This window comes from Melanerpes formicivorus, unplaced genomic scaffold, assembly GCF_026170545.1.
Source record: "Melanerpes formicivorus ecotype bairdi unplaced genomic scaffold, bMelFor1.0.p_v2 SCAF_53, whole genome shotgun sequence".
Lineage (NCBI taxonomy): Eukaryota > Metazoa > Chordata > Aves > Piciformes > Picidae > Melanerpes > Melanerpes formicivorus.
In genome coordinates this window covers 2,362,081-2,434,169 of record NW_027142405.1, presented here as the reverse complement: position 1 = coordinate 2,434,169, position 72,089 = coordinate 2,362,081, and the positions used below count along the sequence as shown (strand labels likewise).

Sequence of the window (72,089 nt, the reverse complement as noted above, 5' to 3'; positions counted from 1 at the left end):
AGTTAAAAACTTGGGAGGCTGAGCAAGCACATAATGAACTGGTTTGAAACCAGAATAACAAGAATGGAAAGCCTATAAGACTAAAGGACAACATTATCTCAAAAGTAATCAGAAACAAGACACAGTACTTGAGAATGGTGTCTAAAGACAGCATCACTCTCAACCTTTGTACGTAATGCTTTGTTGTGGATTCTGTAGAAAACCCTGAAATTTGGACAAAGAATATCGAGGTGTCCCATACTTAACCTGTGGGGATTTTAATCACAGTATCACAGTATAACTTAGGTTGGAAAGGACCTCGAGGACCATCTAGTCCAACCTATCAACACAGACCCCATGACTAGACCATGGCACCAAGTGCCACGTCCAATCTCCTCTTGAACGCCTCCAGGGTCGATGACTCCACCACCTCCCTGGGCAACCCGTTCCAATGACGAATGACTCGCTCGGTGAAGAACTTCCTCCTCACCTCGAGTCTAAACCTCCCCTGGCGCAGCTTGAGACTGTGTCCCCTTGTTCTGGTGCTGGTTGCCTGGGAGAAGAGGCCAACCCCTTCCTGGCTACAACCACCTTTCAGGTAGCTGTAGAGGGCAATGAGGTCACCCCTGAGCCTCCTCTTCTCCAGGCTAAACAATCCCAGCTCCCTCAGTCTCTCCTCATAGGGCTTGTGCTCAAGGCCTCTCCCCAGCCTTGTTGCCCTTCTCTGGACACGTTCAAGTGTTTCAATGTCCTTCTTAAACTGAGGGGCCCAGAACTGGACACAGTACTCAAAGAACTGGACACAGTACTCAACAGTAATGCTAAACCCCACACATTTTAGGAGAAGAGTTTACATGTAAATGTAGCACCACTTTAATCAAATGAATTAGGTGATAGTACAATGAATTAGGTAATCGATGGAGCACTGGTACAAAGATTGATGTGATGTAAAATCGTGTAACCAATCATATCTTATTGTACTGTATATAAACCACTGCTGTTTGAGCTCACAAGGGGGCTGAATTTGTGATTTATTACCTAGCACCCGTTTCTGTAAAATCAAAATAAAGCAAATACCTTGACTCTGTGTGTCGATGGGCTTTGCACACCAGTTAAACGACTCTTTTTGGGTAGCACTCATTTCAGAGCAAGTAATTTTTTTCTGTTACACGTTCACAAAAAGCATGCAGCACCTTTTCTTCTTACCACAATCAACAGTTACAGTAAGTCAGCATGAAGATGGAATGGATGAAGATGCAAACGTAGGCAAACCACTGTGGCACATAGCAGTGCCACAGCATCATATCTTGTCTCTCTGGCTGAGAGTCCATATAGACAAGGCCAGCATCTCTAGTAGCAATTTCCTCCAGCTGCTGTGGTGGTAGAATGGTAGAAGCCATTGCTGGTACTACAAAATAATTACTTGATTATATTGGAAAGATACTACTGTACTTGCAGACTAATCCTACGTGAGTAGATGTTTCTGGAACCACTTACGCTATTGAAGTTCAGAGACATGAGTGGGCTCACCCACACAGCTGGGTTTGTTTTCATTGTCAGTGAAAGCTTTGCAGTGGTGTGGCTGTTGCATGTACATTGCCTGTACATAGAGTATTTCCTGACATTTGAGAGGAACATGCAGTTGTCTTTTCATCCATGGATGATTTAGAAATCGATAGTGTATTGTCATATGTGCTCTTTCTTCAGTGATCCCTTTCAAGCCTCTGAGCTTGCTACAGCAATCGGAAAGCAAAATTGTGACTGCTGAAGTATCTCCTTTTAAATCATCTGCCAGTTTGCACTTTTCAGTCAATTTCTGCACTTGGATGTGATAGAAATAATGTATACAAGAAATGTACATATGGAGGTGGCAACTGCAACTGAAGTCATCCCACCCAGGGTCAAAGGCACCCACACGTGATGGCTATTGGTGCCCATTTTCATCTTCTCTAAGGGAAGTGAAGTCACTACCACTAGACACAGAGATCTCCCGGCTCAGCTGACTTTGTCTTTTCATCAGAGGTCAGCTCCTTCATTTCCTTTTCCAGTGTCATCTTCCAGATGCCCTGTTCCAACCTTCTCTGCATTGAAGATTGTTATGTACTAACTAGCAGGTAGATTCACTGAGCTCTGGAGACAACTTCAGTAGGCTGCCATGGCTTCAGAGCTATCTGTTTTGCTAAATTGGCGCTGGGGACTAATTCCTACACAGAGTCATAAGCAGCATAGTTGCAAGTCAAGAGAGGACGGGATGACAACTTTCTGCCATGTCATGATTCTAGCTTGCTTAATGCTTGGCTTTAATCTGTCCCTTGCTGATGGAAGTTGTTACGTCCTACATAGAGGCTATAAATGAAACAAGCACGGAAGGTTAGTGTCCTACAAACTTTGTCCCTGCAGGCAAACAGCCTGGAGTTGTGAGGCCCATGATTGTAACAGTGAAATCTGCAGAGAAGGATTAAGAACTGGTGGATGACCTTAAAAACTGGGGTAACAGAAATGGCAAAAGTAATGCAAAGTGCAAAATAAGGAGTAATAATATCTGCTCTACTTTTAGGTGAAAATTAAAGGGGAGTGTAAAATAAGTTCTGAGAGCTCTTGTTGACCCACCAATGTGCTATGTCTACAAGGAAAGCAAATATAGCTCTAAGGTGTATCTAGCAGAATATTTTCAGTGGTTCACATGGACAGCTTCATTGGCTCTTGAGTATGTCATTTCAACTACAAACTACAGTTCTGGTCACTCTATAGAGGAAAGATGAATTTGTACTCAAACTGGTGATGTAGTCATCAAAATAAGGAGTCAACAAAATAATCAATGGGAGTAAAGGGTCTGTTGCAGGTGATTAAAAAACCCCACCATTTTCTTGTTTATCTTAGAAAAACAAAGCTTGAGAGGGCATCTTCTTTCCAACTGTAAACAAATCAGGAGTGTAAGAATAGGCACAGAAAGAAAAAAAGAAACACTTTATGTGAAAAAAAATTACTGATAAAGAAACATTTGGTGTAAAGTGACCATAAATAAATGTAGATTGGAAATTAAAGCAGAACAGCAGAGCAGTCCTTGTGAAAAGCTTCCCAACAGGAACCAGGAGGAATCAAAAACTGAAATTAGTTTTTAGATAGATGTGCTTGGCTTCTGAAAAGGATTTTGCAAGGCAGTTACCTGTAATAGCAAGGAATCATTTCCTGTGCCCTTGCATTCATTTTCCACTGTGGAGGTTTTTCACTTTCTGCCTCAAACATCTGGGACTAGCCGCTGTCAGAGAAAGGCTGATGAGCTAAAAGGAGCACAGGTGCAGTCCAAAATAGCATTGAACAGTCCTGTTACTTACTTCAAATGTTTTAACATGGTGACTTTATATAGAGTTGAGGGGAAATAACAGCTGTCAGGGATGAAGAATACCCCAAAATGCTCTTAATTATAAATGGGAAAAGCTAAAAACCTCCCAGGCTGGGGGGGGGAGGAGAAGGGGAAAGTCACCAGTGCATGAATGCTTTCCCAGTTTGAAGGGATTTGGGATTAAAAAATAAAAAAAGGAATAAAAGGGGTGTGTGTGTGTGGTAAAAAAGGCTGAAACAGCATTCAAATGAATATTTAAACAATAGGGTGCATTTGGAGTAATTTTAGCACTATTATGTCAGGGATAAGTGTGCCTCAGTGGTTTTAAAGTGAAGGTGGCACCCAGCATAATGAACATGGAAAATAAAGCACTGTCATTGTTTTCCTCCTCTATGGCAGATAATAATTTTAAGTGTTCAAATTCTCCCATTCTTTTAAGGTGGATGCATAGGTGAAATCTTTCCTCTGTTATTTTGTTTTCTCTTTAGTGGAGAAATCAACAATAAGCATGTCATTTCTTCCGTGATATTTTTTTAATGCATGAGAATAGGTACGTTATTTGTAATGAAGAAACAATCATTGAGGAAGAAAGCTGCCCGTAGATGGCAGTAGCTGCTAATAGTGCTGACTGCCAGTGCCACTCCAATTTGGCGTTTTAGGACCCAGACAAGGTTTAAGCCAATTGACCTGATCCTCTAAGTTGCTAAAGAGCCATTTCAGAGATCTTAAAATGGGGTCATGCACAAAGCTTCTTGCAAGAACCACCAGAATGCATCTTCCTGAAAGCTTGTTCAATTGTTAGAAATAGCCTGTGATTCTTGAAGGAAAGAGCCTTATTATTCAAGTGCTATAGAGCTGGCATCATTAAGCAATGACATTTATATCAGAGTATTAAATCTTGCTATGTCTTTATCAGACCTGTTTTATTTGTAGAATGAACAAATACATACGATTTGTGTTTAAAGTTATCAAAACCGTGTGCCTTACAGAAGAGAATGGTTTGGACCTACATCCATCCCCACCAAGACAAGAAGGACCTTGTACACAAAATATGGATTGTATTTACCACCTTAGACTAAATACAGGCAGGAGGAATCATTCTCATAGCATATAAGGGCAATGCAGGAGGACATATAGTGGGGATCTGCTACAGATCAGGAGCACCAAGTGAATAAGGCCCTCTATAGACAAATAGGAACAGCTTTGCATTCACAAACCCTGCTCCTCATGGGGGACTTCAACCACCCCCATATCTGTTGGAAGAACAACATAGCAAGGCATCAGCAGTCCAGAAGGTTCCTGAAATGCATTGATAATAATTGCCTCCTCAAAGTGGTTGAGGAGCTGATGAAGAAAGGTGCTATTCTGGACCTTGTTCTCATCAATGAAGAGGGGCTGGTGGGCAATGTGAAGCTGAAGATCAGCCTTGGTTGCAGTGGCCACGAAATAGTTGAATCGTGATCCTCAGAACGACAAGGAGGGTGCATAACAATCTCACTAGCCTGGACTTCAGGAGTGCAGACACTGAGTTCCTTGAGGACCTCCTTAATAGGGATGAGAAGGGACAGGCACAAGAAGATCTTCTAACTGTAGCAGACTTCCCCATTTATAATGAGCATGAGATTTATGGCATGGGATACACCTGTAGGAAGTTTGGTTCAGCTACTCTGGCTTTTGTCCCTCACAGCATAAGCTCCTGGCTGACTCCAAAGTGCTAACAGCCTACAGGCCATAGCTGGCCCTGGATTCTGTGCTAGCCAAACCAAGGCTTTAGTATATCTAGAGTAGAGTCTGACTCTGGACTCAAGCATTTGTGGATGATAATTATTAGCATCTTGCAGGATACCATTAAATACAATTTCTTGTTTGATCCAAATATTTCTTTTCCCCTCCATGGAGTAATGCAAACTCTGTAGTCTGGAGGTGAAGGGTTTCTCTTTTGTGTAATAATCCATAGGAACTGTAGGTTGACCAGGCTAGTTATGAAGACATGTTCTGTAAAACTGCAACGTTTCAGTTCATAAAACTATAGCTTATATGCAGTTGCCTGTTAGCTTTGCCTGTTAACTGACACTGAAGAGCCATAAAAACACCACCAACCCAACGACCTTACAGACTCCTTCTGAGCCTGAAGGTGTTACTTGCCTAGGAGTAACCAATGACTCTGCAAACTCTGAAAATCTCAGATGAGGTCTGTGGTGTACTTGCAGAAACATCAGTTACCTGTCACAGAGATCTAACAACAGCTCAGAGAAGACAGCCCTTTTAAGGAGTGGTGCACAAATAAGAGACACAAGCATAAGCTACTTTAAAAAATCCTAGATATTATCTAATGCTCTGTTTCTTCTAATCATCACTCAAGTATGAGACCTGGTCACAGACTCCCCAGGGAGGTGAGGTAAATGCCAGCAACTGAATGAGTGTCTGGGCTGAGTCTGGTTGCTCTACAGAGCTCTGTAGACTCATCTAAAAATAGGGGACATTCACCTGTCCAGCTGACATAAAGAGTGATCCTTGCCAGGGTACACTTAGAGTGACTCACCAGAGGACTGAGATACAGTTAACTTTACAGCCATAAAAATTACATGAGAGCAGGAACCATTTAATTGAGAAAGCATTAATATGCCCCACCTAGTGCTTTCCAGAGATAAATATTGTGAAGCTGAAAGACTTGAAGGAAGCATTTTTAACTAACAGCTAGCCTCCATTTCTCGAAGATTTCACTAGACTGCAACTCCTTTTCAAGTAAAGTGCACAAATCCCAGAGAACATAACTTCTCATCCCTACCCCCAAGTTATTACAAATGAATACTGTGGCTGGGAGAAGAAAGGAACAGGTTTCCTTTTGTTAATGAACAATGCTTAGAGCATTTCTTCCAGTTGGAAAAAAAGCAGCCCAATAGAAGATTTTGAATCAGTAAAATCGTTTGGGGAAATAACTATCTGTGAAAGATCGGGTTTTTTTGATAACGTACAACAAGAGTTTACAGTTCTAGGTGCCTAGTTCTTTGTGCATTATTTTTCAAGGTGGACCCTGTTTGTGTAGAAACCTTTCTCCCCTGCACTGTTCTTTAAGTGTCAATTTTTTTTTTGCATTTAAGGAAAGTGCACATTGTAACAGATGGCAAAATCGCCATTGAGTCATTTTAATAATAGCCAAAAGCTAATTGCCTGTCAGGAGAAATTTCCTTTTCTGGAACTGGCAGAAACCATACAGAATATCCATGTTGCTGCTGAAAAGCCCCAGCTAGCTGATTTTATTTAAATTTGGTGAAAGTGCATTAGTTTATGCAAGCTGAAGACTTGTTTTACATCTTTTAATTGAGGTGCACTCTGCCCACTAAACACTAACGAATGCTCTTTTTGGCAACACTGTGAGAAATGACAATATTATTATTCCTATATTATAGAAGTAAAGCCCCTATATTATAGCCAGTGACTGCTTTGTGGGTGTTTGGTTGTTTTTTTTTTAATATATTTTTGTTAATTAGGACAAAGCCCTGCAATTCAGTGGGCAAGTAGAAGCTCATTACATGTTTAGGTTATCTCACTTTTATTAAGGCTTCTGTGAATAGTGGAAGAAGTTTGACATTTTTTTCATTATGTGCCTTTCTCATGAAGGAATGGCAAACCCAGCCATTAAATCATGTAAACATCATTCCAGTTCCTTAAACTTTGAATTCACCTTTCTTACAATTGAAGTGGGAGCTAATGCCATTTCTGGGCACTGATGCAGTATTGGAGCAAGTTTTAGGTGTGGGAGTTTGGGTCTTGTGAAGCGCTCGCAGCTCTTTTTGCCCTACCTGCTGTACCATACTTGCTGGTGCAACCCACAGCTTGTCCACTGCTGACCTTGAGGGGATGCAGTGGGGCCTCTGGTATTAACAACAGCTCTGCCTTGGTTGTCACCTCCTCTGAAACCCAGGGTGAGTGTTTCTTTATGTAGCTCTTGACATCCGATTAATCACACCAGTAAGACCCTAGATGCACTGGGAAAAAAAAAAGGCAGGGTAAAAAAGTACTTTATACTCAAAACAAAACAATAAAACACTCTAAATACCACTCCTAAGGAATATCACTCAATTTGCAGTGCCTGACAAAACTAATCAGCCTGAATGACTAAGCCATTACGTCTTTTCAGAGTACAATGCTGTGCTCACAAAGAATGTCCCCCAGAAGATGATTTTCAAAACTTCCAGCAGAACTAGTTCCATAAAGTATTTAGATTTTTCATATAACTGTAAGCCAAAGAAACACTTTGAAATGTAATAGGAGCAGATAGCCATCATTTCTGTCTTAGGAGACACCCTAACCTAGTAATGACTCAATATTCTTTGTGTGCATGCTCAGCTGTTGATGGGGAAATTATCTCAATATTTCATATCCAGCCTGAGCCTTGTCCTTTTATTTTGATACAATATTGGAGAAAAAAATAGCTGCAAGAATAATTTATGGATTGAGAAGAGCACAGAAGAGCAATATAGGGAATCTCACACACTGATACTGCACCTCTTTGCTGTGCCAAGAAAGTCACTAGAAAGCCCAAGTTCTTCCGCAGAGTTTCTATTTGGCCTTCGGGCTCTGGAACTCATTAAGTTCTCAGTCTGAAAGAACTCCTATGGGTCCAATATAAAGAATCTTTTTTTCTCTGAATCTGACTGTGATGAGGGCAGAATCTCACTGTTAGAGAAATGTGATTCCAGCTTTTCATTTGCCAAGTGTGTCTTTGACTACTTAATTTGAGTGGCTGCTCTGCACTTTGGTTTAGTGCTATTTTTATAATTTGTAGCTGTGTATAAGGTGCTGAGGCTGCACTTCTGGAAGCCTTTTCACATATGCAAAAGGAATTAATATAAATAAATAACTAAATGCTCATTTCACATGACCTCATTAAGAGCAAAGCCAAATTTCTGCAAGAGAAAGCCAGCCGAGCAGAATTTTCCAAGTGCCTTTATTGTCACACTATTTCTATTCCCATTGCATCTCAGGGTTCTAGTGGCAGAGCCACGCATTACAATGCTAAGTGCCACACAAAAACAAAAAGGATGTCTTTGCTCCAAGGGGCTTTTAGAACAGCAGTGGTCAAAATGTCTGCAATGTCTGCAAGTGGGACCTGGGAGCATTTTCCGAGCGTGGAAATGTGTATCAGCACTTTCTTTTTACACAGGCTGAAGGACAGATGGGATCAGTGTGATGGCATCTGAAGTTACATTTCAGCTACTGTGTATAAATTCATAAATACTTCAGAAGAACCGAGCTGTACACTTGCTGTACTTTGAAGAGGTAAGTTAAGAACCCAACACTAATCAGCCAACTATGCAGAGATGAAGTGGGGACAGTCATCTCAGGTTTTCAAGTCAGCGTTGCTGAGAGAGTTTTGCTTATGTAAACACTTGTGATCGTGTTTTCTGTGTCACCAACCATCTGAAATTTTGCATAGCTGCAGACTGAACATCTGCTTAAATCTGAATCAAAAACTTTAGAAAACAAATAAGAAGATTATGTGGCAAAACTGCATCTTTGTTGCATCATTTTGGAGCTCAGACACAAAAAAATGAGATGCATTATATGAAACTAACAATATGAAATTGTGTTTTCAATGCATGTCATCCATCTGGATGTTAACTTTTATCACCTTCAGGTTTGAGCTGAAGGTGACGCACTGCTGGAAGCAAGGAAATCATTATAGATTGTTAAGATGGTATTGAAGACTGCATAGTTCTGATAAATGGAATATATGGACACATATTTATGGAGGTAAAAGCAAATTAACTCATGTCTCAAATCTCCTAGTGGCAGTGATGCAGATGAGCAGTATTGCTGGAGTCCCAAGGTTTCACTAGTCCAAAAGTGACAGCTGTGCTGTCATTAAAAGGAAAGAATTTAGCTCATAGATCCCTGTGACAAGTGACACTTTTCACACTTGCAGGAGTGCAGGAGACTTAAGGGCCCTACAGTTTGAATCTTCATTCAGGCATCCTTGCCCAAATATATGTCTGCACCTCAGGTCTTCTGTGATATCCTCCTAGGCTTTGATCATGCCCTGCCATGTGCCCCTTCTCATGCATTCAACATAGTTAGAGAAATTAATATGACCTGAGACTGCAAAAGGCAGAAAACAAGCACATTCCTTCTGTATCAAAAGAATAAACCCACCTCTGTAAGGCAATTTCACATATTGATTATCCCTTGGCAACACACACACTGTTAAAATGACAAAATCACTATTATTACTGGCTCCCACAGCCACCCTGGTGGGACATACCTGATGGAAAATAACCTCCCCCAGTCCCCATGTTTTTTCTTACATTCCTTAAGTATGGAGGAATCACATTAACAGAGGGGCAGAGACATGAGTCTGGGAATTGGGAAGCTGGAGAGCAAGGATGGACTAAAAAGAGTCCTGCGGTTTTATATGGCTGCCTCTTCTCACTTCATTACTAGCACCTAAAGTCCTAAGTGGTATTTGGTCTCATTTTGGGATAGTACAACTAAATGTTAAAACAGTTTCCACAAAATCTCAATTTTTACCTGGCTAGGTAAAATGGAAATATTTTTTGATTGACCAGAATCAAAACTTGTTTTGCTTATCTGAATCAAGTAGTTGTATTCTAGATCAGTGCAAGAGAAGTCTGGACTGTTATTGATGATATTCCCTCATCTAGGTCAGGATTTTTGCACAGATTAAACCCTGGTACTGTATTGCAATTTACCTGTAGATTGCAGCAGCCCTGGTAAGCTCATTAGCTGGAAGGTGTGCAGAGGGATATGAGCATGAGGAGGAAGAGGCACTTGTGCAGATCTGCCATTCAGGTGGGTACTGTTCCAGTTTGGGAGTGCTGAAACTTTTCAATGAAATTAAAATGCAGCTAGAATTGGTCTTTGACTTCTAGAAGTGCAAATTGGAAGTAACTTGTGGGTTAAAACTGCAGATGAAAAGCTGTGGGCATTTGCAGAAATGCAGCAGTCTGGAGCCTTGCAGTGAATGAGAAAACCCCCTGTGTTTTAAACACAGTGAAAATACCAGGCAAATTTCTCTCTAGCTTTTCCCTGGCATTTCCTTTCATCAACCAGCTAGTAATATTAGTGTTCATACCCTATGTAGTGTTCTTTTCCCCTAAAAGAACTCTTTAAGAAGAGTTTGTTTTAAAAATGTGGTTGAAATGAGCAAGTATCAGCAAGTATCAGCAGTCCCCTATTTCAGGGTGTCAATTAGACTGCTACTTTTGTACTGCTGGGGTAGGTGACAATGTGCAGTTGAAATCACAACTGGCCTCCTTTGCCTCTCCCTCCATTAGATTCTATTGTCTCTAGCATAAGCATCAGTAATTCTTCCACTGATTTTGATAAATAATAATTATAGTTTAGTAATCCTTGTTATAGCACAGCTTAATTAGTCTCTGTGGCTGACTGAAGCTTTTTAATCATGAAAAGAGAAATTAATTAAATACAGGATAAACAAAAAAAATACCCCAACAACCCACAAAACAGCCTTCCCTCCAACATCATAAAACATCAAGGAAACTTGGGGGAAAATTACTATTTAAAAAGGCATTTTAACTTTCTTCCTTTGCAATTGCCAATTCTTAATTTGTTGACACTTTTATTTTGCTCTCTTTGATCTCAGCTGAATTGTAGATAGTATTTTTAGTCTTGAATTGTAGATAGTATTTTTATCCTGATGTAATCTTCTCCTAGGAATGATGCTGCATGCATAAAACATCTAGCATACAATAGAGCAAACTAAGCTCTTGTACAAGTCTATTAAAGTCAACAGAGTTACATTAAGAATGAATTTGGCCCAATGAAGTATTCTAGAGAATAATGTGAAGCCCATCAGATTACGTACAAGAAAATAGGATAGCAGTGCTGCACAGTTGGACAATTTAATCCTGTTTTCATTTCAGCTTGAAAGCTTCTTGGTTGCTAGTTTCTATTCTGCATGGCTTTTTATACAGCAGTCTTCACCACAATATCCAACTACCTTCCATTAATGCAGTAAATACTGTGACTAACATCTGGTACATGTTTGCTTTCTCATCTTCCCTGGTGCACTAGAAGTTCTGTTTACAATGACACATTATCAGGAGGAAAAGATATTTGCCCATTAAGACTATTTTAAAAAGGGGGAGCAGCATTTTTTATGTAGAGGATCAAGTATGTAAGGGAGAAACATGATTGCTTTCTACACTTCATAAGTACAGATTTAGACTTACAATATTTTAAAAGTACTTTCTGCAGATGTCTCAGAAAGAAGACGTTGCAGCACAAATACATTCATAATGCCCTTTTGTAGCCAGCATTGTTTCAAGGCAAAAGCTTATGAGAAGAGGCTGAGATGTTGAGTCAGTAGCAATCAAAGTGACTCACCACCTTATGGAGGATGCTTGGCTATTTCCCACACTGGCAAGTTGAGAGCAGAGCAAGAGGGGAAAGTTTATGGTGTGCTCAAGGGCTAGCTGGAGCAGTTAGTAGGATTGTGAGCACTGCCCCTCTTCATCCAGAATAGGAAGAGATTCAGTAAACCAACTGTGATGGTTTAGCACAAAGGCTGAGTTTTGTGTGTTACTCTCCCCCTCACTTTTGTGTTGGGGGAGCAGGCAGGTTAGAAACATAGAAGCACAGTGAAATATAGGAAAAAACCAAGCAGCTACCTGACTCCCACATGTCTCGCTGCCGTGCCTGCAGATGAAGAGACCATACCCAAGAACCCAGAACCAGCAACTGAAACAGGAAGCCACCAATGTTGCAATCTGAACTTCAAGCCCCACAATACTTTGCTCCAGTTAGCCCTTTGATTTTTGAAGCTGGTGTGACTGCAGCATGGTGTGAGTAACAGCAGCAGGTTGAATTCAATCCATGACACCATCATTCAATGAAATTGGAAGTAAAGGAGAATTTAGTATCTGATCAATCCCCTGTATGAATGAGTAGTTTATGTTTCTCAAGATACAGAAGGAAATATCAAAATAAAAAGTGACTACATGATAAAAGTGAGCAGAGGCACCATGTTGGTTTAAAGCCACGTGTGCATTCAAGCCTCAGAGTCAGTTCTTTCGATGCATCTAACAGATAAATCATGCTGTTGTTTGATCATCTACATTTCAATTTAATACTTAAATGTAGATGAATCCTAGCAAGTGCAGCAGTTGTTACTCCCTAATTTGAATTCAATTGAGTAGCATCTGTGCAGAGAAGCTAATTGCACAGATTTCTCTGTGGTCTTTATATGAAACATTTCCGTTTGAGAAGCGAGGCTTTTGTTAGCTCTGCCGATAACCATGGTTCAAATTCATGTCTATCAGTAGCATCTTCTTACTGTGGGTTTGTTTTTTTCATCACATGTTTATGTAAGTTTGATTCCATCTTCTTTTACGGGGCTGCAAGATAATGTCTGCAGTTTCTCCTAACAGTCATTTCCTTGGGTAAAATTGTATCTGTTCCACTGCTTCTTCAGGCACTGCCTCTCGCTGCAGAGTTCGGGTGCTCCTGTGAGTCCTGTCTTTATTACTGCAAAAGTTTCTGCAGGCTTTGGGTTCTCTGTGACGTGATTTTTTTTTTAAGACCATAGTTTCAACAGAAGTAAAGGTGGAAGAACTGGGAATCTGAAATGCAAGATGAAGTTGCCTCCAAACTAATCTGGGAATGGTTCAGATCACCCTGCTGAGCTGTCTTCTTGGAAGGTGCCTTGATACAACTTTTTTCTTCTGGCATTTTACACCCCAAAGACCCACATGTGTGTTCTGCTAGCAGGCAGAATTGGTCTAGCTCCTGAGAAGAAGGTCAGCAGGTGAGGAATACTGACATCACAAAGAAACTGAAGCTGATGAAATAAGATGAAGTAAGTGGCAGCAGTGACTTTCTCCCTAGTGCTGAAGATAAACCATAACTGCACCTCAGTTACACCACTACAGTTCCAAAGACATGACAGAGCTCAGAGTCTTGCCTAATGACTGAGGGCTTGTGGTCGGTACTTTCAGCTGGCATATACATGTGTGTCAGACAAGCTGTGATGTTATTTCCGTAGCACCTGTACCTTTGAGTCATTGAATCCATCCACAGGATCAGTGTTCATAAACATTTGTGATCACTGCTGTAAACATTGCGTTAAGATAGGACTAGAATCTGCTGCTAGCAACATGAATCTTCTCCTCTTCACTCCTGAAGGACTGAAAACACAGACGAACACCCAGCTCAAACTGTCATTCACTTAGATCTGAATGCATTTTTCCTATTTATTATTCTCTTGTTTATATTACAAAGGAAAATATATTATTCTGCTTGCTGTAAGGATATTGATTATGTGTTCAAGAGAGGAAGAGCCACTGTTGCATCTTGCATTATTTGCATCCCAGGAGTTTGCTGGTGGAAGGACCAGAACAAATTCTTACAAGTAATCTGAATTCAGCAGCATTGAGCTAGGGCAGAAGCATTTCAAGAAACAATTAGAATCCATTTTGAAAAAGCAAAGACATAAAAATAAAGCAGACTAAATTGGCTTTTGTTCTCTGTGCTCCAGCCCCTGCTTTTTGATCTGTGACTCTAGTGAGGCAAAAGAAACTTTTATCAGAAATATTGCTATCATTGTGGCACTAAATAGCCTGCAATCTACAGCTTTTCAGGACTTGGAGAGATAGGTAATCACCTTTTATTCAGCTCCTCATTCTCTATTATTTTCATTCTAAGCACCTGAGACAGAATATCACAGAAATCTATGAGTTGATTTCTATTTGATCTGAATTAGACAAAGGTAAGTGTTGTAAAGGTGTCTATTACTATCTTTAAAGACCTCTGTAATGAGCAGCAGTATAGCAATGATTTACACCTCTTCCTTTACCACTACCCAAGTTAACAGAGGACTCCAAGATCATCTCCATCGCTTGTCAAAAGCACTTTGTACACGTTCCATATAAAATTTGAGGATGAATTGCAAAAGGCAAACAAACTGTGGCCAGGTGAGTAGATTTATCTTATCATAATATTATGACAGCTCACTTAATTGCTTTATTAGTCGAACTGTGAAGATTGTATTGTGCTGCTGCAGAAACACAGCAGAAGGTTGTAAGAATGCATGATAGCAGTTAGCACCTGTGGAAGGTAAAGATGCTTTGTATTGCTGTTATAGTTATAAGGGGGATGGGGGAAAGATCTAAAAAAATCCCCCAAAGACTCATTAAGAAGCATATGATTTGCACAGTGGTGTACATTGCTACATTTACTTGCTAATTTTGATGTCAGCAGCAGCTAGAACTAATGACTAGCTTATGCAACTCAGTTTTGTGAAATGAAAATTAAAAAATCAGTTTAAAGAGTTGGATTACACCAAACTGCAATTACTAGTTCAAGATTACACAAGAATATAATTAACATTTCAGTGGTACAAACACTAGTGCTAGCCAGGTTTTAATATCATGTGTTTTTTTTCCCCCTTCTACCAGTGGCTTAGATAAACTGGATGCCAGTAAGGAAATCTGGCCAGATTAATGTTATCTGCTGTGTGAACTATTGCTTAAATTCATCTCTCTCTAAAAATAAATTTCCCAAACATATGCTTGACAGTAGCATGTGCTAAGGCCAAATTTCCTACAGCAACACACACACATGAACATTTCCCTGATTTACAGCCAGAATGCTATAATCTGCATTTTAAACTCCTCCAATCAAGGCAAATAAGAGTTCAGAGTTACCTTGTTAACAGGATTATCATAATGTCAACCACCTGGCTCAATATCATGGGCTGAAATGTTGTCAGCAGAGGGAAAACCATTTACTGTGCATATGGATCCAGTCAGGGAAAAGAGACTCATCCATGACTTCAGTATGGTTCACATACTACTGGAAGGTGCCACTTGGTGTGGTGCTGTGCCTGAGGGCAGAGGAAGCATACAGCTTTCCACACTGAAGGAAGCTCTGTGCCCCACACTGCTCTGGGGAGTGTTTCCCCTTTTGGGACTCCTGCAATGATGGAGACTGGAGTAGGTTTGGTACTAATACCTGCACTCTTGATAGGCTACTTTTAATTTTTGTTTTCTCTGTGTTACCATGCAGTGTTCCGCAGCTTCATGCTGTGACAGAGCCCAGATATATCCCTGGTCCTACCTGTTTCTCTGCTCATTGAACACAGGTTATCATCTGTGGTTTGCAATTAAGGTGCTGTAGTGGGACTAACAGCAGGAGCTTCTGGCACCCTGAACTACTGAAGCTTTCTTTTGTCAGCTTGGGGAATTCAAAGGCAAAGTCATACAACAAAGGAACTAGAATTAAAAAGTACTTGTGAAAGCCATATGTTAAAAGGTCTATGACAAACTGAAAGAAAAAATTACATACCTGAAGTATTTTTAGCTTACCATTTGCTACATACAGTAGATAAATTATTAACTCAAAAGGATTTTAAATGCTAACAATACTCCTTTGGTCTGTAGTTTCCCCTTTTCTTTATTCCTACTGATATAGCCTGGAGAAGAGGAGGCTCAGGGGTGACCTCATTGCCCTCTACAACTACCTGAAAGGTGGTTGTAGCCAGGAAGGGGTTGGTCTCTTCTCCCAGGCAACCAGCACCAGAACAAGGGGACACAGTCTCAAGCTGCACCAGGGGAGGTTTAGACTCGAGGTGAGGAGAAAGTTCTTCACTGAGCGAGTTGTTCGTCATTGGAATGGGCTGCCCGGGGAGGTGGTGGAGTCACCATCCCAGGAGGTGTTCAAGAGGAGACTGGACGTGGCACTTGGTGCCATGGTTTAGTCATGAGGTCTGTGGTGACAGGTTGGACTTGATGATCTTTGAGGTCTCTTCCAACCTTAGTGATACTGTGATATTGGATGGTGGGAATAGAGGAGTTAATTGTGACTTCCCTGCAGGTAAGGTATCCATCAGTATATTTTCACAAGCATATTACTCGTTGGGATGTCTGTGCTGGGGGCAGGGGGAAACACTCTTGGTCCATTGTAAAGACTGAGCTGTGTCCCTCATGCAAAAAAAATTTAACAGAACCATGGATCCAGAAGAGTTTGACTCACATCAGGAACTTAAAAGAGGCAAATTTATTATTGCCATCCTTGTGAATACATGTTTCTCAAACAAATCACATCTGCCCTCACTGTGTCCTTTAATGTGTGAGACTCTGCATGGTGGCTTTAAATGACTTTTAAAATGTAATTTTCACATTCTTGTTTGTTTTGACTGCTTTCTTAATACAAAATAAAGTAGTTGCCAGAAACAATCCTTCCCTGTCAGACAAAGGCACCAAAGTAAACATTCCTTGATATGTGCTTGGCAGCAGTTGAAGAAAACCATTATCAATAGGAAATTTATCTTCCTGCTGAAACAATTGGTTATTAAATAAATCTTTGGTGGCTTTTCAGGAGCATGCAACTCCTACAGTGTGGGGATTTTTCTAGCAGATTTTTCCATTTATGCTTTTCCCTTCACCTTGGCTTTTCCCTTTACCATAAAAACAATACAGGAAAAAAATATGGAAGTTTTTAGTAGTTGAGAGACAAAATTGTGGTGAAGAACAGGGTAGCCCTGTGTCTACCTGCAGTGCCAAGTTGGTTAATGTATCCTGCGTCAGGATATTATGCTGGGTAACCCTGCTCAATACCCATTCTGATCTCCATTTGGTTAGTCATCTTTCAGCTTTAGAAAATCTTGGGTGTAAATATCCAACTGTGCTACCTTTTGGTGGTTTCTCACATTTGTCTCATTTATGAGATTATACACATTAGTTTATTTGTATTTTTGTATTGTGTATATTTGTAGTACCCCAAACCATAGTTATGCCGCAGATGTAGGACATCTGCTGTTTCTCCCTTTGTGACCAAGGCCCTGTAGAAGTGAATTAGCTTGATAAAGGTCCTTGAGACCTTTGAGCATGCAAATGGCTAGGCTGGGGTAACTGCAGAGAGCTGACTAGCCAGTAATTCCCTGTTCCCACCCACTCCACCTTTTAAAAACAAGCATACATAGCTGTTTTCTTCCTTCTTCCTGATATTTCTCCCATCCTTCCCGATTTTTGAAGAGGACAGCTAACCTGTCTGAGACAGCTTTAGCAGGATCTTGAGCCTAGAAAAAGCTCGACATGCGTGACTGGAAAGCCTCCATGCCAACCAGTAACTGGCTCACTTTTTCTTGCCTCATTTTACCTGTCACTGGTATTAATTTTATGATCAAAAAATACAACCAACCTTTGCTTAGGGAACACTGATGCAAAAAGTCTTTCCAGAAAACTTGTTGCTTCAGAGCAGATTGGAAGTTTACATTAGCCTGCACCTCCCGACTTTGTCTCCACATCGTGCAGCCTTCCCGGCTCGTTATACTGCACTGTCCCCTCTGGGGACCTCAACTCATGCTCCCTCACTTCCTTTTGCTTCCCTGAGAAGCAAAGCATTGAAGAAACAACATCCACATTACCTTGTTTGCTCTGTCCTGGTTTAGAAACTACCACCAGCATGCGAGGAGGTCTGAGAAGAGTTCCTTGCGTGTGGCAGTTTCAGGAAGCAGAGTAGTGCTTGTGGTACAGGCTGCTGGGACAACCAGCTGCAGAGACAGCATGGGATGCATACCTTACTGTTCCTAATTTATGATGCCCAGAAACCTGGGGACTCCAAACATACCAAAATTGCAATTATTCTTTTTTCTCCAAGAATAATCTTCCACATTTCCAATCCTATACCTCATTAAACAACTCTTAAATCTATGTCCAAACGTTTAGACATTGCGAGCATTTGTGCCACACAGTACTGAAGATACACCAGCCCAATATTTTGAACAGATTGCAGTCCACAACACTGTTCAAATTGCAAGCACCTGCAATCACTCCACTGAGGAGAATCTTCAAAGAGATAACAATTTAAAGAAACAAACAAGCATCAAATTATTTTCAGGGAACAGTGAAAGAGAAACAGGGAAAGAGAAAGTCTAAATTAATTGTGTTCTATCTGAATGATTCAATCAGGTGTAAATCTGATGTTTCAGCTAGGGATTTGGAGGTTGTGCCTTGTGCAGAGCAGAAGGAAATACATAAAAGCAATACAAAAAGTCAAACAGAAGGAGCACAACATGGCTGCAACATTCTGCCTTTAGAAACCCAGCAGCGAGCTAAGGCAGGAGCAGCAGAGGATGGGGAAGGAGAGCCTAAGGGGCTGGCAGCGGGGAGGGACAGGAGGAGCTGCTTGCTCATTGCCAGGTGTTTGCGAGCCACAGGGGAGAGGATGGGTGGCTGCGGGAGCTGCTGATGCCTGGGTGTGACTGCCCTAGAGCTTTGATAGTTGCGCAGCGCATGAGAAAAAGGTGCAGTGGGCAGCATAGCTTAAGGAGAAAGGCCTCATCCAGCCCAGTCTCATGACTAAAGGTTACTGCCACATCACCAGCTCACAGCACTGCAGTGGGGGAGAATATTTCATGCAAAGTGAGCCACTTATGCCTGGTAAACACGGGCAATACTGTGTTGGGAATTAAGTGCCCTGTTCCTCTTTACATTGACAGGAAAGCAGGACTTCTTCCCTTACTGCTGTGTAAAAAAAGCACATGCTCTGATACCCACAAGGGTTTTCCTCACAATTCTCTCTGAAGCCAGCTCAGATTGCTCCACTGGATTTCATGGCAGGGGATGGGGGGGTCTGGCACCAAATGGTTCATATGTGTCTCCTTGGTCAAGGAGACAGCCATGATAAACATTTCAGACGAGCAGGTGCAGCTGGCAGGTAACATCTTGAAATGTCATAATTCAAGGCCTGGGAGATGCAGCCTCTCCAGTCCTCCCCAGATGGTTGCTACAGGGACATAGAACCAAGTGAGTTAGTAGAAGAGACTCAGCCCCAGGGCAAAAGACCAATGTCTTCAGCAAAACTAACCACTGAATAATTTGTCTTTTGAATAATGTGTCAATGGCAAGACAAACAGGGGTGTGCATAAGCAGCTCTTGATACCTTCTGCATTTGAGGAGGGGAAGAGTTGGATTTTAGCTCTAATGTATCAAGAATCTGGGTCTTAGCTTTGTTTATTTTCTTCTTTGGAGGTTCCAGCAGTGCTAGCTGAGGTCTAAAAACTTAGCACTTTGGATATCTAACAAAGCTGCCTCTCATACATTTTTTTAGTGGTGCTTTTATCAGTACAGTTCAGCAAAGAGGCAAAGACTTTCTGAGTGAAGATTATGCTCTCATTGTCTTGGTTTCCTAAACCTATGCCTCAGGCTGTGTTGGGAAAAAATATCTGAAAAAAGTATCTGAAACTCTGGTGTGGTAAAAATGAAGCTGAAAGGACATTTCATGTTTGAATTTCCTATGGAATAAATAATTTTTTTTTCACTGTGAGGGTCATGGAGCACTGGAACAGGCTGCCCAGGATGGGTTGTGGAGTCTTCCTCTCTGGAGATATTCAAGACCTGCCTGGATGCGTTCCAGTGTGACCTGGTATCGGTGATTCTGCTCTGACAGGGAGGTTGGACCAGATGTCTTTTAAGGTCCCTTCCAACCCCTAACATTCTGTGATGTAGGGGTTTAGCTCGCATACTTCTGCCAGCTGCTGCTGCTTTCTGTTGTGCTTTTTCTACAAACAGGCTAAGGTAATTGTGCATTTTATTATTATGATCTCATTTACTCAGTAAACTCTTCATTTATCTCAAGTCTTTATCTCAACCTGTGGCATTGGTGGTTGAGTGGGGTTTTTTGTGTTACTTTCCCTCACATCTGTGTTGTAGGGCAATGACTGTGGTAAACTAGCACAGCCACATAATGGTAAATGTGACTAAATCTTCCTATTCTACTCAGTACTACAAGTGATACTATGCTATGAGTTGTGCGCCTATATGGTCCAGCTGTGCCTGAAGCCAGTAGAGTGACACAGCATAATTGCTCCCTGTAGTTCTGCTAAAAGAAGGAATAATTCATGTCAGGGGAGCATGTGTTTGTCAGGGCTGCATTTCTTTGTGCACGTGTATGTACAGGTCACATCCCTGTCCCCTGTGACCAGGCTCCACCACTGCCCCTCTACATGTAACTGATGGGCTCAGGTTACAGACATGCCTGTACTAAGGGTTTCCAGGCAATAACCATTCTCTAAACCAAGAATTAGGTCAGTATTTATAATAACAGTCAGTGGGCAAAGTGAGAAATGCAAAATACATGGTCCAAAGAACCTTCTGTCTGCTACCTGGGATGCTCCCTCATATGCACTGTAGTTTTACCTTAAAAGCACATGGCTGAGTGACCATCTAGATTTGTTTAGTTTTTTGCAATCTTCCTTTACATATAGAATAGAACAGAATAGAATAGGATAGAATAGAATAGAATAGAATAGAATAGAATAGAATAGAATAGAATAGAATAGAATAGAATAGAATAGAATAGAATAAACCAGGTTGGAAAAGACCTCAGAGATCATCAAGTCCAACCTATCACCCAACATCATCTAATCAACTAAACCATGGCACCAAGTGCCCCATCCAGTCTCTTCCTAAACACCTCCAGTGATGGTGACTCCACTTTCATTCTCATGCAGTAAACAGAAGTATTTTGCCCTATTTGGTTAAAATACTATGAAATACTCTCACATACTCACCTTCAGTCTACTTTTCAAACTGTTCCGATGAATAACAGGAATGAAATCCTAAAGACCTCCAAATTCAGACATTAAGAAATATGCTTAGCATGCCAAGTTTTTACTGAAAAATTACATTTTTATTGAGTGAAACAATTGCTTTTACATCAATACTTCATTATTTCAGATGGGAATAGTCACACTTTTTGCCATTTGCTACCATGTTATAGTTTCCATGTCTGCAATGTCGTGTTTTGTTGCTCCACTCCCGAAATAAGAACAAACAAAGAGGTTCCCAGACTGACTTTCCTTCATAAAAGTAATAAGAGGCAACTGTAGGAGGCAAAGTTACAGCCATCAAACTCCTCTCGTAAAACTCATATTACATTTGGTAGGCCTCAAGCTGATCTGGAATTGAAACCCAGTGGATTTGAGGAGATAAAATATAAAGCTAAGCAATAGACGCTTAACCCTTTTGTTTCTTCAGGTTGTTGTATCAAGGCTTATACACTGGAACGTGTCATAAATCAGTGGAGCTTACACCCATGTTTTTCACATTCTACCTGTCTTTGTACAGTATTTCTACAATCTCACAGTATCACAGTCTATTAGAGGTTGGAAGGGACCTCCAGAGATCATCAGGTCCAACACCCCTACCAAAGCAGGATCATCCAGCTGTAGGCCCTCCCAACCCAAGCCTTATTGTGTGTAAAGCCTTTAATATTTATCTTTTTAAAAACATTTTTTTTACACTTTCAGAACCTACTTGTGAAGTTTCATTAACTACCCACATGATTTATACAGCCTCATTGACTGGTTTTATTTTGCATGCTTCATTAACAAAACCAATAGAAAAGCCATCAGAGATTTGCAGCTGACCCTGGAAGCGCCACAAAATTCCTGAGTTGAGGCCTCAGAATTTTATTCTTTGCTGAGAGAAAATGAGCCCTATTTAGTTTTAATGCAATGGAAAGGTTTTGTTTTTACAGTCACTCAGTTTTGCCCAAAGCAGGAGCAAAGACGGAACATTGATGCGATGGAGCACAAATGTGAAGAAGACCTCCAGAAGTTGCAAGGAGCTTTCCCTGGGGCCCAGGATAACAAGCTGCTGAGTCCCCCTGCTTATCCCTGAACTTTTGCCCTAGTTGGCAATATGAAGGACAAATGTAAAAGGTTTACTCTTTAAATAGCACTATTATTGCTATTTTTATCTGCCAGCATCTCCTCTTCATGGAATGAAGAAAGGAGAACATGGAAAAGGCCACAAGCCTTAAGGAAATACACGATTAAGTAAAAAACATTACAAAAAGAGTATTCTTGCAATGAAAAGCTCTAGGCTGTAGTTTGGGATGGCTGCAGCAAGTAGGTGAGACAGGCAAAGAGAGAAGGCATCCTACAGTGCTTGCTGATGAGATGTTCAGTCCTGCAGTGTCAGGGCACATGCTTAAGAGACGTAAAACATGCACAGTCTACACCAAGATTAAATGAAATATTCTCCTGGAACCTACTATCTCCAGCACCCACGTGAACTGGACAATTTCAGCAGACAGATTAGAATGCATGAGACAAACAGTTGTCAGCAAGTTTATCAATACATATTTTGCCCTCTTCACAATGCCTGATACATAAATTAATAGCCAAGTGCAACACCTCAGCTGTGCTGTCAGGAATGGAATCAGTGACACAATGATTCAGTGGCTGTGGGAGTACAGATGTCTTAACATGGTCACATAGTTTGCTAACAAATGACACTAAGTAGAACCTATCTGAGTGCTTCACCCCACCTCAAAGCAAAAGAGGAGCAGTGGTAGAAAAGGTTCATCAAGTGCAATGGCTGGTGTCGGGCATAGAAAGCCTGCTGCCTAAGGAGAGATCAAATTGACTAGGATCTTCAGGCTGGAAAAGAAGCAGCCAAGGAGAAGTATGAGGGATAAAATCATGATGCTAAAATGTCTAGAGGCAGATGAAGTTCTGAGGGGTGTGGAGGAAACAATGTGAAATCACACCAAAAGTTGGAGATGTGTAAATGGTATCTTCAGAGTTTTTAAGACAAAGCAGACCTTTTTCCACCAAATGAATAATTAAATCTATGGAACTGGCTGCTGTGGGATTTTAGAGATGCCAAGACTTTAATTGAATTAAAAACCACCTTTAAAGGAATTCACAGGAATCCATAGGCAAGAACCAAAGCCACAGATACCAACACAACCTCCATCTCAAGAGGTGTCCAAACTGCATATTGCCATAAATGAGAAATTATATTGGAAGCTCATTGTCCATGGGGGCTGTTCATATATTTTTTTTACATATTTTCACCACAACTCACTGTTAAGAGAGACCCTTCTTGAAACAGCACTGTCCACTGTCCAGCTTCAGTGTTCTCAAATAAAACATAGTACTGCTTTTTAGAGAAAGTTATCTTTTACATGCAAAGCTGCATGAAGCCTATCTGTCCACCTGGGGTTCCCTTAGTCACTCTGCTTCTTCTTACCACTTGAGATAGGCAGAGGATTATCTAATATGTTGTAATTAAATCAGCAATGCACTGTTTCTGTTGTCAAGACATGACTCAATTTTTCATGCACAGATCTGATTCCAGTGACAGTTGCAAAGGCATCTTTTCAAACCCTTCTCCTTAATGCTGGGTTAATTTTTTCTTCCGGGCCAAGTTGTCAGCAAAAACTGCGCTGCAGTGAGTGGCAATCAATCCAGCCTTGTCTCTCAACAAGCTAAGAGCTTTGTCATAGCATGGCTCTCGCACAGAGGTTCGCTTATGAGGAGGACATTTAAATGCTTTTTGAAAGTGTACTTTTATTAAAATCCTCCCCTTTTAGAGAAAGAAGCTCTGTCTAAAGAAGTAAGCTGTTTGCCTCAGCACCTCTTGAAATGTCAGTAATACTGCCATGTACGTGCTTGGGAAGATGTATCTCTTCAGTTTCACTTGACATTTTTCACTTCTTAATGTAAGGAAAAAAAAGTGTCAACCAGGATTTGCCAGGGAATATTTCTTCTGGTATGTTGCATACCAACTCAGTCAAGCCTTAGCTCTTCAGCAACTGGTTGCTTATCTCTTGCGTTCCTTGAACAACAAGGTTTATGAATTATTCAGCTCCAGTATGAAAGGGATAAATGATACCATTACCCAGATTTCATAAATGTTAAAACAGTGGGTGCAGAATAAAGGGATTATATGATGCAAAAGTGGAAATAAAATAAAATAAAAACCAGAATAAAAAGGGCTCAGTATGAAGAAATTATTTCCTAACAAAGACCACTATTAAACAGCTGAAACGTCCCTCATGGGAAGAGGTGGGGGCTTCAACATTTGAGATATTTAAAGCCGAGCTAGACAAAGCATTCATCTCTACAGGAACAGAGGAAATGGGTAAGACAACTTTTTCCTCCCCATCTCTGATTTCTGTGATTTAATACCTCTTTTAAAATGCAAACTGTGTTTGTGTAACACAAGAGACAGAAATGCAATAAAAGGATTTGTAGTTGTAGTGTTGCCCAACACAATGAAACTTGATTTAAAAGGGAATTTATGCTAACAATTCAGACTGCAAGATGACTTGGTTTTGTTTAAGGTCTAGCACTGAAAGCTTTGCTACTGCCACACACATCTCTAAAAAGATGATCTACCATCCCCAGACTGGGGATTTATTGTCTGTGCCAGAACTCTTTATAAACTGTGACAGTTTGGCTTTTGATAAGGAGAGCTGATGCAAAAAGCAGAGCGGTGCTTTGCTGCAAAGCAGTGGAGTATGGGGCTTGTGCCTAAGGTCTGGCAGACTTGCAAACTCCCTGAGGAACCTCCAGCACTAAATACTTACTGATGTCACTCAAAGGATAACATCTGATCTGGTAGTACAAAAGTAAAAGTAGACCCTCAGAACAGTCTGTCTCCATCGCTTTGAGTATCTTCAAATGATTTCAAAGTTCTAAGTTCTTCTTTCCCTTGGGTTTTTTTGCACCACCTTATTTGTTTATTTATTTATTTATTTGTCCTTCCTTGAAGGCACTGCTCTACTTAAAGTGCACAGTCTTGTTTTTGTGGAAATATGAAAAAATCGGGGGGGGGGGGGGGCTGGTGGGGGGCTAAAGCTGAGAAAACTTAGCGTAGTTAAAATGGGCCTGATAAAGAGTGGAACACCTAGAGGTCCACAGGACCTTTCGCTTCCCTATCTTCGATGTAGAAAGATGGAATCCTGATGTAAAATTGCTGTGTAAGAAATCAAGACATTAACAAAGGCAGTGTAGCCAGCAGGTTGAGGGAGGTGATTATGCTGCTCTACTCCACTCTGGTGAGACCACACCTGGAATACTGCATCCATCTCTGGAGCCCTTTGCACAGCAATGACATTAACCTGGGCCACAAAAACGATCTGTGGGCTAGAGCATCCCTCCTACAAGGACAGGATGAGAGAGTTGCGGTTGTTCAGCCTGGGGAAGAGGTGGCTCTGGGGAGATCTTATTGTGGCCCTTCAGTACTTAAAAAGGGCCTACAAGAAAGACAGGGCAAGTCCTTTCAGCAAGGACTTTTCCTGTTGTGACAGGACAAACGGTGATGGTTTTAAACTAAAAGATACAACAAGTAGTTTTATTAATGAGAGTGGTGAAACTGGTATAGGTTGCCCAGAGCAGAAGAAGAAGCCCCAGTCCTGTTAAGCATTCAAGGTCAGGTTGGAGAGGGCCCTGAGCAACCTGATTTAGTTGAAGATATCCCTGCTCACTGCAGTGGGAGGTGCACTAGATGACCTTTAAAGATCTCTTCCAACCGAAAGCATTCTATGGCTCTAAGATGCATGACTGAAGTGAACTGTCACAGAGGTAATGCAGGGGAGGGTGTCGCATCACAGTGGCTCTCAGGCTTGGCACAGGCTCTCACTATCTTTGCATTAGCCAAGCCATGGCAGGATGTAGCCACCTTATCCTTGCTTTGACATCAGAACCATTATGACAACATGCTGCCCTCTCACATCCTGGCTGCAATTTGCCATCGTTTCAGTATGAATCTTGTTTTGCTGGACTGAGCTGTAAACTCAGTATAGTAGCAAAGCTTGTTTCATTTCCAAATACTGTTTACCCACAGTTCCATACAGCCTTGTCCCAGCAGAGGGGGCAGAAAAGAAATGGGGAAAGTGAGTTTAATATACCCCTGAATCCCTAATAAGAGGGCACTCCCTTAAGCACAACATCATCCACCTTCTGTGACCTAAGTATGCATTTATCTGGAAAGCTGTTTTCCTGCACTGTGCTTGTCTGGGTATCTTAAAAGTAATAAAGTCTGCATCTTCAAGTAATACAGTCCATTTGGAAGACTGTCTCTTGGATACATCATAAAATCCTGAGACCCCTGAAGTTTGCCAATAGTGTTATCAGGCCAAAAGGTCACCTATTTTATGTGTTTTATATTAGCATAAACAGCTTTGCAGACATGATACTAGTATCAATATACTAGGTCAAAACCCACAATGTCCTTACTTTAGTCAGTCCTGTTTGAAAGCTTGTAGCTTTAAATAATTAACATAACAGAGAGACTATGCCCAAATCTAAGGATCTCTACATTATACAGTTCAACACTTTGCCATTTGGAAAATAAAATTATATTCAATTGTAGTAGGACCAGCAAATGGCTTTTAATTACCAAATGAATTTGAAAGCCCAGAAGTGCCAGTGTGAAAAACATTAACCTCTGTTTGCAGCTCTACCCCAAACTGCTTATTTAAAACACAGTCCCTTTTACCTCTGCTTTGCTTCTCAGCCACTGCCCAACCCCAGCCTCAAGGCCTCATGACCTGTTTCTGAACTCTCAGACCCTGCTTTCCATGTAATCCACTCTCTATTAATGGACCTTCAAGCTCTAGGCTAAGGCCACACTTGGAGAGCCTCATCCCACAATGGGTCCCTCTCAGAGGATGGTCCAGCTGAGCACATACTTCTTGCTGTTGTGCCCAGCATCATCATGCCCCAGACGTCAAGGCATGCCACTATATGGCAGTGCAAGTGAGCAGCTGGTGAGGACACAGCCTGCATCCATAGAATAAGCAGGAATTAAAAAAAAAGAGGTTTAAAAAAAATGTAATTTGGACTAAATGAATCCTGTAGTAATGACTCTGTAACACTTTATACCTCGCTGAGTCACTCGTCTGGGCAAAGCAGGAATAAAATCCCACTGAAAGGGAACTGCCTTGCAGTGCAGGCAGTAGTTTACGACCACATTACTCTCCAAGGAGAGAAAAATGTCACAGAAAGGGAAGGAAATGCAGGCAGGTGGGTATGCAGGACTTGATTCTAGCCCCACTGACACTGATTTCAGCAGAATTCGTCCACTGCAGTTGACACAAGAGTTTTTACTTCTAAGTTTTCAGTTTGGTGGAGAATAAAAATAATGAGAGAGTAATATCTGAAGTTGTTCTAGTCTTAGTCACACAGTGAAATCCTCTCTACAAATAATTGAGATTTAGACTTTCTACTAATTTTCAATGGCTATATTGTAAGTCACAGAGGAATTTTATGAGACCAAAGCTCTACTAATGTGCTCTGGCTGAGTGGTCGAATAGCTACACAATCAATATGTTTTTGCACGCTCACATTTTGGAGTGGATTAGTATTGCAGCACAGCCTAAAATAACAGCATAAATTTAACAGGCTGCCAGTCCTCAAAGCAGTGGAGTGTAATAACAGCTGTATTTATTTGCGCTGTGATGTGTAACTGATACCACTGTAAACCTGCTGAGATTAGGCTCTGTTTTAAAACAAGAGTACAAAATACTTGCTGGAGCTGAGACAACCAACTGAAAATCAACAGGAAAAGACAACAGGTAGCGCTGTAGACACGTTGTGTGGAGGCAATACATACTATGTCACACATTTGAAAACCCTACTTTCTCTATTAGCCAGCCCTTTATTAGAGACATTGTATTCAGACAAATTGAACAAATCCCAAAACATATAACCCCCTAACACTACAAATACATCTTTTCCCAAAGTTATGAAGTACTATAAAACCACAGAGATGTCTGGTTTTGCTTGTTTGTTTTTCTTTCTCTTTTTGTTTTCTCTTTTGCTTTTTGACATGTTGTTGTTGGAGACTTAAAATGGAAGAGTTCACAGATGAGTAGTAGACCAGAACCGGAGATGATACCTCTTCTACCTATATGTGCTTTACCACAAACACTAATAACAATTACTTAGGAATAGTCATCTCTAGGAAGTCTGAAAATATTTTAGTTATAACTGCTATCAAATCATTACAGAAAAGTCTGAAACATTTCTTCTAATCATTCAGTACACGGCTCCATAACTCCATACACTTGAAAACTGTAATTTTGCTCTAAGTTTTCTTCTCACATGTGTCTATAGGTACATACACACATATATTTGCACTATTATAAAACGAGTGTCAAGGAAAGCAGGACCTATACACTTCCACATTTTTCCCTGTGTTTGCAATAGGAATGAAACTGTAGATACCATCTGCACCACCTACAACAGGACTAGCTTGACTTCAAGTCCTTGACAGACACAACCACCACTTGCGCTTTGCTTTTCCCATCACCATTTTTCAGTCTGAACTAAGTCACTCTGCTCCAAGATTATTTCATTAGGCCACACATTCAGTCTTTCAAACCCACTCCTCTCACTCTGCCTTGAAATTACCAAATCTTGTCCCTGACCCCAAAACCACACTGGCACTGCTCAACTTCTCAGTTTTCACCCTGCTGTGCACAGGGAAATGAGTTTGCAGCTGTGGTGTTGCCTAGACCTAGTTACACACATTAACATGAAACGTTTCTTATTTCAATGCTTTTCCAGTAGTTAAAAAAGTAGCCTAAACCATGCAACATACAAACAAGCCCAACAGGGCCTGATTCTACTTGTGGAATGGTAAAACATCAGTAATTCCTCTCAACTCAACTAATCAAGACATGCTACTTGCCACACCTAAAGTGCCATCAACTCACAATGGTGACAGAGAGTTCAGGGTATTAAACATTTGAGGGACTATGCAGTAAATAGAAATCTCCCCAAAGTCATAGTACCTCCTTACAATGATAATTCTGTGACTTCAGAAAGAAAAAATAGACACCCAGTTAATTGTTTCAGATTTTTCCTGAAATTTGTTATAAGTAATTCAAGGTCCATTTTCTAGTGGTTGGGAACAAAAGTCTTATCTTGATAAGCCAAATTCTCCAGTGTAACTACCAGAGAGTAGATGGGTGTGAAGTTGCTCAGACAATTTGTTAGCAGTTGGAAATGTGATGTGATGGTGGAAATGCTGGGAGGGAGCATAGGCATAACAGAACACAGAACACATCTAGGTAAGTCTGTAGAGCTCTGAACCCTCAAAGGGAAGCCTAAGGTGAATGCACACTGAAGTAAGTACACTTAGAAAAGAGTAAACGTTTGACAGCGTTCCTGTAAATACTCATTAGCAGGAGAATCTCAGAGCTGCAACTGTATGACAAGTAAAGTGAGCTTCTGTTTGAGGAAAAGATATTTGAAGACATGTTTTTTAGCCTGATGAGGAAAAAATTCCTCATGAAAAAATGAGGATGTAAAAAAACTCTGCAACCACTGGCCTCCTCCAGTTACGAACTGAAAAAAGCAGTAGTAGTTTGTCTTGTTCTTTTAATATTAACTAATAAAGTGATTTCATTTGCTAGAAATTATAATGAATTATAAATAACAGATATTACAAAGCATGAGATGTTTTGGATGAAGAGATGTTATTCCTTCACCAGGAAGGTGCCTGTTACACTGATTTCCTCTATAGTGGATCCTGCAGCCTTGACTGCTATGATTAAGCCAATAGAAAACAAAGGGCTACTTATCTGAATAGTGCCAGCAAGCAGGCACCAAGTTTGGCAGTTTTGCTTTGTCCCTTTCTACAACTCACTCAGCTTTTTAAACTCAGCACATACATCTTATTTCCATTATTTAGCTTTAATAAAGGGGCAGGGAGTGGGTGGGGTGGGACAGAAATCCAATCAAGTAGAAAAAAAGGAGGACCACAGAACCAGGGTACTCGTTTCCGTTTAGTGGGATGAGCAACAGTAAGAATAAATAAGAATACAAAGACAGGATAAATCGACTATGCTACAGATGTGGCAATACACTTTATTTTACTCACTCTTTATCAAGACGACATGCAGTCTAGAATTTCATGGCAAACACACTGGCAAAAGCCATAAACCATGAGAATAACAAGGCTCGAAGGGACTAGGCTTACAAAAACAACCCCAAGGGTGACTTTCTTAGATACCAGTAAATAAATCCCTAAAGGCAAGGAACTAAAGTACAGCAACCCTAGCAACCACACTAGCACCCGAATTGAGGTCTGGAAGAGCAAAGATGTGCAGTTCCACACTGTCCAGTTGTGGGACACAGTTGCAACAGAGTCAAAACTTGAAGGCCTGTAAAATTCCACCACGGGGGTTGAGTTCAGAGTCTGGGGACTTTCTCTTTGTACTTCCATGATTGTTATAACCAGACAATTAGAAGAGGTGTGAGAAGGGCTAACCAGAGATGCCAACCTTTTGGGAGTCAGCAACAGTTCCGTTGGGTTGTCTGGTAGGCACTTCTTACCCTTTCCTCCACAAGCTAAATTGAGAAGGATGTTGTTGTCATCAGGAAGACTACTAACCTCATTGTCTGGCAAGCATGTTTCAAACCTGCAGAACGGGCACACTATGACTCCTTGAGGGGAATCACCGAAGTCTATGATCTTGCAGAGGCATTTAGCACATACCCTGTGACAACATTCCAGCACTTTGGGTTTTCTCTGTCGCAGATTATAGCGGTTGTAACAGATCTTGCACTCAAGCTCATCTGAGCTCTGGGTCTCCACAGACTCCTCTGGCAGTTGACTGGTCATATCTTCTGATGGTTTATAGACTCGCAGAAAGAGGAGTCAAGGAACACAGAGGTCACTCAGGCTTATATTAGAACTTTTCCCTGATGTTTGTATCACCCATCTCAATCAGGAAAACAAATGATGTTGTCAAAAAGCATCAGTAGACATCATCCATTTCCAGCTTCTGCTAGGGACTGTGCACTGCATATCCTTTCATCTGAGCCAGGCATCCATCTGAAAGAGACAATGTGAAAAATTTGTGGAAGAAAAGAAAGAAAGAAAAAAAAGTAGCAGGTGAAATATGAAAGTTCCACTTTTTACAAGCTGAGTTTCCTTTGCTACAATTACCTCTATGGTATTTTTTTTCCTGTGGCATATGGGGTCAATATAGCAGTCATGCTGATAAGACCTAGCATCGCACTGCACACATTTGTGTTAGACTTGGATCTTTCCCTGGCTAAGCCCATGAAGTTCTCAGCAGAAGCTGCAATCGAATCACTGATCTGTGATCATTTCTATAAACCCTGGTTTCTGATGGTAATGAAACCTGATTCCTGGAGCTCTTAGCCTCTCTTGGTAACTTGTGAAGCTGCTGTCCAATTTCAAACAAACCAGCAGAAGGAAAGTACTACTGAAGTTAACTAAATCCCTAGAAAAGTGGCAGAAGGACAGAAGAGAGTGAGAGGTATTTATAACAGCTACCATTTATCCAGGATGGCAATGGTCAGCAACCTTCCACTGCTCCAACAGGCGGCACGTAGCCTCTTGCTCAGCCTGAGAGAAGGGCAGGACAAGGAGAAGCTGTTGATAGTCTGGGGAAAGAAGGAGTTCTGGGGAGTGGGGTAGGTATGGAAGAGGGCTGGGGTTCCTATGAAGAGTTAAATGGTGAGTTAGCTCAAATTTGGAAAAGATCAGGCTTTATTAATTTTGGTGCTTGAGGAACAGCTCAATTCTCTGCCTCCACCTCGCTGCTGAACAGAGATTATGAAGATAAGAATACTTTAGCTTACAATGGATGTCTCCTTTAATGTGTGTATGCCAGAGTGAAGGCCAGCGTGTCTCTCAAGGGCATCTGCCAGATGCACTGGCTTTCAAGTGTTTCATGGCTGTGACAGCTGTGTCACACCTCAGCTAAGGAGAGGCCCATGTCACACTTACACTGCTGCACTCCCAGTCTGTGTAGCTTTTTTGCCACCAGACCAATCAGCCTCCTTAAACAACTGTATTGTTGTATTTTGTAACTCTGCATTTTCACCACTGCAGGCAACAGTCCATACAGTATAAACAAAACATTAACTAGGACTGTGTACTCTGGGGACTAATAACTACCAGCATTTACAAAACCAGCTCTGTCTGCCAAAAGATAAAATCTTCCTGATTTGGGCACATGCTTGTTCACAGAGACGGGTGTGCCATTGCATTTTGCAGGCTTTCAAACAATCCCTTCACTGCTGGAGTAACAAAGACCTTGCTGCAGTCAAGTGAGGGGGGGCAGCATTATCAATAAATATCAGGCACACAGAACATGAAAAGCATAGCCTATTTCAATAAATTTGATTCTCTACTATTGGTTATAGGAAACATTTGATTCCTTTTCCATGGGGATTACTTTACCCACTCCCAGCATTCAGATCTTTGTCCTTTTTTTAAGAACAAGGCAGGAAGTTCTCTCTTTTAAGCAGTGTGCTCCTTTCTGTCAAATACATTTTACCTGCCAGCCATCATGGACAGTAAAGCCTCTTTCACAGGCCTCTTGTTCCTACTGTGCTTTAAGGATGTTCCGTTCTCTTAACTTTCTGCACAATTTAGCTTCCATAAGTAACGATTTCTAAAATCCACAACCTGGATTTTAAAACAAAGATGTTCTACTTCAGACAATGCAATAGTGAACAAAAACCCCATGACAACACAGTGAAGAAAAACACCCTTATTTCTCTAAGAATTTGTAACAGACATGACCCCCTCTCCATTCAATTGTCGTAACTTTTTTCCTGCCTGTTCCAACTTATATCTTTAGAGCTTCAGAAGTCTTCATCTTTGCCTTACTTAGGCTTTTATTATTTGTACTGTGACTATATTTGTGACGTGTTCCATTTCAGGCAAGGCAAACACAAGAAGGCTGATATGTAATTTTTAGAGTACACAAGCTAAATATCTTATAAGAGACAAAAAGTACACCCTTTACAGATCTTATAAACTATCATTTATCCTTTGTTACACTGTACTCCCTTATTCATTTCTGCTACTTTTTCTATTTCGTTCCAAGTATCCTCCAGATGACTTTTAGGCATATAAAAATGTCATGAGATGCCAGTCTACAGGAAGGCAAAGCAGTGCTAAGAAGGTAAGAAGTCAAACAAAAATGCAATGGTTGTGAACCTTCACCTCTAGAGTATCATTCATCTTCTCTGCCTGAGGTGAATTAGGATTACTAACATGTTTGTGCCTCACAGCTAGGGATGGAAGATGATGTCCTATGACATGAAGCTAGACTTCCAAATTAACCAAAAATCTTCCAGGAAATGTGTCTCCTTCTCATGGAAAATTGTACACCAACTAGAAAACCTTTGTATTTTACTGTTTATCTTTGTAATCAATATTTCCATGTTTTCACAGAAACAGCTCACTTTCCAATCAGTTCTATTCAGACAAGGATCGCTTCTGCCTGAATCCGTTTTCGTGTTGGAAGTGTTTTCCTGATTCTACCTCCTTTAAGTGGCCAAATTTAGCATTAATACAAGGAGTAACAAATCCTTGGGACTAGTAATGTTCCAATTGCTAAATTGGGACTGTTAGCTTCATTTCCAGAACACAACGATCTCCTCTTGTAGTTTCTGTCATGAGCTAGTCTACTAATTATTTTCTAACTTAAAAAAAAATACTATTTTTTACCATACTGTACAAAAAAGAGCTACTTTCAGCATCTTTCTCTCTTGACAAAGTCTCTTTAAAAAATATCCATCAGTAATAAAACATTGTTGTTTCTTTGGCTAGGCTTAGACACTGACTATCTCCCTGTGTTCTAGTGTGATTAGTGCTTACTACTACCTCTTTTCCTTTGAAAATGAAAATTTAATCACTAATTCCTATTAATGCTGTTCATACATATTTTACCCTCTCATCTCTATGGTGGTTTTAGATGCTTCCTCTGTCCTTTCTTTGTTTCCCTGATTTCTTAGGGAAACTTCTATTTTTCCTTCTTGATACCCTCTCTCCTGCTCATTTTTTCTCTGCTGAGAACCGACAACCTTTTCAGTTTAATTAATGCTGCCCTGCTATTATATATGCTACCTATGCTAAAATAGTTCTCTGCTCAAAGACATAAAAAATACAGGAAACTGGAGAATTTAAATGAAATTTTACTTCAGATCAGCCCTATTTCTTGAGAAAATGAGACATTTCTTCAGAAGTGTGACCAGCTACTCCTTCAAGCAACTTCTACTCTGTATCAAAGGTTTTGCCTGACTCCCAGGTGGGTATTTACTGGAAGCAGACAGAATAAGGAATTAAAGTAGGGAATTGATTTACTGCTGCCCTCTAAATCCTGGTTCCCTAGCAAAAAGGTGGAAAGTCCCATACTGCTGCTTTCTGTGTGTTGAAAATAAGAGAAGCTGCAATACTATGTAGAAAACAAAGGGATTGTTCCTATGCGTTCACATTTTATTCATCTCTTCGAGCAACTTTTCTATGCCATGAGAATCTACGTCCCTATTATATGCTTCAATACTCCATTAATATTTAGGTCTTCTAAAATACTGGAGTGCAATCTACATGTTCTTTCTGACCTTGACATCCAAAGGGCAGTCACATAAAAAGAAGTGTACATCCTATCATGAGACCAACTTCTTTTGCTTTTGCACTTTAGTACAAAATTGAGATTGACTTGGGATCAAAGCAGGTCCCATGTCTGTTTTTAAAGCACTGTGTTTATTTTTATTAATTAAGATATTTTACTGACTTTAAACTCCTCCTTATGTCCAGTTTTCCACTTGAACCTATCTATTTTCATGTAGAGGTGTTTCACGTGCTTGTTTGATGCCAACAGACGCAAGTTAGTACCACAGGACATTTCAGTTAGTTATTAGGGAAAAAAGAATTCACAAGGTGTTCAAACCCTGGAACAGGTGCCCAGGGAAGCAGAAATGAAATCTCCAACCTTGCAGATATGGAAAACTTGACAAAACACTCAGGCCACTCTGCACTGGTATTTGGCCCTGCTTTGAGCAAAGGTGGCTAGACCCTTGCTGGAGATTCCTTCCAACCCAGATTATTCTATGATTTTGTGTTTCAGTATCCTGAGCTCACTTTATGTGGTCTGTTTAAGAAGCTTTGATCATTGTCCATTTGTCCTCTCCTCCCAGGCAACTTGCGACACGACGAGAGGGCATGGCCTGAAGCTGTGCCGGGGAGGGTTAGGTTGGATGTCAGGAAGCACTTCCTCATGGAAAGGGTAATTAGGCACTGGAATAGACTGCTCTGGGAAGTGGTGGAGTCGCTATCCCTGGAGGTGTTTAAGGAAACATTGGATGTGGCACTTAGTGACATAGTCTAGTCAATGTGGTGGTGTTAGGTCATAGGCTGGACTTGATGATCTCAGAAGTCTATTCCAGCCTTGATAATTCTGTGATTACTGAATAAGGAGCTAGGCTGACAGTTGCTTATGTAGCTAAACATCTAACCCAGAAAAGAACTCTTTTCTTTTAATATATGAATTCCATTTACAAGAAAGCCTAGACACCTGCTATTCTGTCTTCCACAGAATCTGTTGGATGAGATTGATAACAATCCAATTGCAGAACTTTTCATCCCTGTATTATGCAGCACATAGCTGCTTTCTGAACAAAGTACAAATGACTGGACACGTACAATGATAACAGCATACACTGCAGTTTTTAAAAGAACAAGCACGTCAGTTATTCTGTGACAAGGATTTGCCTTTTGTAAGAGATTCTGCCTAAGCACTGCAGGACTGAATCCATCATTCTCGTTCACATCATGTTTCTGCTGCTGCTTGAGCTCTGACTGCCTCTCTTCCCCTTTCTGGGGAACACTCTGAGGTCTGTACCTTAGAGCAACTCTTCCCCTTCCAGGAGGTACAGACCTCAGCGACTCCTCTACCTGACCCTTTTACTAGGAAGGGAGAAAAGCTGAAGACAGAGAGGCATCCTCTGCATGGCAAAAGTTTTGCAGCAGTCCCTACACTGCTCCAGCTAACTGCTGGAGGGCACTCCCAGAATCAAGGTGAACATCACCCTGAGAGCAAGCAAAAGCCACCACAGAACCAGACTGAATAAGTAACAGCAAGCTCTTGTCTGTGACCCCAGGCATGGCTGGACAGAGTGCAAGGAACTACAAGAGCCTGAACAGGCCACTGCCCATTGATCACTGATCTCTGCTGGGTTGCAGCAGAATGCAGATCACAGGCTTTCAACCCAGGCAAGGAAAGAAAGGTGAATGGGTTGCACAACATGTTATGGCCTCTTTTTGCACTCATCTATCAAAACCACTGCATAGACAAAGTGTTCTTACGAGAGGCCAGAAGCAATTATTTGTAGATGAAACTCTCAATATTGGAGTTCAGTCATGCTGACAGGGCAAAGCAGATGGGAAATTTGTGCTTCTCCTCCCTAATGAAAGACCATCCTTGCCCAACCTTTTATCATTCATCTCTCTCACTTCTTTTTCTGTGAAGGGAATTTGGCAGTATTTAATATATAACCTAAAATGAATACAGGAGATCAATAATTAACTTGCATAAGCTATCATCCATGGAGCTACCCAACATGAAATATTTTAAAAGGTTTTAAAACTGTTCCTCTAATTGCAAGTCAAGTGTATTTAGGGAATAAGAGAAGGAAAAATGTATATAGAGATAAACGAATGAAACTAGATAAACGAATGAAACTTACTTTCCAAGAAAAGGAACTTCTTGCAACGGTTCACTTGCAGAGAACACAAGAAATGCCTGTTCTTCTCAATACAGGCAAAAACTAGTGGAAAGGAGGGAAACAGAATTAGTAGAGCAGGAATACAACTGGGAGACTTTTCAGACTGTTTTCTCTGAAAGAGAGGGTGTAGTCCAACTTCTCTAGTTTGGCTAGAAATACCTGTATGTTAAGATTTCTGTTTAGAGAAATATACTGGGTAAGCCCCATTTACCAAAACTATTTCTGTATAATAGTCCAGAGTTAGCTTTACAGCTCTGTCATCAATTTTAAGCCTCCTTCAAATTATGTTCTAAACACTCTGAAGTGCTATGCCATATAGCAACCACATCTTCACAAATATTAGCAGTTCGCTCAAAAGCACCCAAAACTCCAAAAGAAAAGCAGTAAAAGAGATAAATTGTGCTTTGAAAGAAGAGTTTTAAAGACATGACAAAATACTTTCCTTCACAAATCTCATAGAAGCCCTTTGATCGCTTCTACTTTTCCAAACAAACTGCAGTCTCTTCTCCAGCACAGACTAGAAAGCAACCATCTCCTGTTGGACCACTGGGTTCACATACGAGCAGCTTTACTGCACTCTGACTCAGCAGGAAATGACCATCACAGTGGATTTTTCCAGCTTGTGCTAAACACAATGCAAAACCCCCCACCCTGAACCCCTAACTGCTTTACTAATCTGACATTTGAATAGACTGCGTTCAAAGTGCCAGCAGCTATCACATGCTCAACCTGTTTCATGCCACATTTTTGCTAACACTGGATGGGTTTTAACAATGGGCATTTCCCTGTCAAATCAATGTGAGACTTTGCACAAGTGTTACAGAATGTGGTGTACTGATCCATGCTCAGCTTCTGGCCAGTTGTATAAACTGCTATGAAATATGCCTCAGTTCTTTTGACAAAAACCATCATTCTCAATGGGATGGGTAATGAGGTTATTCCTCAGGTATCTAAGCACAGAAGTGAAATCCTGCAACATACACAGCAAACACTTGTGCATTATTGACTGAAGTTACTGTTACAGTATCTACGGTCCTTGCCTGATCCTTCTCAATCCTCTACAATACTATAACACAAAAAAACCAAAATACATAAAATCATAGCTTTTCATATTCCAAGAGGAGTCCATGGGTCTCTGATCATTTAGAATGGAAGTCATGTAACATTCATGTGACATCATATATTTTTAAATAAATAAAATCAACAGTTAGTTTTTTTCCCATTATTATCACCCCCACACACTTATCAGGAGCAGGAATATTTTCATTTAACACAGGGCTCACTTTATTCACACTGTGACAATGGATCTTAGGGTACTTTCAGCATCCTTTTGTATGTGCACATTCAGTATCACCAGACTCCATTTCCTCTTAACATATAATTTGCAACACTCTTTTGTTATTCCAGTAACTCACATTATGTGCCAGGTAATAGTGTAAAATAGTATGGATAAACAGTGAATGCCTTATTGAAACTGTACTCTCCTCAATGACTTTCTTTCCAGCCAGAGGCTACTACAGTATTGACATGAATCTTAAATCTGACCATGATGTAAAAAAACCAATGTTTTATTAGTTAAGCTTGTAGACATAAGCAACATATCGTCCAACATTTCTTAAGAAGGATTTTTTTCCTTCATATATAATTCATGGGCTATTTATATAGCAATATGCTGAATGACTACTTAATGTGACATATGGTTGTGGGTTGCTTTGTAGATGTTTTAAGAATAAAATTCATAAAGGACAAAGGAACTGATCATAACAGCTGTCTTGATTTAAACGGACTATTAGTTACACTACATCTATAACTTACAGAGAGGTGGCTTGAAAATTGTGTCTAATACGGTAACATTTAATTTTGGCAAGGCTCTAGTCAAAGAGAGCTTGTTCCTTTAAAAATGATTATTAATTAATTAATTCACAACCTGCTTATTTGGGCTGTTTTAGCATTTTCTCGTGTACAATTTTCTCACTGACAATGGCTTTTCCTTTATGACTCTGAAATTAGAATAGAGAACATTAGAATAGAATAGAATAGAATAGAATAGAATAGAATAGAATAGAATAGAATAGAATAGAATAGAATAGAATAGAATAGAATAGACATGAAATAGAATAAACCAGGTTGGAAGAGACCTTCGAGATCATCTACTCCAGTAAGAATATATTCCATGATAGAACTCACAACCTTGCTGCTACTTTAGGGAAAGGTTAGGCATTCTCCTCTTTGGTAGTGGGGGTGGGTTCTATCAGCTTTCTCATATAAAATGGGGTTCTGTTTCTCTGCTTTGCTGTTTGGGTCCTTTAGAAGCTCTTCTGGGAATTGAACAGCCTGTAGGACACTGATCCTAGAATCTGACTTGAAAAGATACAAAATTATAAATAAACAAAAGCTTCTGAGTAGGTCTTAATAGAGACATAAATATGACACACAGATATGTCTACCATATGACACACAGATATGTCTACCATTTGCCTTTAAATTAGGATTTTTTAAAAGCCACTATGCATTTGTGTTAGGTTTCAGAATCCAGAAAGGTAACAGTAAAAATTACCTCATTTTTTTAGCTTGCTATTGTATGCTTGAATGTAAGTAATTAATGTAAGTCTAGAAATATAAGCTAATAATATTAATTATTTCTTTAAATTAGAATGGCTGCTGTACTGGTAGATATTGAGTGACATACAGAAAATGTAAAACCCCCCCAAAATATGACAGAATTGTCTTTTTTTTAGAACATTTTTTTCTACATTATATAATTTGGGAGAGACCAGGTACAACAAAATTACAGAAAATTAATCTTGATTACATCATTCAGTGAGAAATTCCTCTTCACACAGGGGAGTCATTTTAATGCATTATAATAAGTTCCAATTAACCTTCAAAATAAGATTTTAAATAGAGTGTGTTGCATTAGCTTTATCCTAATGGGGCTGAAAATAATCCCAGAACAGACTAGAAATGAAGCTGTACTTCTTGAGTTTTCTATTGTCATTAAGAGCAATCCATCTCTTATTTAAGTATGTTTAACTTGGTTCACTCTGTTTCAGACATTTCTGAGGGTATGACTAGACATGATTATTTTAAGGTGTTATCTATTTTATCTCCTAAGTTAGGGCAAACAGAAAATAAAAAGTGTGGAGGATTTTACAAGGCAGTACTGAGACCAGAATTGGCATGTTATCCTGTTAAGGGATTGGAGCACTGCCTTATGAGGAAAGGTTGAGAGACGTGGATCTTTTTAGTCTGGAGAGGACAAGACTGAGAGGGGATCTAATAAATGTATATAAATGTCTGAGGGCTGGCTGTCAAGAAGGAAGGGACAGTCTCTTCTCAGTTGCATCCTGTGACAGGACAAGGGGCAATGAATGTAAATCACAGCACAGAAGTTCCACCTCAACATGAGGAAGAACTTTAAGGGTCATAGAGCACTGGAACAGGCTCCCCAGAGAGGTTGTGGAGTCTCCTCCTCTGGAGACTTTCAAGACCCATCTGTATGCGTTCCCGTACGACCTGTGATAGATTCTATGGTCCTGCTCTGGCACAGAGGTTGGACTCAAGATCTCCAGAGGTCCCTTCCAATCCCTAACACCCTGTGATCCTGTGCAGAAATGAAAATAGTGAAAAGGAACTACAGTTACTTCAGTCACAGAATGTTTGAAACCCATGTTGAAATAACCCAAATCCAATAGTGATTTCCACTTATAAACAACTGTTTCAGCCCTGTTTTTCTACCAGCACATCCTTTTTGAAAAGCTGGCTGATATTGCAGAGAGTAACAATATATTGAAAAAATACTCAGAAGGGGCTGGGGAAACAATACTTTAACCTGGATATACTAAACTGTAACTTGAGTATTTGATTTGGTTCACATAAAGCCCACATCTGAAAACAGCTACTGCTGGGATAAAAAATAATACTTTTGTTTTTACAACATACAAATAGTTGGCACATATTCCCTCTTCACCTGACATTTGTATAGAGGTGCAATGATGGAACTGAGAAACTGGTTTAAAAATCATCTTATGTATTTAAGAGTAAACGTAACAAAAGCTGTACGTTGTGAAAAAGAAAGTATTAGTAGTTCTAGCTGACGTGTGGTGAAGCTGAGTTTTATGCTATCAGCTACATTCATGGGAACTCAATGATCCCAAGGGACAAGTGGCAATGAGACATGAACTTTTGACTGTAATGTATGTTGTCCCTCTTAAAAATGTTGGCAGGACAGAAGTTCATTTGATCTGACTTACACACGAATACAAATATCTAAAGGGTGGCTGTCAGGAGAATGAGGCCAGTCTCTTTTCAGTGATACCCAGTGACAGGATGAGGGCCAATGGATGTAAACACTATCACAGGCAATTACATCTCAACATGAGACAAAATTTTGTTTTAATGTGAGGGTGATGGAGCACTGGAACAGGATGCTCAGAGAGGTTATGGAGTGTCCTTTGGAGACCTTCAAAATCCACCTGGATACATTTCTGTGTGACCTACCCTATGTGGTCCTGCTTTGCAGGGGGTATGGACTCGATCTCTGTAGGTCCCTTCCATCCTCTAGAATTTTGTGATTCTAAGGGAAATAATTTTAGCAGCCATTTCAAGCTCCAATGAACCTGGGTCTCCCACCTTTAGCCACTAACCTTCACAATGTGCTGTATTAGTGCTCAAAAGAGGCCTAGCTTCAAATCCAAAAATGTTGAGCTACTGCTCCCTCAGGAAAAGTTCCAGCATTGAATACTGTTGTTGGCCCTCACATTCCTTAGCAGCCATTTCACAGCCCAAACAAACCTGGATTTCCCACCTCTACTCTAGACACTAAGTCCCTAACCTTCACAATAAGTGTACCAAACTTGGTTTTATGTGTGGGTTTATTTTCCCAAGCTTTTGTTATTACTCTGCACCAAACCACCTTATTTTTATCTAATTTTTAGAAAGAATTTTCTTTGCCAATGAAAGTTCTCTCAAATAATATAAAAGAAAATTTTATTGATAGTTTTTTTATATTATTGGCAAATTACACTCTCTGATCTCTGTGGTCTTAAGAAAATACAGCAGAAAATTATCTCTTAATAGCTCTCTTAGAGCCTAGACCAGAAGGACAGGTCTACACTCGAGCAAGAAATCTTCATATGCCCATGTATGAAAAAGAGGGGTGTTCAAGAGGGGACTGGATGTGGCAATTGGTGCCATGGTCTAGTAGTCATGAGGTCTTGGGTGACAGGTTGGACTTGATGATCTTTGAGAGCTTTTCCAACCTTATTGATTCTGTGACTCTAAATTATATGCACCGCTTCTACTTTATTCCATTAGGGAATGCAGGAAACCTCTTAAACATGAGAAGCATTTAAGTATTTGGATGTATTTTTGTAACAACTGTGTATGATCTGGGCATGTCAGAGCTCCATCAAGTGCTACACCACTGGTCTCAGAATTGCTGACATGTTCTACTGCTGAGTTTTGCTTAACTCAGATTAATGCCTACAAAGTACATTAACTTCAGGGACACTCATATGAATTGCTCTGCTTTTAACATGTTCTTCAGCAGTGAAAAGAGGGAATTAATTTATCCATTGTGAACTGTCAGTGAAAGAGTTCAAGTGCTACAGGATGGAGTATTTCACAGAATCACAGAATGGTTTGGGTTGGAAGCGACCTTGAGAAGTCACCAAGCGAAGAACAGAATCCTTATGGGCTGAGACTATATATAGCAATAATACACACTACATTGTAAGGAACTACTTCAGTAGGATTGATGTCCCAAGAAAAATCCTCTCTGCTGGTAGTCTCAATTTCTCCTTGAGACTCAGCTTTGAAGAGTTAGCCCTCACCAGACTTTGGGTTAAATTTTCCTCAGCGGGCAAAAGGAAAATTTGCTTTACTATGTGTGTGCTGTCCCATCCTACATCACTCCTAAAGTGCACAGGAATCTGATGAGGATGAGCTGAATATGGTATCCATTGTGTATTCCTGAAGGCACCATGGTCATCAGCAATTTCCTTGAGACCACTGCTAGGCCTGGAGGGCTTGGAGTGCCCTTCAGACTGGATAAGAGGAGCTGAAGGGAGCAAGCAATTTATCCTTAACCTGTAGCAAAATTCAGTTAAGAATACAGTGTATCTCCTTCACATACGTTTCTCATAGAAGTACACTGTCACAGTGGCAGCTAATCCAATCAAGTCTAAATCTGATCAATATGAATCTGCAAAGCAGTAGGAAAATGTGTTTCAGCAAGATTCTGTTTTGGGGTGAAGACTTTCCAAGTTTTCCATTATCCAAAAGAGACTGGCCAAGTCTCACAAACTTAAGTGGAGGGTAGGAAGTTGTGTTGGCTTTAGATTAAATTGTTTGAGGTGTGTCAATTAAGCATATTTAAAACAGAAACTGCAGGAGAGGAAGTCATTGCTTCAGAAATCTTGGAAGTAATCAAGGCATATTCAGAAACACAGCTTGTATATTAAACTAATTAGAAAGGGAAAAAGAAAAAACAACAACCAACCACCACAAAACAGAAAGAACATAAAAGAGAATTCCAGAGGTTTAAAAAGCAATACAGGCCATAGAGAGTCGTTACAATGAGGCTGGTGAGATGCCTCAAACACAAGCCCTATGAGGAGAGGCAGAGGGAGCTGGGGTTGTTTAGCCTGGAGAAGAGGAGGCTCAGGGCAGACCTTATTGCTGTCTACAACTACCTGAAGGGTGGCTGTAGCCAGGAGGTCTCATCTCCCAAGCAACCAGCACCAGAACAAGAGGACACAGTCTCAAGCTGCATCAGGAGAAGTTTAGGCTCAAGGTGAGGAAAAAGTTCTTCACTGAGAGAGTTGTTAGCCATTGGAATGGGCTGCCCAGGGAGGTGGTGGAGTCACCGTCCCTGGAGGTGTTCAGGAGGGGATTGGACGTTGCACTTGGTGCCATGGTTTAGTCATGAGGTCTGTGGTGACGGGTTGGACTTGATGATCTTTGAAGTATCTTCCAATCTTGGTGATTCTGTGATTACATTTGCCTATTTACCTGAGTTAGTGTAAATTAATAACTGAGACCTAGTGCTGGTATTTTCTGAACTGGTAATAACAAGTGGGGATTTCAGTTTTGCAACATCTAGTACAAAGCTAGAAAAACAGAACACTAACAAATTCTGGATTTCACTTAATGTAATATAAATCCCAACATCAACACAGCAGCTTTTCAAGTGGATGTTCCCAAGGATATCAGGTTTTCTATGCAGTATCTCAAATGAGCAGCTTGGCTGAGGCTTATGGAATAAAGCAGGAAATTAGAAACATTTCTTGTCTTCTACTATGAAAAGAAGCACAATCAAGAGCATCTTTAAATACCAGATGTTTCAAATGGCAGTTTTCTTTAAAGTATTTTAAATAATGAATCTCCTCTGCTCTGCTGTTACTTAAGCAAGTGTGTAGGAGGTTTCTCAATGTTCTGCTATGTAAGTCTCTTTTCCAAAAGCAGATACTAGAAACGTGCATCAGTAAGTGACTTTATTAACTAGACCTTAGGAGATAACCTTTTCCCCTGTATGTTTATTTCCAGTGTGCTGAATGCTTACAATTTGCAAAGAACTGAAGATCTAGAAAAAAAGACTACATAAGTACTATTTGGAAGCTAAGAAACATTAGTTTGTATTTATACTGTTACTTTCCCACTGAAAGCTCCGCGCTTGAAGCGTGTGCTGTACAGCACATGTAACAGACAGCATAGCGCTGTTACCCTACATTGTTTATAAACAGTGCAAAAGGTGGCACATTTCACAGCTCTGCATATACAGACCACATCATTTGTAGTAAGTTAAAATATACCTTTTTCCATGGCCTTGGCTTCCTGGCAGAAGGAGCTCACTGTGAAACTGACTAAAATCCAGTTCTGTCTCTTCTCTGGAGTCCCATGATTACAGCCATTCCTTGAGGACTTTTGAGCTTGTATTTTTCTGGAGGGCTCTCTCAGAAAGTGCACCCTAAGAAAATGCACCCTTAGGGGCATTTCACATTAATTGTGGGGGATATATTTTGCAACTTTGAGTACATCTACACTTAAACTGCAGTGCAGTGTTGATTTAACTAAGACAAATGCAGTACTGGAAACAACCTAGCTGTAACAATATGTAGTTCCCAGCCAAACTTATGCACCATTTCCCACTCTGTTATGTTGTGCTAGTAACGGTTTGGTGGTGACTTGGCAGTGCTGGGTTAACAGTTGGACTTGATGATCTTAAGGATCTCCTACAACCAAACAGTTCTATGATTCTAAAATGCTGATGTTTGTCTACAACCTGTGCCAATCTCTTGCCTATCTGTAACCATTCACTGCACAGTGCCAAGCTACAGAAGACTGTATTTTGAAATGGGATAGGAGATACCCTAGAAGACAGTAAGTTTTACCTTTCAGTCTCAATTTCAAAACTTAGAATGTCTCAGCTTGAACTGGGTATCTCAGAGGACCAGCAACCACAGAAAACTGAGACTTTCATCCCTACTTACTCAAAACTTTATTCAGGTGTTGCTATTCACATCATGCTTGGCAATGTTTCTCCGTATGGATATCCTCTACAGTTTTCTCAAGCCCATTCATGTCCTGAATGCTTCAAACACCAAGGCTTGTTGTAAAAAATTTGAAAATTAATTTAACTTTCAAGATTTTCCCCCTGAGAGACTCCTGTTTCTGAAGGAGAAAACACAGGACACCGCTACATGGATCACAGTATCACAGTATCACAGTATCACAAAGGTTGGAAGAGACCTTGAGGATCATCGAGTCCAACCTATCAACACAGACCCCATGACTAGACCATGGCACCAAGTGCCACGTCCAATCCCCTCTTGAACACCTCCAGGGATGGTGACTCTACCACCTCCCTGGGCAGCCCATTCCAATGACAAACAACTCGCTCGGTGAAGAACTTTCTCCTCACCTTGAGCCTAAACTTCCCCTGATGCAGCTTGAGACTGCGTCCTCTTGTTCTGGTGCTGGTTGCTTTGGAGATGAGACCTCCTGGATGAGACCTCCTGGATGGATCATTAGACAAAGGTGGACCAAGGAAGAAGCAGCTGCCAAGTGAATTTTATTTTAAGTAGATTCGCCAGACTAAATGACTGCTGCAAAAAGGCCATCACACAGCAACAACCACCACTTTCTTTTGACACCAGATCAAGTCAAACAATGAAACTGTAGCAAGGAATTCAAACAGAAGCTTGCAGAGCAGAGAGTAGCTGAACGTATTAACAGTTAACAGCTTTGAACAAACAATTCCACATACACATCTAAAAATGATTTCCGAGGACAAAGTTGCTTTCTTGTACAAAATGCATAGTATGTATTCAGATAAAAGAGAGCTATCAGTGTAGTCCCACCGGACTGAATGAGAGTATCTGGGAAAGGACTGACAGAATGTGCCTACCTCTTGGTGAAATTCTTCTGACTGAACGATTCAGACTGAAATTTCTGACCTACTTCAGCCAGTCCTAGTGGCAGTTCTGCCCTGATAATGAAGCATTCTTTTTCTGGAGCAATAGATGAAAGAATATCACGCTATGTCTAAGCCTCTAGCTTTCAATGACCCCACTCAACCCCATAAATGAAAAGCTCTGAACAGCATCAAGAGCAATTCAACCAAACAAGATGCAAACACTTACAAATCTAATGTGAGCGAATCACATTGGCTTTTGTCTTAAAAAAAGCCCTTTGTTTAGAGAAAAAAGTCTTCTTCCTGTTGTTTTCCCTACAGTAGACTCATAGAATTGTTTCAATCAGAAAATACCTCTAAGACCATAGAGTCCAACTGTCATCTGAGACCACCACGGCCATTAAACCATGCCCCAAAATGCCACATCCACATGGTCCTTGAACGTCTCTGGGGACAGTGACTCCACCAACAACTTGGACAACCTATTCCAATCCCTGACCACTGTTTCAGTAGAGAAATTTCTCCTAATATCCAATCTAAACCTCCCCTGGCACAAGTTCAGGCCAGCAGTTCTAAAGATGTGTTTAAAAACACTTGAAGGAGGGGAGACCTTATTGCTCTCTACAATTACCTGAAGGGGGGTTGTAGCCAGGAGGGAGTTGGTCTCTTCTCCCAGGCAACAAGCATCAGAACAAGAGGACACAGTCTCAAACCGTGCCAGGGAAGGTTTAGGCTGGATATTAGGAGGAAGTTCTTCATAGAAAGAGTGATGGACCATTGGAATGGGCTGCCCAGGGAGGCGGTGGAGTCACCATCACTGGACGTGTTTAGGAAGAGACTGGATGGGGTGCTTGGTGCCATGGTTTAGTTGATTATAGTGTTGGATGATTGGGTGGACTCAATGATCCTAAAGGTCTTTTTCAACCTGATTAATTCTATTCTATTCACTGAAGCCAGCTTGGAAAATGACAGCAGGAATTTTATCTTGGATGCAGGTCTTTTCTAATGACATATATGCAAGCCTTTCTCAGGCAGTGTTCCTGTTTTGGGGGGTAGGAGGGGGAAAGGCAATAAAATTAGGCACTAAAAGAATATGGTATACTTTTCTTGGTTTCCATTTTGTAGAATGCACCCCTTTTTAATGCTTCTAAATTTTGCTACTGCCTTATTTATTCAGTTCCTAAATCTGTAATCCTTGCTAAGGCAAAAGTCAGATGGAATTGATAGGAGACTTGCTGGGAGACACAATCAACCATTAATTTATCTTTTTTTTTTTTTCTCTTAATGGAAATATATTTTTTTTTTAATTGTCATATTATTAAATCTTGGAAACAACTGTGCTTCACAATACATAATTCCAACCAGGGAATATCATCAGTAAAGAATTATGATGGCAATCTAGTAATTCATAAGAACTGCACAATACTCTTCCCTAACCCAAAAAGATAAACTTATTTTAATACACTGGGTTGTGCAGAAAGGAGCAGCCAGGATCTCAAGGTCAGCATTTATGAATACACGAATTGTGGCAGCCCCACTGGCAGGATATCAAGTCTGAAAGATATACTGATCAAACATTATGTGAATGAAGTATTTGATACACTCACACAGACATGGTATCATGTGCAGATGAGACATTACAGCTTCAGATGTGTTACACATTCTGTGATCATACCAGGTGGTGTCACTGGCTTCCTAAACCAGTGGTTCTGAAAGAACTTTAGTTCCCATTGAGCATCAGTAGCAATCCTTAAGCATTTAAGGTGTTAGGATTTTAACTTGGTGTGGTGGGTTGAAGTTTCCCCCCCCCAACATTAACTTTGCCAGACCAACTCAGCTAGAAGCAAATGAAACTGTATTTACAAGCAAAATCTACACTCTATGATGGAATGCAATGAGTACGTACAAAATATACAGTATTTACAATGTTATACAGATATTTACAATTAATAAAGAGCACAAGGACCCCCCTGGCCAAGGACTAGGGGGAGTTACTAGCTTCTCCCCGTCTGCCTCCCTTGCCCCCTTGTACAAAAGGGACAAGAGAAAGGAGCAGAGAAGTTAGACTTAGCCAAAGCCAGCTGATAAGCAGGTTATCTCTCCTGAGTGAAGAAAAACAGCAAGAGAAGAAGAGAGGAGAGGAGAGGAGAGGAGAGGAGAGGAGAGGAGAGGAGAGGAGAGGAGAGGAGAGGAGAGGAGAGGAGAGGAGAGGAGAGGAGAGGAGAGGAGAGGAGAGGAGAGGAGAGGTTCGGAGAGGAGAGGTTCGGAGAGGAGAGGAGAGGTTCGGAGAGGAGAGGTTCGGAGAGGAGAGGTTCGGAGAGGAGAGGAGAGGTTCGGAGAGGAGAGGTTCGGAGAGGAGAGGTTCGGAGAGGAGAGGAGAGGAGAGGTTCGGAGAGGAGAGGAGAGGTTCGGAGAGGAGAGGTTCGGAGAGGAGAGGTTCGGAGAGGTTCGGAGAGGAGAGGAGAGGTTCGGAGAGGAGAGGTTCGGAGAGGAGAGGTTCGGAGAGGAGAGGTTCGGAGAGGAGAGGAGAGGAGAGGAGAGGAGAGGTTCGGAGAGGAGAGGTTCGGAGAGGAGAGGAGAGGAGAAGTTCGGAGAGGAGAGGAGAGGAGAGGTTCGGAGAGGAGAGGAGAGGTTCGGAGAGGAGAGGTTCGGAGAGGAGAGGTTCGGAGAGGAGAGGTTCGGAGAGGAGAGGAGAGGTTCGGAGAGGAGAGGTTCGGAGAGGAGAGGTTCGGAGAGGAGAGGTTCGGAGAGGAGAGGTTCGGAGAGGAGAGGAGAGGAGAGGAGAGGAGAGGAGAGGAGAGGAGAGGTTCGGAGAAGAGAAGAGAAGAGAAGAGAAGAGAAGAGAAGAGAAGAGAAGAGAAGAGAAGAGAAGAGAAGAGAAGAGAAGAGAAGAGAAGAGAAGAGAAGAGAAGAGAAGAGAAGAGAAGAGAAGAGAAGAGAAGAGAAGAGAAGAGAAGAGAAGAGAAGAGAAGAGAAGAGAAGAGAAGAGAAGAGAAAAAGGAAGAATTGTTATGGTACAGATCATCTTATTCCAGATATTTATCCAATGAATTTACTCAGAATAATCTTTTGTTTTCCTTTTTACACATAATAGTAATTTATTTATATTTTTCTACTTTTCTGCTTGAAATCTGTGACTAAATTTTTAAAGGCATACCCTAAAACCACCACACTTGGCTACTCAGAAAACTAGTACTAAGTAGTACTAAGTGCTTAGTACTTAGAAAACTAGTACTAAGTAGTAATAAGTACTAAGTACTAAGCACTAAGCATTATAATTGTCTGCAATGACTGTAAGACATCGTGCAGTGACACCTTAATAACATCATTAAGTACTAAATCTAAATGAAAGACAAAAGGACCTTTGAAGTAAATGCCCACTAATTCTTCTAAGCACTCTAGAGTAAATCTTACTCTTGCTTACACCTGTGCAAAGCCAGTGAGCTGAATTCCATTGAGTTACTGATGCTGTATGAGCGTAACTGAGCACGGAATACAAGATTGCTATCCCAGAGCCTTGGTGTCCTTAAAGAAGAGAGTTTTGAAATAGAGGTTAAAAAAAAACAACCAACCTAAACCAGGGATACCTGGAAGAGTTTTGTGTCTAGAGTTGACAGAGGGAGATAAGTGCAAGTAAAGAAAATTTAGGAAAAAATGGTTTCTAAGTTGGCATCTTAAGGAATATTGCTGGAAGCACATACAGAGGGAGGAGGTTTGAATGTTGCTGGACAAGGTGAATCTGTGAGGTGTTTCAAAGACAGCATTATATGGTTTAGGATGACAGCCAAAGCAGATATGAGGGGGTTGGGTAAGGGAAGAAATGGAAGTGTCAAGTCAGTAGGAAAAACTAGGTTACAACACCAAAACTAAGGAAGTATTAAAGCATACGCAAAAGTAGAAGGTGAGGAAAATGTTGTGTACTATACATGAATAGATATTAGGAAAATTTGGCATTAATTGGATTATGAAAAGAACTTACATATGGCTTCTGTTGCCCACCATACTGATGAGAATAAATGTGAAAAATAATAACAGAATGATAAAGCAGGCAAGGATGCAGGAACAAAACATGGAACTCATTTTGATACTGCAAATATCAGTAAAATCACTGAAGTGAAACATTAAGAGAACCAGCCAAAGCAAAATTCAAGAGAACACTCTTTTATTTTGTTGTATAATCAAATTCTCTTGCTATCAAGACCAATCACAAGTGTTCACAGAATCACAGAATGTTAGGGGTTCAACCTTCCTGGCCAAAGCACGATCACCTAGGGCAGGCCACACTGGAATGCATCCAGGCAGGTTTGGAAAGTCTCCAGAGAAGAAGACTAGTGTTAGTAATTGGTTAAAAAAAATACAAACAAACAAAACACAAAATTCCCAAACAATTTGAAGAAACCCAAACAACAAAGAAACTCAAACAACCCAAACAACAAGAAACCCAACCAACCAGAAACCCAACCAACCAAACTACAAGAGGAGAGACTGGGGAGAGAGGAGTGATGCAGGAAAGAGATTAATTCACAATGTGTACTACCAGGGTTGTTGCACAACCAACATGAAAGAAAATATAGAAGAGAAAGTCAGTATGTTTCGTTGAGCACTGCATCAACAAATGAATGTTTTCATCTACAAATAGCCTATGTGTGCAATAATATTTAGCTAGATCATTTAATGCAACATTTCAAGAAAAATATTCAGTCACAGCCATGCTCTACAATCAGTACTGTGAAGGGACACTGATGGAGGGAGAAAGAGTAAAACACACATACAAACACATTCCATCCTGTAAGCCTACATCATCCAGAGGACACAAGATGTCTCTATTAAAATACCGATTCAAGACTGAAGAAAAAAAAAGATCTCACAGAATTACCATGGAGTTACTTAAATAAAGGAGAAGCTTCATTTAAACAGTTGAAAGCTGGGACACAATGCTTCGTATTAATTATTATGTTTGCTCTTTCCGGCCTGTCACAATGATGAACAATAATGATTGCATAGTGTGAGATAGTCACCATTTAGTTAATTCACTCAGTCTAGGCAGGGGATTAAAGATGTCTCTATCGTCTTCCATTCCTTAACAATGGCCCTTTCTGGTTCCAAATGTAGCTCAGAGAAACCCTGAAACTGGTGTGACCTGTGCACATCTTGCTTGACATATCCCAGAGCCGAAAAGCCAGCTGTGAGAATACAATGTCCACAACTCTTAACATCAGTCTTTCCGGGGCAGCTGGCACAGAGCAGACATACACCACTTCCCTTCCTCTCAGACCTCCAGCAGACCAAGGGCCATCTCTGGTGTCTGTGGCAGTGCCATTCTTTGCTTATGTCAAATAAAAACTGGGGAAAAAACCGAGTTTCATGGACATCTGGAGCTGTAGATGGGAAGTGAGCTTTGTTAGTGTCCTTGCTGGAACCAGTGGGTTTAATGGAACAAAATCCCCAGTCTTTGTCCATTTCCTATCAACACAATTCTCTGTGGTTTCCCCACTGGAACTTTGCTCATCAGTGAATGTATGATGCTTGCTGTTTGCTGCCTGGCACACTGCATTTCTTTTTTGCAGATGGGTGAATAACCATTCATATATCTGACTAGAGTCTTTCTTTTGCTAGAGATATGGAACTGGATTTGTGTGGGGCAGCTGCTCAGTATTTGTGCGCCAGTCTGAACGGCCTAGTATGTCACAGTGGACAAATGACGTCATTTCTGGAGCAGGCTTCACAGGAACTGTGCCACTGCTTAGTGCTATGAATGCTGATGAAATCACTTTCCCAGTATTTGTTTACTCTCTCTGAGCAATACAGGTCTTGCAGTATATGGGTTGTTTGAGTCTTTCAGACTCAGGCTATTGTCTGAGCACTTCACACTCCTCTAGTGTGCTCTCTAGAAAATTTGATCTAAGAATTGCAGTGTGTATTGGTAGTGAAAAGTGAGGTACTTTAACAGAAGTTAGTTAGGTACTTTAACAGGCATACTGCCAGGATAGAAATTGAAAGAACTCTTATTCCTAATCCATGTTTTTTTCCCCAAAGACCCAAATCTTCTATCTTTCCTACCATAAAAAATTATCAAAACCAACCAACTAAAACCTCAGACAAACCCCAGCAAACAATTTCAATCCATTTCAGCTCAAAGCTGATGCCAAACTAATATTAATATCCTTCTCTGGAACATTCTGACATAGAGTCATAGAGTCATTTTGGTTGGAAAAGACCTACTCTACCTGCTGCCCTTCCATCTGTTTAGACCCCAAATTCTGCACAGCAAAGGCTGTATTGCATCTTCTCCATCAAAGATATTTCTAATGTTTTAACAATCATCAATCTGATCCATCAGCTATGAGCATTACTGTAACACACACATACACACTTGAATTTTAATTTTATGCATCTACAAACATTAAAGCAAATGCTGATTGAAGCTGCCCCTCATCAGTACTCCAAACGTCCCAAGACTAATGCAACATGATCAAACACGATCAAAAGAGCTCTGGACCAAAAATAATGGAGTAATATTAGCCTTACTCTTCAATGCAGACAGTAACATGCTGAACTCTGTTTTGGGTGGGTTGGTTTTTTTTTCAACTCCCAGGAGTTATAATTTGTCAGAGCACTATTTCATGCTTCTTTTTGCTCTTCATCAGTGCTTTAGTTAACACTTCCAGTGTGTAAGCGGCAAAATAAAACACCCAGGATAACTCTCTGAAGCACTTTTTAAAAAGATTATCTGTGTTCCATTGAGGTTGGGTTTTCTGTACTCAGGTAAGATCATAAATGAAAAAAAGCTGTGACAAAACTAAATACAAAGACACAGCACTGCTATTCAAAGAGGTGCAGAGTGAAGCAGTAAAATGGAGGTGACATCAAATATGCAGCAGGATTGTTTGTTACGAGTTATTATTTTACAGTCAGTGGAGAGAGACTTCTTTATTGGACATTTACATAGGATTTTGTCCACAGCTACTCTCTACTGATAACAGTGTGTGAAATTGTTTTTCCTCCTGAGCAACAGGCAAACAAAAGGCAATAAGGATGAACTTGTTTATACAGTAATATACAGCACTGTATGTAGGCAATTTCCACACATGTGTATGTAATGTCTATTTACAGCTCTGGTGTATTTGTCTGTGACAAATATAAACATACATGTGTGCATATCTGCATAATTTAAAATATTCTAGCTCTCTCTGCCCAGGGAGGTGGTGGAGTCACCATCCTTGGAGGTGTTCAAGAGGGGATTGGATGTGGCACTTGGTGCCATGGTTTAGTCATGAGGTCCGTGGTGACAGGTTGGACTTGATGATCTTTGAGGTCTCTTCCAACCTTGGTGATTCTGTGATTCTTGAGAGGGCAGCATATATAAATGTGCCTGCATGTCTCTGTGTGTATGGACTAGAACTACAGAAAAGCTGTTATCCTCTCAAGAGACTTACAGTATTTCAAATACACACACACACTCTACGAGCTGTCTATATACATGACAGTGAGTCAAGCATCATATTGTTATTAAAACTCAAAACAAATTATGAGACTGGCACAAGTGACATTTTTTTTAATGAATAATTTTACTTTACTGAAACAGAAAAATAGGCAGATGACGTAATTTTAAACAGGGAACCAAGTTCAGAAGGCTGTTCAAGTTACTCATAGCCATACTGGGCTGCGTCAGGAGAAGTGTGGCCAGCAGGTCAAGGGAGGTGATCCTCCCCCTCTACTCAGCTCTGGTGAGACCCCACCTGGAGTACTGCGTCCAGTTCTGGAGCCCCTATTACAAGAGGGATATGGAGGTGCTGGAACGTGTCCAGAGAAGGGCCACGAGGATGATCAGAGGGCTGGAGCACCTCTCCTATGAGGACAGACTGAAGGAGTTGGGGCTGTTCAGTCTGCAGAAGAGAAGGCTCCGAGGTGACCTAATTGTGGCCTTCCAGTATCTGAAGGGGGCCTACAGGAAGGCTGGGGAGGGACTTCTCAGGATCTCAGGTAGTGATAGGACTAGGGGCAATGGAATGAAGCTAGAGGTGGGGAGATTCAGGCTGGATGTGAGGAGGAGGTTCTTCACCATGAGAGTGGTGAAACCCTGGAATGGGTTGTCCAGGGAGGTGGTTGAGGCCCCGTCCTTGGAGGTGTTTAAGACCAGGCTGGATGAGGCTCTGGCCAGGCTGATCTAGTGTGGGGTGTCCCTGCCCATGGCAGGGGGGTTGGAACTAGATGATCCTTGTGGTCCCTTCCAACCCTGACTGATACTATGACACCTGAAATAACAAAACTGCATTAAAAAGAAGACCCCAAAAGAGTTCTTTTTGATGGGTTTTTGTGACATGCCTCCCTCCTCCTCCAGAGTCAATGAGAATTCATATATTAATGAGATTATGTCAAGAAGCATTATTGAAGTCTTACACTGATAAACACACTGAAAATTATTGTTAATTCCCTAACCCCCAAACTTCAGCATGAATCAGATGTTTTGGCCATGTTACAATAAATTGGTAGAAAGAAGCTTCATAATGGCAGTGCTACCAGATCCATAAGCCCAGCACACTACTGTGGAACTTGCTATCTTGGGAGATACACCAGGGAAAGGCAGGGAGACACCATTGCACTCAATGTTCCTCCATTCAGGGGCACAGCAGTGATACAAGCACATTTCATTTATTCTTAAGAAATAGGCATAAGATTTACTGGAAACTTAGTTAATTTGGGGTTTTTGGGTTCACCTCCACACCATTAATTTTCATCTCTGCCTAACTCTAAGCCTTGTAACAATTGTTTCCTTATTTTCCCATCAAAGTAAGCATCCTTCTTCAGATCCCTACTTGAGCACATACTCAAACATACACATGCTTACATCACTCTGAAAGTAGATGTATGCTTAAGTATGATCCTATTGCCTTAAGACACTTTATATTCTAGGATGTAATCTGGCAAAATACAACATGTAAAATAGAGATGTGATGCTTGAGAAAATATTTTGGTGAGCTTCCAAGGACTTACCTGCCAGCTGCCAAGCTCTGGGCCCAATCTATTCATCCATCCATCCATCTCTCCATCACCCAAGTGTCTGAAGGACTGATAAGAAAAACAGATGATTCATCACTGGTGTGTCCTCTGTTCTCTCTTTGTCCTGTTGGAAACATGATAGTTTATGATTAAGGTGTTAATTTTTCAAGCTAAGAGAAACCTACAGCATAAAAATGACAGTTTTTATCTTATTGGATATATATTCTTTCCAATTTTTAACAGAGAGGGCCAGAAATGAAAATTTTCATTGTTAGCTGATTTTCAACAGAGCAGGTACCCGTGCTTGTCTTCTCAAGTGTCAAATACCACCTTATAGCCAATGAAGAATAACGTCAGCTGTGCAGTCAGAAGGTGCTCTCTCTCTTTTGGTCTTTTTAGAGAGATCTGACTTTTAAGATCATATTTCATTTCCATTTACTTTGCAAGCATTATTCAAGGTGTTGACCTTGAACTTAATAGCACAAACACCAAGAACTTATCTCAGAGACAAATAGGGGGGATAAGAGCTTCAGATCAGTCATGGAGGTGGCACAGAACAGAGAAATACCTTAGAATACTGAAATATGCAAAGAGCACTTGCACTCAAGCAACTTTGCTTGAGTGATACACATCAAATGAGAAACTAACAAAAGAAAACAGCATTCCTCTTTAACATTAAAGTATGTGCTAGATGCATTGTTATTGTATCAGACTGAGAGAGAGAAACAGGTATGACTTTTCATGTAAGATAGGTACCTAACCCACACTGTAGGTTAAAGGTTCATAGACATTTTCCCACTAAACCCTGCCAGAAGGGATCATCAAATAGGCATGTTTTGAGGGGAGGGGCTGAGGACTAGGTGAGTAAGTGTTTTCACTAGTGGACTTGAAGGAAATGTAAAATAATGTCTGATAAATTGTACAGATTACATAAGAATTTGGCAGAAGAGTAAATAATTAAGAAGACAGAATTATTTGGCAAACCATTCAAACAAAATGCATCCGAACACAATCAGATACAGATTCTGGTGTTACCAAACCAGTCCTTGAGAATGGGGCACTGACTAACAGAAAACAAACTATCTGAAAAAACGTAGAATCATATAATAGGATGATTTGGGTTGGAAGGAACCATTAAAGGTCCAGGTTCAGCTATGTGTAGGGAGGGACAAAATGCCTCACCCTCTGTGACTCTCTGAGATCTCAGCAATATGGATTTAGCAAGGTGGGATGGGTGAGGAGGGAAATACAGCTGTTTTTTTACCTCTAGATACCACAGTTTATGTTTTGGTGAGAGTCAAAGTATTTGCACAGTTCTAATGTTCACATTTTATAAAGAATATTGAAGAGCTGGTTAGTTTCTAACAGATACAGTGAGGCCAGACCTCCTCTCCCCCCCAAAAAAAAACATCAGAAGCCGAACAAAACTCCTTCAAGGGAATGCTATAAAGAGCTCTATCTGTTTAGCTTCTCTAAGAATGAGAGTCAACTTAATTACAGGAATAAAGCAAGTAAGGATCAGGTACAAAAGCACTCTTTGATTTAGTGGATACAGCAAAATTTGTGCAATATGCTGAAAGCAAACACAAGTACTAGAACACTACAAAACACCAGCTTTTCATTGACTCTGTGTTACAATTTTAGTCACACAATCACACATCATTTTCCTCCACAGGAAGCTTCATTTGGTGTGCAGTGTAGTTGGGGGTTATTTAATGAATGCTTTTGTTTTATTCTCTTTCTTAACTTGTGGCCCCACAACTCACTCACTGTACCATTTAAACCTAGCACCAAACACTGCATGTCTGTCTTTGACTTTCATTTGGCTGTCACTTTAACAGCATATGAGTGTAATTCAGTGTACTGAAAAAGCTACAGAAGATAGAAGCCCTCCTTACACATGGATGTTATACAACACTCCACCTGGACAGAGGGTGAGCCAAATGCTACTCAAAATTTCTGCTTAAGGTGTTTATAAAATTCTAGTTTAATAAGCTAAGTATTTTCAGTAGTAGCAGAGGTACTGGTAAGGCATTTCAGGCTTTTTTGAGAATTACTGGTAGGAATTGTATAGAGTGAAAGGCCAGTATCAGCTTAAGGTTTGAGCAGGTTTGTTTCCATCACAGAATACTGCTGTGGAGATACTCTAGGTCCCCTGTCATGTATTAGGCGGCAAATGGCTTCTGCAGGTTCTTGGTAAACACCTGCAGGGTAGGCTCCTCAGGAGCCAAGCCATGCTTTCACATAAAGCTATTTCACAGAAGAAGATTCAAGGTCAGATAATTTTTCAAACAGACTCTGATCAGGTCACTGCTTGTGAGTCACCAAGGGGTGTGTGCTTTACTTCCTGTTCACGGGAGCACATCTCCTGCCTGAGATTTCCAGATAAGCTATCCATCATCTGAAAGATGAGTTTTCTTCTTTGCCATGAACTGCTTGCCAAGATAAGTTCCCCTGCCTGGAACACCACCTGCCCTGAAACTATTATGGAAGGTTTGGGTTTCCTGGTCAACACCTTTTGCCACAGATACTGCTGATGAAGCCTTTATGGTTTACAAAAGAAGCCTTCAGCCCCTAACTGGGCCATCCACTGGGAGGATACAGAGCACACAGTCTAATATATACAGATATTCCTAGCCAGGTCTCCACTAGCCTGTCCTAGTTCCAGTGCCACCTCAACCTGACTCCTCATACCAGTCCCAGGTAGCCCTCCCATCATGCCCCTTGACTCCAGGGCAAGCTGCTCATCAAACCCCACCTTGCTTCTCACTGCAGCCACATACATCTTCATTTTTTTCCAAACTTCCCTACAGCTCTTCTCATATCCAGACTGTCACATCCTATTCATTCTACCAGACTGACACTTGTAATAACTTGTCAACTTCTAATTGAGGCAGGAATACTGGAAGATAATACAGCCCATCCCCACCCCTCCACCAACTGCTGAACTTTGCAGCAGGAGCAGCAGTAATCTTTAGAGATGCTACTTTCAAAATGCAATAGGTAGCTACAGACCGCTTGTAAACCTGAGTCTTTCAAAGAACCACAGTTTTGTTACACTTTGGCTACATTTCCTGGGAATGACAAGAGACTTCAGGAAAACCCTTAATGAATTTTAAGTCTCTGCTCAACACTGGAGATGCTGGAGTATCTCAGGTTTTCACACTATTTGGACTAAACTTAAATTGCTGCTGTGTAATTTGAACATTTACTGACTGTTTGCATAGATCTTGTTTGAAGAGTTAATAAAGGTTTCTGCCTAGAGAGTTATTAAAGACTTCCATCCACTTGGAAATTTATCCAAGTTAGGCACTCACATGAATACCCCTCATTTCAAAATAATTGAGCTGTAAGGTGGCACCATCAGATCTGAAAAAAAAAAAGGGTTCATCTGTTGATAGTGACAAAGATAAAATGGGAGAAGTATGTTAAATCATGGCATTTATTATGCCTAAACTGCTGCACTGCATTATCCCTACAGGAAAACCAAGCTGGATGAAACTAGAGGACTGGGGTTTAAAAATTGCAGAGCTATGGAAGGCTAAAAGCTGTACATCTTGTTCTTGTTTATGTGTCCTTGCAAATGAATCTGAAACCTAAGGTAAGTTTTCAGGAGGCCTGAGCTCTTTGCAGCTTACCACAGCAGTCTCTCACTTGCAAAGGTTTTCTTTATACTAGAAAGACACAATTATCATATGTTGCACTACTCTAAGGTACACATCTGCTCATAATATGTTACTATCAGAACAGTAGTTTATATTGGATAGGAAGCACTTCAGCACACACTGTGTGCAAAGGCCACAGGAGAATTTCCCCAGCTTGCTCTCTGAGGCTTTCTAACACTCCTTAGCAACCTTGCTGGAAGGACTGAAATCACAGCCCGTATACTTGAAATAGCTGCTGGCTACAGCAAGCGCACATACATCTCCACAAAAGCATTAAACAGAGTCATGAAACTGAGGACACAGACAAACAGGTTAAACTCGTAACAGCATGAGGAATACTGGCAAGCACACTTCTGCAGTGGCCTTATTTCACTGTATAAACGGCACAGTTTTAGAGGATGCTTTTGTGACAATTTGAGAACAGACTTCCAATAAACCTAGTCTGGACTGAGGAACATTAGAAAGGTGTGAAATGAGAGTCTGTGAAAACATGATCTAAGTGCTAGAACTGCTGGGACCAGCAGATACACATCTCAGGCTGTATTATGGGGCATAGTGAGCTACTGCATTCATTCCTGGTACTGCCTCAACTACTATGTTGTTCTTCTCTCTGATAAACTTCATCAATTGAAGTTTGCAATTCTTCCACACGGAACAATTTCAAGAGTGAAATGCCACAACCATGAATATTTTTGCCTATGTCTTTAGCTTTTAAGGTAATACTGAGTTCTGAGGTTTGCCATCAAGCGAAGAGAACAGAAGTCACAGCTGACCTTTTCCATCCTGCTAGCTGCATTCAGTTACAGATAGCCCAGGGTTTCTTCTTGAAATGCTATTTTCCATCATGCTAAGATAATCTGAGGTCTCTAGGTTTTACACATTTAATAAACTCAAGAGTTTGCTTTTCAGTGTGGCATAAAAACCAGAGGTCATTCATAAGAAGGCTATAACTTTTTCAACCAAACAACTGTGGTGACACTTCTGAAAGAAGCAAAGGACAAACACTTATAAACACTGAGCAAAACATTGCAAATAATAAACCAAAGAAATTCTGTCTTTCTGTGTTTTGTTTTTAACAAACCAGATCTGAATTCCACTGTATTGATTGCTGTATTTCTCATTTACATGTTACATCGAGAAATGTTTAACCTTGATTAACCCTCATGTAAAACGTGCACATCTCTTGCAAGAGAAGCCTCTCTATTTTATATGCTACTCGTTTTCATCACTGTTGAAGAGAGCTGTATCTTTTCTTTCCAACCTATTAAATATTTTCACAGTTTACTTAAATGGTATTGATAGTGCCACTTCTCATTTAACATTTTTATACACCTCTCAATCTTCCTCAGTCAATACTTAGCCTCTGAGCTCTGCCACCCTGATATAACCCATCTATGGTGTTTTAAATCACATAATATGATATTTAGATTACACATTACTTTTCAGGTTCTTGTCCACCCACTCAATAACTATGATAGCCACACTCTCCTCATCTCGCAATCTCACATTCCATTTCCTTTTTTAATTTCTTGCTCATATCCAGGAAGACTCCAATCTAGAGCATTCTCCTGGCTGCACACATGTCACAATTTTGATTGGCCTATCAACTAGTTTATTTCCTAAATCACTCAGCAATGAACCATAGTGGCTGCTCCTAAGGACCTCATCATGCAAGGTCAGCCTTCTCTTATCACTGGGAAGTCGCTCTGAATTTTAAACTTCTTCTAAAAGGGATGGTGATTCCTACAGCCACTACAGCTCAGACATTACTCATTGAGCCTCTACAGAGCTCAGGCAACTGTCCTGCTCGTGACCTTCTCATCGACCCTCTGGCATGAGCATCTCAAGAGCTAAGAGTGGCTAATTCTTGACTAAGCTTGGTTGCCCAAGATAAGCAAACACCACCCCTACCATCTTACCTCAGCTCTGTCTTCTAATGTACCAGGCTGACTTTGAAAGCTACAGGCTCGTGTCATGTTAAAATATTTCGGTACACTTACTCCTAAAAACAAGCAGTAATTTCTTGATTACTTTTCAATACCGTCTTTCAGATTTATTTATTTTTTTAAAACCTATGTAGTGTATTTTAAAGCTTCTCATCCTATTCAACATTATAAAGCTGAACAAATTAAACTTCGTAACCCCGTATTTTTATAACAACAACAAATTATTACAATCAAGAATAATCCTGAGGAGGGGAAGAGTTGCTCCGGGAGGAAAGGCAAAGCCAAGCCCACCGGTTGCAGCCCAGGGCGCGGAGCCGGTCCGTACTCACTCCCCTAACGACGGCGCCAGCAGGGCGAGGTGAGCTGAGCTGACCTGCCGAGCCCACCCCGCGAGCGCCGGTTCTTCGCCAGCCGGACGCGTTGCCCTTGTGCCCTCAGCCCTGCCGAGGCGAAGTCGGAAAGGGGCCGCCGCGTGCATACCTGCAGTAACCCTCCCCGCTCTCCATCTGTTGCCACAGACGCGGACTGAGGGACGAACGGACGCGTCTCCCTCGTCCCCTCTGCCTCTCCTCAGCCGCCTCTCAGGCGGCGCCCGCCGCCCATCAGCCGCCCCGAGCCGCGCCTCAGGCGACGCCCGCCGCCGCCCGGCTCCCGGAGGAGCCTCTCCCGCAGCCGTTACCCGGCGGCAGGTCCCCGAGCCCTGCCGCCTGCCTCGCGAGGGAGCCTCTCCGCCATGGCGATCACCCCGCCCCGGCCGGGGCTGGCGGGGAGCCCCTCGCTCCATACCTGTCTGGGCCGCCGCGGGCGGGGTGTCTGCGGGAGAGGGAGCCTCGTCCCCCTTCAGCCCCAGCGCGGCAGCGGGCAGCCGGCTTTGTTACTACTCGGAAGAGCCGCGGATCAGAGCCGTCGCTATAGAAACTGGCTGCGCCTCGAAGCGAGTGGCGGGAGGGAGGCGGGAGGAGTTGTGGGGTGAGGAGGGAGCCGTTCATTCAGGAATATCCTGGCCTCTTCCTCCTCCTCCGCCGCCGCCTGCAGTCAGCCCTCGGCACCGCCCAGCCCGGCAAGAGGGTGGGCAGGCGTCTCGCCGCCCTCACCTCTACCTGATTCCCCGGGCCACGATGGGGAACTCAGATTACCTCTTCTGCGAGACTTCCCCCCGAAAGCGCACAGTAGGATACACTCACATGAAGGACCCCTGGGCAGCGGCCACACCATGAAATGGCCGGGCTTGACCTGGCCTCCCACTCTTGCCCCCCTGCCTTTACTAGCCCATTTGGTCCTAGAGCATCACACAGAAAAGCCCTACAAAACCGGGATCAAACTTTTTGAGCAATAGTGTTTAATTTTGTAAAAGTGATTGAGCTCCACATCCTCTGATGAGGAACTGCTTCGGTGTGGGAACTTGCTGCTGGGACCTATGTGAACAGCAGCTCGTGGTTGCTGAAGCACAATCCAAGGTCACGGTGGGCTTTTGGTCTGCCGCGCTGCATTTTGTTTGGTGCAGCAGACTCTAAGGATGAGGAGGAGCAGGGCTCGTTGTCCTGAATGCTGTGCAGGCAGAAAACAAGAGGGGAAGATGTGGGTGGTAGTGGGAAGGATGAGGAGGGAAAGGCTGAGAATGGATTAGGGTAAAGTGGCCCATTAGTTAGGATATACCATTGTGTCCCATCACTTAGGAGAGTCAAGGATGGCATGCTCTCCTACAGCAACAGCCCATGGTGTGCATGTCACTGACACCCATCTTCAGGTCCTTCTCCTTGCTTGGCATGACTGACAAAAGCTGAGCCAGTACCTCCTTTCTTCCTTTCCTCGTTGTCCACTGAAGGCTTTAGTGGTATTGGTTTGTTGAATCTGTTATAATTTCTTGCCTTAAAACATTCTCTCAGTAGTAGTAAAGCTGACAAAACAGCCTGTGAAGTGCAAGATGGATTGCTGCTTTTCTCTTTCCCTGGTTTACGTTGATTAAATTTGCCAAATAGAAGAAACCAAACATGCAAGGTGCAGCTCAGAAGCCGCATTATCCATCTCAGCTACTGCCACTGCTAAGCTACAGGGGATGACTATTAAGTATCAGCACTGCAAGTCACTGTGAGCTGACGAATTGGTGCCAAGAGCTGTTGGCACACTGCAGAAAACACTCTTCAGGAAGAGTTTGCCAAAGACAAGAAAGACCCCCCACAGGAGCTCTTCACAAAACAGCACAGCTTACAGCAGAACTGCTGGCAGACCTCAGCACAGCCAAATGACAATGACAGCACAAACGAGGGAGACAGAAGGTTGGGTGTGAAAGACAGGGGGGTCACCACATATTTATCTATCTAATTTGCATGCTAAGTACTAGTTCTAGAGGTAAAAGAGAGAAATAAATCCAGTTAGAGCACAGCAGGGCTGAATTAATTTTTTTATTTTGCCTCATAGCGAATTTGCTTGCTGTGAGATGGAGAGTAACATTAGAGAGTTGAAAGATGTGCCACATACTTGTAGCATAGTTCTCATTTTTCCTATATATACTTCCATCCTTTTAATCAAATGCAGTAACAGTATTCTTAATAGATATAGCTCCTTTAAAAAGCAAGCTGGAGAGCAATTCATATTCTGAAACCTTTTGGAAAAAGGGGGATGCTTTTTAACTTGAGGGATTTAGAAACGAGAGTGTTTAGTGCTAATAGAAATGGTTATTGTTTTGACAGCAAGAAACACAACGCTGCTGCTCTAATGCCTATTCGTTTATCTTACAAAAGAATTTCATATCACTTTCTCCTGGGTGGAAGTGTAGGAAAGGCTAGAAAAATTATAGGAAAGACTTACTATCTGGTCTTCACAAAGCACCTGAGTACAGATACTATTTCACGTGTTACTGGGGCTTTTAATCTTCAATGCAGTTTTACACACAGACTTAGAAACATGTTTCCTTCTCTAGGCTGAAGGGCAATTCCAGAAGGCACAATTGAGACAATTGTGTGATATCTTAAAAGACTCACAGGTAGGCACAATCGGATGTGTCTTAGCACCATGCAGATATCTGTGCCTTCTAGATAACTTTTCCTATCAAGGTTACAATGATATTTACTAACAGATAAGCCATTTTTGTAGACGGGTATCACCTGTATCCTTAAGGCAAGAGGCTCAGCCAGTTCACCATTCAAGTGCTTGTAAAGTGTTTTACTGTTGGGGCATTTTTGTCCAGTCTTTGCTTGAAATATATTTAATTTTATCTAGCTTAATGTCATTTGGATCCTAACTTTTCTAACAGCATTTACAAAGTAGGGCAGTAAATACAAATGTGCAAATGCTTGGGGGGTTTACTGTCCTGATGTTTCTATAGGTATGGTGAAGAGAATGAAACACAAAAGACAGTAAATTCTTGCATTGCACTAGCAAGTCAATATTAAATCAGCAAAATATTTTGTAACATTTTAACACTAAGCTATCTTGCCTTCTCGTTTTGATATTTTGTCCCTATTTCTCCCAGACAACACTTAAAATCTACAACTAGAATGCCTTCTGGCAACATTTTTTTGGGAACCTATACTTCTTTGGCGTAGGGGGGTGCACACACACATACAGATATTAATAATAATAAAAAATGAAGTATGTGCTGATATGACCATTGCCAGCTTCTGACTCAGCAGTGACATGTGCGTCTTTCTCAGCATGAAGGATATTTCCCAGTAACTCAGTGTACTGAAGGAGTTCTTTGTGGAACATTGAACAAATCTTAACATTCCTGTGGAGCAGGAGAACAGCTCTTGGTGGTGTCCCCTCTTTATTTGCTCTTTGTCCTTGCTCCAAAAACCATTCATCCCACCAAAAGCTTATTCCGTTGGACATTTTGCTCCCTGTAAACAGAGCAAAGTATCCTCAGCACAGCACTGAAACATTAAGTAAAGAATGCTTCAAATGAAGGAATCAAACACATTATTAGCACATGATATTTAAACAAAGGTGGGGAGGAACTTGTGGTAAAACTTAGGTAACAATATTTAATACTAATATTAATTGTCATTACTATTATTATTATTATTAGGATTGAGGTGCAGAGTAAAGGCTGCACCAGTGCCAGGCAAAACTGTAGGTAATTTCTGCCCTGAAGAGTTTTCACTTGGAATTAACTGTTTTTCCAGAGGGCCTGGAATGCCTTCAGGAATTGTTAAACAATTGGGTAGTGGCAAGCACAGTGGGACCTAATTTAATTGTGGCCTTATAGATGTGTGTAATATAAATTTTAAATAACGTGATAATCATCATCCTTCTGCCAGGAGACAGTGCAAAAACAATTTCTCTATGTCTATAGGCTAGCAGTCCTTTTGGAAATCAGAGATTTTTGAATCTGGAAGATTAGTTGAAATGGTAATTGAAGGAAGCAATAAAGTATGAATATGCTGAAACAGGGGATGAACTCCTAGGCTCTCACTTTGTGAAAGGAGGCTATCTATCAAGTGTATTTCCTGAGACATATGTGGTTTTTTTTTCCCCTTGGGCAGAAATGTGTATTTTATACCTTTGCCTGAGATTTCTGGATGCCCTGTGGAGACAAAGCTACAGCAGCACAAAAGAGAGTGCCAGACAGACACAGGGTCCTCCCCAGCTTTGTCAGGTGCTTCTAACAGGTGCCTCTGGTATCTGGGGTACACACTTGGATTCCCAGCCTTCCTAGTTCTCCTTTTTTACCACATTAAGTAGATACTGGCGTAAGGAAAACCAAATGTGTATAAATATATTCAGATTTGCAGCTGATCATTTAACAAAATTGTTATCATCCAGACTTGTGGTGCTGAGCATTCAAAACCGTCAGAAAGGAAACATTACTATCTGGTTGGCTTTCAGCATGACCAGGTTTGTCCCTACCCTCCACTGTGTAGTGCTCTATTGAAATACCACAAGTACTCAGAACAAGGCAGTGAAGCAGCCTGCTGAGAAACAGGCAATATTTGAGCTGAATTGCAGTGCCATTATAGACATGCTTGACTGTGTTTGTACTCCTTCTGTGAGGCAGCATTTATATATTTTGAGTGTATAAGCTTACAGCCTCCTGTGACAACATGACATCTTAAGGAAGCACATGAGTTAAAAGATCATGTTTAAAGTCTTATTTATCTGGAATGAGGTAAAATGATGTGGCAACATTCTAGGTGTATAATACTGCTTACTGAAGAGGATCCTCAGAGATGGTGAAGACAAGCCTAACCTAAGTAGCTGAATAAACACCACAGTGGCTAAAGGGATTAGCACTAGGAAAGCATAACTCTGGATGGTGTAGTTTGTGCTATTCACACAACTCACTGGGATCTTATAGAGTGCAACTGCTCAGAAAAGCATTGCTGTGGAAAGCCCAGTGGACAGCAGCATTGAACAAAATGCTAGTGGGAAAGAAAATCTCAGACAGAAAATACTGTAATTCCCACAGATTTGTTATTTGCTGCATCTGGAGTACTTTGTTCAGTTCTGGGAATTCAGCTGCAAAATAGATACAGCAGATACAAAATGCACCTGGAGATAGGCAGTGTAAATGGTTAGAGGCTGAGAGAGAAGATTTTGTTTTCTGGAGAAACTGAAAAGATTAGACCTGCTTAGGGATGGCATGAAGAAAGGATATGATAGATCTTCATGAAAAATAATAAATGGCATGAAGAAGATAAGTCCTGCTTAGGACTTTTTTTTTCATTATTTAAGAACATGAGTTCATCCAGTGGAATTAAAAAGATACAAACTTGAAAGGGCTGAAAGGAAACATTAGCCACTAAAATGAATGCATTCACTGTTGGATGAGATAAAATGTAAAGAAAGGATTAGATGTGTAAAGGGATAGAAACCTTCATACTTCAATGCATAAGCCTTTCATTAAGCCAGAAGAGCAGGGAAAGGAGCATTAACACAAACTCTTCTTTGGGCAAATTATTAAACTTAAAACTTCTTCTGAAACATCTCCTGCTGGTCATTAGTGATAGGACTACAGATGATACTGGTTCTCATCTGATACATAGCTTCACTTTCTCATCCCGGCGGGACTAACATGCCCCCACCACAGCCACCCATTTGTGCCTGAATGAATGTCTCCAGTTGCATGGTAGTGAGTGTTTCTCATTCCACAGATCACCAAGAACTACATTGCTGGGAAATCTAAACCTTTCTTTTAAAAGTAATTTGCAAACCTGACTTTTAGGGACTCAGGTATCTAAAGATGCAACCATGTGACAGGCATACTCCTGTATGTGTATGGTCAGTGCTCTAAGTAGTCCTACCAAGCACCATCTGATTCTGGTCTGAGAGCCTCTTGGGTACTGGAGCTAGTAACCCAGTGTGGTTCATACTTCACACAATCACAGAGTCATGGTATAGCAGGGGTTGTAAGGAGTGTCTGGAAATCATCTAGTCCAACCCCACTGCTAAATCAGGTTCACCTAGACCAGGTTGCACAGGAATGTGTCCAGGTGGGTTTTGAAATTCTCCGGAGGAGACTCCACTGCCTCTCTGGGCAGCCTGTTCCAGTGCTGTGGTACCTTTACAAAGGAGTAAAAAGTTTCTCCTTATGTTCAGATGAAACTTCCAGTGTTGCAGTTTGTGCCAGTTACCCTTGTACTGTTGCCGGGCACCACTGAGAAGAGTCTGGCTCCATCCTCTTGACATCCACCTTTTAGATATTTATAAGCATTGATATTTTACCCAACTCAGGGCAAGACTGAATATGGGACCACTGGAATTTCTCTGAACAGATGCAAACTTACTAGGTGAACATGAACAGAAGCTAGGTACTTTGGATACAGATCATTTCCATTATTTTGATATGTTACAGTTCCCAGTCAATGAGTCACTTTTGAAATTTTCACCTAAAGCCTTGCAGTCATTATTCATATAAAACTCAAAAATTATACTGTAGACATTGAGAGAATCCTTCCCCCACCCCATCAGCTAGAGTCTCCCATTTTAGGTAGATATTATTCATATAGTGGGAGCTCAGTACAACAACGTAGTAAATATGTCTGGCAAGAAAATCAGGGACTTTGTACATCTTGGGAAAGATAATAATCATAGAAGACCAAACTACACATATCCCAAGATATTCAGTCAGCTGAAAACCAGTTATTCCTACTTATATATAAACTTGAATTATGCTTGTTTGATGGCGATTTATAACGCCAGTACTGCAGTGCACTATTATACCTATTACCTTCTTACTCTCCTAAAAGCCCTCAGGCTGAAGCTATCTATTCAGTACACAGGAATCACAGTTTTTCCATGCTGTTTGTGCATTAAACTAGCCTGGGATTGTTCAAGTAGATTGGCCAGCCTGTACTACACTTTAACAGATTCAAAATGTGCCCATCTTCTCTTGCCTCACATAAAAAAAACCCAATTACTGGCTCACAGCTGGAGTCAGCACAGCAATTTGGTACCAGAAATGGTTGTTTCCCTTTGCAGTTCCTATCCACATCATGAAACATGATGGCACAGCTAAAGCAACAGAAGAAAAGTCTAGCAATTGCATTTCAATAGTCATTTGTCATCAACACTATCTTTATAATGCTGTGTCTGGTTTTGTTTGGGTCTTTTTAAGCTAGGATTAATTTCCAGTAAAAACGTTCATGAACTGTTGCATCTCCAACCCCTGCCCCAAATGACAATATGGAAGAAAACTACCGATCTAGCAGGAGTTCAGCTTTCCCTGGGATGTGATTCTGTGTCCATCAGTGGCATGACATTGGTAGAGTTCACATTATGTGTTACTGTCTTAGTTTCCTTGAGGTACACTAGTTCCCAGAGGAAACACATATTCTGTGGGATACAAAGGAGTAGGAAGGTTATATCAATTGTGTTGTGTAAGAATATCAGAAGCCCTAATGCTTACAGTCTATCACATCACAGCTTGATGCTTCTGAAGCTTTAAAGAAATGAATCCAAGAAAAGCAAAGACTTGAGTTTTGAAGTTTAAAAACCTAAACCCAAGAAGCCAAAGGAAGACACTATGGCTGTTTGTGTCAACTTCCTTTTTACTTTGAATTTATTCTCTTCTTGTTTGTTGGTTAACTTCACATAAAGGAGTTAATGATGCGTATAGTGAGAAGGCCACTGCAGGCAAAATTATGTTGAATAAATGCTCCTGCATCACTACCATCTGCAAGCCCCAATAGTCATTTCAGTGTCTGAATCAATGATTTGTCATTAATTAATGATTTCTGTCCTAAAACCAGTTTGCATATAACAAATTTAACTGCTATGTTAAATGTTGCTTGCCTTGTGGAAAACCTTAAATTGTCTGTAGGTAAAACTAAATTGAAGGACCAAAGTGAAAAGTGAACACAGGACAACATTTTTGAAGAGGCATCAACTCCATCATTTGAAATTAATTTCAGTATAAGGGAAGAGTTTCAGAAAGGCTTTGGTTACAAAAAAAAACCCACAAAACAAAATAAAACAAAAAGCAAGCAAATAACCAAAACCATCCCCTCCTCTCACAAACCCAAATGAAAACAACAGGGTTTTGAAATATTACTTATCAATGAAAGAAGTTAATTGGTACAGGCTACATTTAATCTGGAGTCTTTCTTTGCTCTAGTTTTCATAGAATCATAGAATGGTTTGGGCTGGAAGCAATCCTAAAGTTCATCTAGTTCCAACTCCCTTGCCATGGGCAGGGGACAGCTCTCACCAGACCAGGTTGCTCAAGGCTCCATCCAACCAGCTTTGAACACTTTCAGGGTTGGAGCCTCCCCAACTTCTCTGCCTCACTGCTCTCATATGGAAGAATTTGTTCCTAACATCAAATCCAAATCTAGCTTCTTCTGGTTTGAATCCATTACCCTTCATCCTTTCACTACATGTCTTTGTAAAAAGTCCTTTTCCAGTTATTATAATTTCCAGATTTAACTGTGTTGTAGGTTGAAAGCTAAATGCTGAACCCTAGGGTGGAAAATCCCACCCAGGGGGTGGCACGAGATTATGTATCATATTATTCCCTTCTCTTTCCTGCATGTCCTCTGTTTAAGAGGCAGGATTTTAGGGGAGCTCCCTCTTGCTCTCTTGCTTTGCTTGGCTGTGTGGTGGGGAAGTTTTCTTGCTGGCTGGGAGCTGTTTTGCCACATGGCCAGGCCCACTCCATTGCTGATTCTGGTTTTATATATAATTCTGTATATACTTCCTGATATCTCTGGACCTCCCTTTTGCCTTGATACCTATTTCTTTTTGCTAAAATTACTTTTTAAGTTTCAGTATGGTTCAAATCTCTTTTGTTACCCCTTTTACCTTCACCTGCCTATCTTTTCCCTACGAGGGAAGTGGGAGGGGGGAGAAGGGGGTAAACTACAATTATGTCCCCTGGGCTTTAGCCCTGGAAGCTCAAACTAAGACAAGCCAATAAAGAAAACCCGTGAAGTCTATTTTTATTTACATAATTGATAAAAGTCTGCTAAGGTTAATTTAGTAGCTCTTCTGAATGAGAAGCTTTTCTACAGCTTGTGGAGAGAGTGTAGTACAGCTAATAACTAGGGTTGCATTTAGAAATGTACATCAAAGTGAAGACTTGTAATATGTAAGGTAAAATACAGTAGGAGTTTGAAAGGCAATCATGTGCAGCCAAACATCTCCTGGAGCTTATGTCATTGCCACCAAAAGCTATTCTGTTCTATCAGTGTGCCCAGGTGGCCAAGAAGGCCAATGGCATCCTGGCCTGCATCAGGAACAGTGTGGCCAGCAGGAGCAGGGAGGTCATTCTGCCCCTGTACTCAGCACTGGTTAGGCCACACCTTGAGTCCTGTGTCCAGTTCTGGGCCCCTCAGTTTAGGAAAGATGTTGACTTTCTGGAATGTGTCCAGAGAAGGGCAACAAAGCTGGTGAGGGGTTTGGAGCACAAGCCCTATGAGGAGAGGCTGAGAGAGCTGGGGTTTCTTAGCCTGGAGAAGAGGAGGCTCAGAGGAGACCTTGTTGCTGTCTACAACTACCTGATGGGAGGTTGTAGCCAGGTGGGGGTTGGTCTCTTCTCCCAGACAACCTGTGTCAGAATGAGAGGACACAGTCTCAAGCTGCACCAGGGGAGGTTTAGGCTGGATGTTAGGAAGAAATTCTTCACAGAAAGAGTGATTGGTCATTGGAATGTGCTGCCTGGGGAGGTGGTAGATTCACCATCACTGGAGGTGTTTAAGAAGAGACTGGATGGGGCATTTAGTGCTTTGGTTTAGTTGATTAGATAGTGTTGGGTGATAGGTTGGACTTGATGATCTCAAAGGTCTTTTCCAACCTGGTTAATTCTGTATTCTGTATTCTAGTGATGTTCTGCCAAGTTTGGATAAACCTGGTAGAAGGGAGAGCTCCTGAAAATGTGAGAACTATTTTGCCAAATGGAACTTATTTTGAAATGTATATAGCTCTTGAGTATAAACAGGGAATGGTGTGACTTCCTTTAGATGAGTAAAAATGTTTGTTACCCTAACAGTGACAAATTGTTTCATTGCAAACATGAGCCAGTTTCATGTGGAAAATAATATGATTACAAAATAATGCCTGACCCTGTCTGAGAAAAAAAAACCAAACCAAAACTGGTAGCTGAGTGTTCTGAAAATTATTGTACTACGTGATACCTCATCTTAAAACATAACTTTGAGGCATCTGATGTGTCACTCATGGTGTTCATACCGCTTTCAGCTTAGATGTGATGCAGTAGACTTTGATTACAGGGCTGAATCAGAAGTTTCAGGGAACTTTTATTGATGGGAAAAACTTTACTGGGGTGGATGAAAATAGGGTGGAAGAATGGCCAGAGAGTGAAGACTCCCACAGAGTTTTATACTGAAGAGTTAAAGAATGTATGAAGTTTTCAGTCTGTACAACTTTAATTCTCACTGTCTGTAGTCACATTGATTTTCCCCTTGTCAATATTGCATAAGACTGTGGTGAGCTGCTAGCACATGCCCTACCCAGCTGTATGTGGAAACCAGCTGGGCTTGCAGCAGGCAACATGTTTCCCCAGCTTTGCAGTAGGGACAGCTAGAATTTGTAATGCACTTACTGAACTCCTGTTTTTCAAAGAGCTAGCTGGTAGCAGAAAAGCGTGTCAGTCTCAATACATTGCTCATTTTGGCCCTATAACCCAATGGACTTCAAAATTGTTGACACCTTGAAAGAGAAGGAAGGGGAAAGAATGAGAAATAGGAGGAGGAACAAACATTAGAACAGACATGCAAAACTTCTGGCATAGAATCATAGAATGTGCTGCGTTGCAAGGGACCTCTAAGAGTGATCTAATCCAACCCCTGTGCAGTAAGCAGGGATATCCCCAACTAGGTGGATGGGACAAAATGTGAATTTCTAGTGTGGAGTTCTGCAGTGCAACATAGATACGGCATGAAGGAGAAAGAAAACCACAACATGTGAAAGGATCACGAGAAGCATGGGTATGGAGAAGGGAGAA

At 41.1% G+C, this 72,089-nt stretch overlaps 1 protein-coding gene across 5 annotated transcripts; it reads right to left on the bottom strand.

The window, feature by feature from the left end:
- Window positions 1-29,689: 29,689 nt before the first annotated feature.
- Window positions 29,690-61,626, bottom strand: RNF182 (ring finger protein 182). 5 transcript variants are annotated; one of them, XM_068160779.1, is made up of 5 exons: window positions 61,475-61,626; window positions 55,072-55,201; window positions 36,624-36,704; window positions 31,417-31,488; window positions 29,690-30,948 (listed from the first exon to the last, which is right to left on the bottom strand). In XM_068160779.1, exon 5 carries the CDS (start codon window positions 30,733-30,735, stop codon window positions 29,998-30,000), a length of 738 nt encoding a protein of 245 aa, XP_068016880.1. In that variant the 5' UTR covers window positions 30,736-30,948; window positions 31,417-31,488; window positions 36,624-36,704; window positions 55,072-55,201; window positions 61,475-61,626; the 3' UTR covers window positions 29,690-29,997. The 5 variants fall into 5 exon arrangements, with proteins under 5 accessions (XP_068016880.1, XP_068016876.1, XP_068016879.1 ...); XM_068160775.1 differs by lacking the exon at window positions 31,417-31,488; XM_068160778.1 differs by lacking the exon at window positions 31,417-31,488 and having other exon boundaries at window positions 55,072-55,146.
- Window positions 61,627-72,089: the final 10,463 nt, after the last annotated feature.

Bases quoted from the DNA above. Each gene is read 5' to 3' on its own strand.
- RNF182 (XM_068160779.1), bottom strand. From the start codon at position 30,735: ATGACCAGTCAACTGCCAGAGGAGTCTGTGGAGACCCAGAGCTCAGAT.